Source organism: Phoenix dactylifera, chromosome 3 (assembly GCF_009389715.1).
Source record: "Phoenix dactylifera cultivar Barhee BC4 chromosome 3, palm_55x_up_171113_PBpolish2nd_filt_p, whole genome shotgun sequence".
NCBI classification, from domain to species: Eukaryota; Viridiplantae; Streptophyta; class Magnoliopsida; order Arecales; family Arecaceae; genus Phoenix; species Phoenix dactylifera.
Window position 1 is genome coordinate 19,295,683 of NC_052394.1, and position 51,670 is coordinate 19,347,352.

At 38.0% G+C, this 51,670-nt stretch overlaps 3 protein-coding genes across 4 annotated transcripts; 2 read left to right on the forward strand and 1 right to left on the reverse strand.

Moving 5' to 3' along the window:
• The first annotated feature begins 2,236 nt into the window (after positions 1-2,236).
• Positions 2,237-5,207, forward strand: LOC103706249 (WRKY DNA-binding transcription factor 70-like). Its single transcript, XM_008790303.4, has 3 exons — positions 2,237-2,677; positions 2,839-2,943; positions 4,489-5,207. Exons 1-3 carry the CDS (start codon positions 2,295-2,297, stop codon positions 5,003-5,005), a joined length of 1,005 nt encoding a protein of 334 aa, XP_008788525.2. The 5' UTR covers positions 2,237-2,294; the 3' UTR covers positions 5,006-5,207.
• A 17,829-nt stretch (positions 5,208-23,036) lies between these two features.
• Positions 23,037-29,980, forward strand: LOC103706250 (vacuolar-sorting receptor 1-like). Its single transcript, XM_008790304.4, has 12 exons — positions 23,037-23,826; positions 24,836-25,528; positions 25,645-25,733; positions 25,836-25,905; positions 25,990-26,073; positions 26,176-26,252; positions 26,334-26,415; positions 28,061-28,143; positions 28,240-28,297; positions 28,557-28,685; positions 29,101-29,207; positions 29,548-29,980. The coding sequence occupies exons 1-12, from the start codon at positions 23,523-23,525 to the stop codon at positions 29,644-29,646; spliced, it is 1,875 nt and encodes a 624-aa protein (XP_008788526.1). The 5' UTR covers positions 23,037-23,522; the 3' UTR covers positions 29,647-29,980.
• A 1,755-nt stretch (positions 29,981-31,735) lies between these two features.
• On the reverse strand, positions 31,736-38,814 carry LOC103706251 (protein FATTY ACID EXPORT 3, chloroplastic-like). Of its 2 annotated transcripts, XR_003385530.2 has the most exons (8): positions 38,464-38,813; positions 37,204-37,591; positions 36,890-37,057; positions 34,139-34,185; positions 33,981-34,018; positions 32,288-32,389; positions 32,125-32,163; positions 31,736-32,041 (listed from the first exon to the last, which is right to left on the reverse strand). XR_003385530.2 is itself a non-coding variant. In XM_026804355.2 (6 exons), the coding sequence occupies exons 1-6, from the start codon at positions 38,719-38,721 to the stop codon at positions 32,302-32,304; spliced, it is 987 nt and encodes a 328-aa protein (XP_026660156.1). In that variant the 5' UTR covers positions 38,722-38,814; the 3' UTR covers positions 32,287-32,301. The 2 variants fall into 2 exon arrangements, 1 of the variants encoding a protein (XP_026660156.1); XM_026804355.2 differs by lacking the exons at positions 31,736-32,041; positions 32,125-32,163 and having other exon boundaries at positions 32,287-32,389; positions 38,464-38,814.
• Between the last annotated feature and the right edge of the window lie 12,856 nt (positions 38,815-51,670).

A 51,670-nucleotide genomic window follows, 5' to 3' on the forward strand; every position in this document is an offset into this window, starting at 1 on the left:
TTCTGAGTAGTAATAGATCTACAAGTTACGAATTAACATAATTGGCTAAGTTCTTAGGCGTTGATATTGGGATTTAGATTCCAATCCTGTTGGTACTAGATTTTGGCTAGGCTAACCTAACTTATGCCTCAAAAAAGAAAAAGTAATAGTGAAAGGTACTTGCACATAATGCTATTGGCGCAATTTGAGACACATCACTTTATAGATTTCCTATTGATTTATTTCACACTTTTTTACAACTTTATATTATATCTCAAAAGATATATATATAATGTTTTTTCTTTTTATAATCTTCTACAATGACTGCTAAATTAGTTGTGCTATATATCAAGAAAAAATGATTTAACTTTGGATAAGATATACATCAGTGGACCGGCCAAGGCATGAGTCACCATCATTTTGATAAGACTATTAAAAAAAATACATGAAGAAAAATTGTGATAGCACCTTATTTGTCATTTGTGTAGGTTTTCACAAACTTACATCTACTCATGTAAAAAGGAAATGCTTGTTGAAATTAAATATGAGAAAATCTTAAGAAAAATACTTGCCGAAACTAAACATGGCCTCAACTATATCAACAAATTGATGTGATGCTGATCAATTATAAGCCTTATTGGCTATCTCTCAAAATTTTTTGGGGGTTTTGTTGGCATTTCTCGGCACTTCGATGAAAATAAATATCGGTGCTTATCACATTATTTTTTATAGCTTTTGATTAATAGGCTTTTAAAGGGGTTAAAAATATACATACAGATATAACTTTGATTAATAGGCTTTTCTTTTACCCCCTTGATTCACAAATCGAAGGTTCAAGGCTTGAGTCTTGAAGTGCTATTAACTCAAAAATTTCATCCCAAATAATTACATTACTAGGAGACTAGTCCAATGGTTACATATACGTGGCACTTCCAATGGGACCCCTTCCTATTTTTCCAGGAGGGTAAAAGAAAAGGCACTCATATAAGTTGTATAGATTTTACAGTCCCCAACAAAAGTCAAATTTATGAGAATCATCAACTTACTTATGCACCACAGACTTACAAACACATCATTAATTAGATACCATTCATGATGTCCAAAAAATCACTTTCATCGTACTAGTTAGAATCCAAAAACCATAAAATGCAATAGAATAGTAAGGTAAGAACTAAAGTTTCAACCTTTATTCTCCTATTCTCCTTTTTATCTCTGCTACTACAGCGAAAGATCCATTTGGACCTGTAGCACCAAACGACAAGTCGATGGGATGGCAACATGATACGAAAGTTTGACAGCTTTCCGCATAATACATCGAATCTGTGTGGTCTGAAAGCTGTGAGTTGTGACACATCACAGTAATGGGTGGTCGTTGCCCACCACGAATCATCACAGTACAGAATAATGACCCCATTTCCACCTGCAGTAAAACACTGAGTTGGTAGGTTATGTTTTCCGTTTCCATAACATTTTGTGTCTTTTTTAATATAGACGTTCTTGCAAGAGTACATCTCACAAAGTTATGTCCATAATATAATCATTTTGTGTACATTCTAATGGCTAAGCACCCCATACAGTGCAATTCTCCATCTGAATACTATCATCCGATAATGTTAATAGTATAAATTAGAAGTAGTTTTTTGAGAAGATATTGGTTCAAAGTAGTTAACTAATCACCATGTTGGCTTATTCAATTAGCATGTTAATCTAGAGGGAACGGTCCCAGGGCCTGGGTTATTGCGTCAAGACACGTGATGTCCAGTTTGACTTGGCACATTCACTAATTTTTAGCGAAGACCATGGAATTACCTAAATTGCCCTAGACCAACTAACGGGAGAGAGATGACACCCACCATCAGATCACTTCATCATCGATCAGGACAATTGATCGATCTGGCACCGAGATTCGAACTGCCAGCTGTAAGAACACTATCGGGCCTTAATTTTATTGGATTTGTGAGTAATTTGGAAGGGCCGTCGTGAAAGCCGCCAAACCTGCCCTCGCCGTTAACGGAAAAAACAAGACAAAAGTTCGCAAAAATAATCCCTCCCCCTGACGTTACAAATTACCGAGCGCCAGCTGGCAGAGAAGCTGCCGGAGGAGTCACTAGATGCGATGACGTCGCTCGCATGCGTCATGGAGATGACGGAATCGGCTTTGTCGTTTTTGGGGTTCGCTCTTTCCGTCCTGCTTCCTTATCCCTTTGGGTCCCTTTTTCTTCTACAGCACATATTTTCCCTACATAAAAGCAGAGCAGGCTTTCCCCTTCTCCCCCTCACAAGTCACAACCCATCGCCACCAGCTCTTTATTTCGATGAAAACAGAGAAGATTTTAGGAAGGGTGGGGAGGGGAAGGAGTGGGAGTATGGCATCCTTGGAGCAAGAGAATTCTCCCTTGATACATCGAAGGACGGCGACCCAAGTGCTGAACAAAGGGAAAGAAGCAGCGAACAAGATCAAGTGTCTGTTGCAAGAGTCCTTTCCATCGGAGGATCATGGAAAGAATTCGATGATCGGGTTCTTAAATGAAGAAATTTTGGACTCCTTCTCGGAAGCACTCATTATTTTGACGTCTGAAGGGGCACCAGAGACCCCTTTGGATCAGGCGAGTACTCCTTGCTCTGATGAGCAAGGAAGCGATCATTCAAGTAAGAAAAGGAAGGTCCAATCAGGTCGAAGAAATGGTTATCGGAGAAGGTAATCTTTTTTCTTCTTCATTTATCACTTTTTTTTTGGGGGGGGGGGGGCACTCGTATACCAAATTTAAGGAGGAGTACAGAGCATGCTTATATTTTTGGGATGAGTACAGAGCAGCCCTTTTTGGTATCTACTTAATTTATTGCTATTTTTGGTTGCAGGGCTCATCCGTATGCGAGCACAAGGGTCTTATCAAAGACGATGGATGATGGTCGTACATGGCGAAAATATGGACAGAAAGATATCTTTAGTTCTAAGCATCCAAGGTACCCCTTTTCCGTTGCTCCTTTATCTCTGTAATTTCATATTTAAGATAAAACTTTTGTTTTGGAAATTGTTGTGATAATCATGGCAATGGATTTCATCACAAACCGTTAGCCATACTAGTTTGCAAAGTTTTATCAGCTACAAATTTAGGTAAGGAGCACGTTGGGTGCAACCACTGATTCAATACAAAGTTTGATTTGTTGCATATGTACGTTATTTTGTTTTTTCTTTTTTGGATGAAAAGTAGATTTACTATACCAATTTATTGTAAAAATATTCATAGGAATCGAAAAATAAAATATTTAACAAATACATAGCCGTCCATAAAGTAGTCCTCATATGATTAGCTATATGTCGCCATCCAATCTATGGCACTTTAAGCTTTTCTATCAACATATGTCATCTCATAATCCAGTAAATTAGCCTCCATTCTCCAACAATAATGTCTTAGAGGATGTGAACTATGTTTTTTAGTATTAAAGACCCAGTCCGCCACCCTTTTTTTTCTTTGGTAATTCTGGTTATGAGACTATTCTTTTCTTTTTTGTTTAACATCCTTATGGCCAAGTACAGTTGTCGTCCACCTAAACAATTACCAATTATACCGTTTTTTACTATTTTGATTACCTAAACTACTTGCTTGCTGATGACTATATGGACAACTTGCTAGCTTGGAATGGGCACCTCTCAATTGTAGTCAATTGAGTTACTTTCCCTGCTGCCTCTTGCTTGTTTTCTTTCCCATCTGAGTTCCTTGGATGGTAGATATATCTTGATTGGTTTTGATCCAAGGCACTTTCCCTGTTGACATCTCTTCTCTTCCTTAGATGAAAACATGACTGAAAACATGACTAGGATTATAGATAGCTTTTATATCATGACAAGATGTGCAAGCGGTGACACTGTGGTGGCCCCTGAATACTTCTCGTGAATAGCCTGCTCAATATATTCTGCGTAAAGTGAAACTTGGATTAGTAATTGATGTGCAACAGTAGCCGTCCTTCACTATAAATAAATTTATCGTATCTTAAAAGCAATTAGCCCAGAGATATGTCGCCAATTGGTTGGGTGGATGCAAGTTAGCATCTCGAGGAGCTGGGCTCCTCCAAGCGAAAAAAAAAACTATTTAACTTGATTTTATGAGACTATAAGAGGTAAGGTGGGGGCCGTGGGAGCACCTAATTTGTGATGAATCACTGCCTGAATCCGTGACATAGATGATTTTTTTTCCCCCCTCAATGAGGGAATCTCGAGCTTGAGGACCAACATGGAAATTTCTTGTACATAAATCTCCATATCATATCATTTGTATGTACTCTGCTTTCTCTCATTTGAAATTTTATATGAGAAGTTTGTTATGTAAGACTGCGTTTGGATAATTTTATGTCAGCATCCAAACTTAGGCTAAATGTACTGGCAGCGGCTTCCAAATCCCCATCCCTCTCTATTGGATAAGTTTTCTACTAAAAAAATATATTGAAAATTGATGAATCCGACTAACCCAAATCAGAGGGACTGAATCCAAATTGATCGAATTCTTGCAGGAGCTACTTCAGATGCACTCACAAATATGACCAAGACTGTCAAGCCACAAGACAAGTCCAGAGATCGGAGGATGATCCCTCCATGTATGTGATTACTTACATTGGAGAGCACACATGCAGAGATCCAACCAAGTCCCCCCATCTCCTTCCACCATCCCATCAGAGACCACCCTTTATCATTAGCTTTGGATTGGAAACCGCTCAAGATGATCAACAAGAGCCCCAGTCGAACTCTCCCCACTCCTCAATACTAAAACAAGAGAGCGATGAGGAGGTGGTGAGCGATCCCAGTCCAGGCAGCTCAGCCTCAGAATTTCTCATGTTGCCCGACCTCGGCACCTTCGAACAGTCTGCACCAATGGCACCATACATGGAAACTGTTTTGGATCAATGTGATGTTATGTCCGACGTGCATTCTTCTAATAGTTGTTTAGATATGGAATTCGAGATCCCATTTGAGCTAAATGAGATCGATGATGTGTTTAGTCTTGATCATGACAAGCTTTTCCCAGATTAGAAGGTCTTCCATGTACTTCAAAAGGTCTTTCTGGCTATGAGAACCTTCTTTTACCTTTTTTTTTCTGAAGGGGTAGAATTTGCTAAGGAACTTTTCTTCACTGGTGAGGAATATGAACTAGCTCTGATGTAATTTTATTGTATATTACTTTTTTATGCTTTTTTCTTATTAATAAAATAAACATGATCCAGCTTCCACGTAACTTCATATTCTCTGCTTCACTTTCAAAACATCACTTTTGTTTTATCAACTAAAATCTCCTAGTTAATTTGATGGCATGGGGAGGAATTTGGTGCACCATTAGGGCACACCCATTATCTTCTTAGCAATGTGCGAGGCCATTTGGCGAAAAAAAGTCCATGATTAGAAGATTGGGCTTAAAAATAGATAATGGCATCATGTCATCATTGCGATCTATAGTACTAAATCGATTCCAAGGTGCTAAGGATGGTCCCCTCCACCAAGCTATGCCTGTAGGAAACTTTATTTTGAAAAGTCAAAAGAAAGACAGGGAGAAAAGAGAGAAAGAGATGGAAACGAGAGGAACGTTTTGTGTTAATCATTACCTAAACAAGCGGTTGGGTTGTATTTTTCGTGCAAAAAAGTGGTTAATCTTCTTTCGCTATGTTGACTTTTAAATCGTGCCTACATAGATCTCAAAATACTCCGAATTTCTTCATTTATCTATCTATACAGATTTTGAAATGACTATTGCACGATTCAATAGTATTTTCATGCAAAGAGAGGAGAACCGTTCTTTCACATGAATGATACAACCCTTGTCCTTCAAGTAATACTTCCATAGGACATCCATAGGATCCTACTCAAGCCTTTTTCTTTGGTGCTATGCTGCTGGAATTTGTTTTGGGAGACTTTTTGGTCTAACTGGCTTCTCCACCACATGTTCTCGCAGGGGGACCAAATGGGGTCTTCGCAATGGGTCTTCTGGGGTAGCTTTTTATTCTTCTGCCGACCCTGCGTCACATTGTACTACCAGATGCGAATTAGGCTAACAGTGGAAGAGCCTCTGACCCCACCATCACTACGGCTCTTACGTTATACATGGCATGGAATTAGCCCGCAGGTGGTGGCGTGTCATACTGCCATTAAACTAAGATTACTTTAGCTGGTAATTGCATAGATTGGCTGCACAAAAGTGGACGAAATGATTAAAAAAAAAAAACACTTTATATGATCGATGTTGATACATTTATCAAATAATCTATGTATTTTAAAACACGATCAGAATTAAATTTACTATATTTTGGTGATTACATCATACAAAAATATGTTATCAAAATCACACATTTTTATACCACATTTAATATTTAAATTAGTAATAAACATGAATTTTCATTTATATTTTTTGGTATTGCAGATCATGTTTAATAATTTATATTTTTAATTTAGTTTGTCTGTAATTTGTTTTAAATTTTAAATTTTATATATAAAATTATGCATGGTAAACTGGGAAAGCATCCTCTCCGCACACAAAAAAATAAAATAAAAAAAATAAAATCTGAATGGTTTAGAGTGGATCACTAGAAGGACAATAATAAAATTAAAGAAGAAACAAAGCAAAAGATAATCAAAGATTATATATATCAATTTTTCTGGTGATGCGTATGCACGATTCAAACACCATCCTTTGGTCTAAGATTTTGATAAGTTAAGATGGCATCACCCCATAAAGAAATCTCAATGTTCTAGATTGGGTCAATAGAAAGATTGGTAATGAAATTTGAAAAGAAACAAAACAAAAGATGGTCAAGGATTGTGTATATCATTTTTCCTCCGGATGCATGCGCATGCGTCGCGGACCGTGGGGCACAAGATGAGCAGGTGTCGACCTCAAAGGTATCACCTCAAGCTACAACAATATTGCAGCAACTTTCTAAGGCATGGTGAGAGAAATTAGGTAAGCTTGGACCCGGTCAGGATCAACAACATAGGAAGAGTTCTCCGTTTCACACCATAATAGATTCTTTTTGATAGGATGGGAGTAAAAATTCTATCTTGGAAAAAGCTTTGTTGTACCACTTCATTTCCCACTTGCTGCACCATTGGTTGTATAGCATATATGGGAAGCCTTGACTGAGATCCATGGACACTTTCTGCATCGAATCAATCATCGAGGGTCTTTTTTGAGCGAATTTGGATGATATCTATCCTCAAGCATCACCAAAATGAAGGGAAAAGGAAGCTGGGGAATCATGTTGTTTTCCCTTTTTTTCTTCAAAAGAAAAGGTCACCAATGACCAGATTTCCCCAAGCAAAGAGATTCTAATTGTGATACTTCTCTATGTAATGATGTTTTTTCGGAGTTTGCTTTGTCACGGCAAACTGATTGTATGGAACTTTCTTACATGCAGTCTTGTTGAGGCCATTTAAGGGAATCATGTTTTTTTTCTTTTTTATTTTCAAAAGAAAAGGTCACCAATGATCAGATTTCCCCAAGCAAAGAGATTCTAATTTTGATACTTCTCTAAGTGATGATGTTTTTTCGGAGTTGGCTTTGTCACCGCAAACTGATTGTATGAGACTTTCTTACATGCAGTCTTGTTAAGGGAATCATGTTGTTTTCCCTTTTTTTTTTCAAAAGAAAAGGTCACCAATGACCAGATTTCCCCAAGCAAAGAGATTTTAATTTTGATACTTCTCCAAGTGATGATGTTTTTTCGGAGTTGTCTTTGTTACTTTAAACTGATTGTATGAGACTTTCTTACATGCAGTCTTGTTAAAGCCATTTAAGGGTGTTCTTCTCTTTTACCGGATTAAAAAAAGAAAAAAAAAAAGAAAAAGCTAGATTTCCTTTCAAACACTAAGGTGACGATGGTGACATTGGAGGCTAACACATAAACGAAACGTCACGCTCTAACAAACACAACCTATATTTCTGGTCTAAGGATAATTAATGCATGGATACCCAAGGATTCTCCTTTCATGTGGTAATTAGAAAGAGAGAGCTGCTTAATTAAATTCCATGTACTAATTAATTACAGTTGAAACAGATAAATGGGTACCCAAAAAAGAAAAAAAGAAGGCTGTAGCAGATAATTCCTAGTAACGGCCAAGGGCTACTTTCAAGTTTCAACTTTATTTCTGTAGTTCTTTTCTCTCTTTTGATACCTTTTTCCACCTTTTGGCCATGATAGGTGTGGTTCGTTTTCCTCCTTTGCTTGCATTGATCGATGTGTGTTCCAACGTAATGGCGGTGGCTGGTGCAATGCTTCCTTGTTGCCATTTGCTACTTTTTAACTATGTTCATTAATATAATGAGCGGATGGCATGCGCAATGCACGTGACCGGTAACATTTTATTGACTCATGTATGATTTCAATAAATATTTATATCAAATTATAATATGTTTATTAATAAAATAGTTTAATTTCATGGAAAAATGTATAAATTGAAGAGTGCTAGAGTTACAGGTGCATCTCCGAAGAGAAATCCTTCATGTACTGTCTGCTTGACACAGTACAAAGACATGCTCAACCTTGATTTCAAGTTAAGTTTCATCGCCTGATGCATGTGGTATATGTATCAGGCAAAATTTGTGCAATAAAAATCAGCAATCCAACAGCTGAGGCCAAGCAGCACACTGAAAAGCACAGGGTTTTTAGACTATGAAATATTGCTTTGCAATATGCAAACCAGTTTCTCTGCAGCCAATTCAGTCTGGATTAACATGGATGTCGGCAATGTCGATGCTTGAATATTTTCTTGGAGGAGAGAACGCAATTCCTGCTGGTATCTAAGATTTGAGGCTCTGGCCTCTCAGGTTGTATTCCTCAGACATTGTGATTAATGGTACATGACATCAAGTTTATGTGAGTTATCGTATAAAATTTCGTGTCATATTTTACCATTAAAGTATCATCATGAAGAATGTTGTCTCTCACCTTTAATGGACAAGGTATCTTGATTCATCCTTAGAAGCTCATTAATTAGGCCGCTTAAGTCACTTTTCGTACCTCTTCAACCTATAAATTAGAAATCAAAAAGTAAGTGATTAATAAGATTAGCAAGATCGCTGCCACATTTTATCATTCAAACAAATAAGAACTTTTCACATGACACTTGAAGACATTACCATCACCATAAGTGCTCGTATATGCCCTACAATACATTTCTAGCCTTTCTTCTTAAAGAGAAAGAGATATTAATGCTGCTAGTTTAGATGAGAACAACTTGGCATAGAGAAATAAATTCTTTGTCTTCAAGCTCCAAATAATTAGTAAGCACAGATGACTGAAAAAAAAAGAGGACATGAAAGCAGTGAAGGATTAGAATTCAATCAAGGGATTTTTTTTTTTTTTTTTTTTTTGTGTGTGTGTGTGGTAAAAAGGATGTGGCAGCATGTCTATAGTTTTATTATGTTCTTTTGAGAAAGTACATCCATATGGATTAGCATTTGCAAGAGTAGATAGAGCAGATAAAAGATTTGCTACATCAAATAATGATGTGAAGCCCTGAACCCCTTCTCGCAGCCAACCAGTCAGCAGGTTTGTTGCATCTTGTAAAGATGTGGGTAGTAGAAAGAATCAATAATTGACCAAGGGTCCAATAGTAATGGATTACTAGAATCAGGACCCACTCTTGGTCCATTAATGCAGGAAATAAAATTGTTGCTGAATCAGCACTCTTGATGGGTTAGGTAGCTTGAGAGCCAGCTCTGTGTAAGTCCCTCACAAACAGCTCCGAATTCATCCTGCGTCACATTACCAATGGGAAGATGTCTGCAACCAGCAATGAGAGCTCTGCCTTCGTGGTTTCGTCGTAGAACCTGTAGTCCCACAAATCAAGGGACAATCAAAGATGACATGATCAGCGTCTTCCACCTGAGTTGGGAGGTCCCAAGAGATCATGTATCAAAACCCTGGTGGAGAACTGATATTATTTGACTACCAAATCCATCAGAAATTGGCATCTTGCATGGAACTTGATTCTGCTCGTCCGATGGTAAGGTATAGATATCCTATAAATGAACTGTAGTGGAAGTATTGTTGTTCCAACGCATAACATCATGTTGAAAATTCCTTGGAATAAATAGGCAGTGAGGAAATTAAATGGACCATATCTGAAGGATAGATTTGATGCAACTTCAAAACATATCCCAGTTCCGGTCTGTAGTCAGAAAGTCTGATGCTCTTAGATTTTGAATATCAATATCCATGTTGAGAGGCAGAGGCCACCGACTAGGAGTGGTGGTAGTGATCCCAAGGTTGATAGAAAGAAAACACTGATATCAGAACCTGAAGAAGTGATCCACTTAAATAAAAAAATGACTGGAAACAAGATCAGTATACATTGTTTAATTGTCCAATTTATGCATCTAATTCTCTTCAATTTTTTCTGCAACTCTGCAGCAAAACTATAGCTGTCTTTTTGAGTCAGTTACAACTTACAAGGTTGCAAGTAGTAATTTCTCAAGGCACTCTTCCAAGAGGATCTTCACCTATCAAGCCCCATTACAGTCCTAGCTGCGCGCCGCCAAAATATGGGGTGACTTGAAAAAACAATACCTAAACAAGTTTATTGTCTCAAGAACCTGGTAACTCAGGGGAAGGGAAATCCATCCACATAAATTGCCATTGTTGGATTACAGCATCCATGGGCTCCCCATCGTGGTACCAGACCCTTCTAAAACCATCCTTGGAATGAGGTTATGCATTGTCAGCCAACCACATTACCAAGTAGGATGAAAGCATGGGGCTTGGTGGACTTTTAAATGAACACAGAATAGGGGAAAGGAAAAGTAAAATAAAAAAATAAAAAAAATATTATATGATGATTTTTTCCACCAACTAAATGCATATCTGACATAAGGGCGTTACTTTTCATTTCCTCATAATTTTAAAATGAAAAATGTGTCAACAACAAATAATAAGGTCAGGATAAGCATAACACTAGCACCAACTGCATGCTTTAAATTATAAAAGCCCCATTAACGATAAATATTTTTTACAAATCACAGCTTTTAGTGTAGAAAAAAAAATGCATTACTTAGGTGAAGTGCATGCACACACTCTTTCCATAATGATTTTCATCTTCTAGATTTCTTTGCTTTTCATCTCTAGTCCTTTTTTTCATCTTTCCCTCTTTCCCTAGTTATTTTAAATTCTTAATTAGTGATAAAAATGAATGGAATATATAAGAAGGCACACCCTCTTTTGAGAAAATAGCCTGGATCTGATAAGTGGTCATAATCTATTTTCAAGTCATTTCTTCTTCGTCTGGTTCTTTTCAACATCTTTACAGGCATACACCTGCTCCTCCATCCTATTGTTAGGAGTGCTAAGGCATATACCTTCCCTTCCAAATTTATTTTTTCCTTAAAATATGAACTATATTCCAGTTGGTGGTATTATCCAAAAATAATTCTCCTAAAGTTAGTATGCATAACTGAGGATCATTACTGATAAAACTCGCATATCAAATTTCCTAAAATGAAATTCTTCACTTGGGTGGGAAGGGTAGCAGTTATTAAAACTGTTCTTCGTTTAGAGCACCTTCAGCACATCACATCCTTGAAAGTTGTATTGGAACTGAAGTTGGTCGAACTCAATTTCCGTACAAACATTACAATAGTTCTCTCATGCAAGCCTCCTTTGCAAGGTGACCAACTACCTGGTTACCTTCTTTAAAGACATGATTACAAGAGAAGCAACCCTCATACTCCTGATAAACCGGGTGTAATGGGGGATTTTTATCATTTAGCCAAGCAACTACTCAGCCTGGTGTCGAAAAGCCGAAAGAAATTGGAAGAAAGGTAGTGCTTCCCAAGGGTGGATACAAAGCCTGCCAACTTAATTGGTAGCTGCTTCAAATTCCATATATCTATGTTTTTATTAAAGCCATGATAGGGACCTCGTAGCACACAACCATGCCAAATACACTAGAGCACAGCAATGAAAGAGAACCAAGCTCGATAGGGAATGTTAAGATAGTGAGCTTCACCAAAAAAAAAAAAAAGAAATACTGTAAGTACAAGATCTTCTTTTAGATGAATCTCCTTCCATTTCAATCTTATGTGCCTGTATCCTGTGTATAGCAATTTTTAACCCATGCCAAGAAGACATTTATGCTGTCGCCCTGCTTTTATTTCCCTAGGCCGGCAATTGGCACGGCCAGATTTGATGGTTATATTTTTCAGTTGGGCCGGGGCAAATTTTGATACGTTCTGCTGCTAGGGTCAGTAATTTCAGTAGGTTGATCGAAACAAGGTTGAGATTTGTACGGTGTTTTTGTTTCAACACCTTTATGAAACAAACTACAGCACCTGACTTCATTTAATCTACAAACCATGCCTTCTTGAGTATATAGTAGGTTCGAACTTTAACGTATAAAGTGGCCTCATCTCGAGTGTTTGAGATGTATTGGCTATGTATCTAGACCAAATGGTGCCAATTACCAAAGGCCTTGTAACTAAAACAAAATAAATCATGTGAGGACTTATGAAAGAAGTATCTATAGCTCCAATGGTAATCCGCACACTACCTTAGCTTTTGTGGGTTGGCTTACCGAATGTCCTTTAGGCATTTCTGGTTGTTTTGCTTCAAGAAAAACCAACAGCAACAATGGACTCCATGAAGTGTGCACTCAGATGAGTATTGTAATATGTATACAATGGACTTTAGCTACCAAGGAGTAAAATCTCAGTAGTCAGTGGAAAGCATATTATATAACTGGTATTCTGAAGTTGCTGCCAAGAGTTTAAACTCAACACACAGAGTAACCACAAAACATTTCAAGGATAAACATATCTCATAAAAAGCAAGAAAAATGCTGATGAAAGAGAAGAGTCGCAAGAAAATAGGTCTGAGACATCTCTCATCCACTCACCCTAAGGGCTTCTTACCTACAGTGGAGAGCATGTGAGGAGAGAAGCCCTTGAGGGAGAGCAAGTACTAGATGCCTCCAAAGAACACAAACTCTCTTGGTTATATTTCTCCAGTACTAATTGCTTCTTAGGTTGCTTCACATTGAGGACAAGCCAGATTCTTCATATAGATCTCTGTATAAGGGACAAACATCAGTGATTAAGATCTCCCATTACAAACTGGATAGAGAATAAGATCCTCCTGTCGCCCACTTGGCGCGCACTTTTCCATTACCCCATTGAGATTTGTTATCAAGGGAAATCAGTCTTGGCATTGTGTTCAAATTTTCATACTTTTGTTGTGGTTGACTTCTCAATGCTGCTCCCTGTTGGTCTGACCCTTGGGATGCACCAAAAGATAGTGTATGCTATTATTAGAGAATAAAGGATAAAGAATTGAAATAATGTTCGCTGAATTCAGCTTGATGTCTTCGAGATGGGATGCAAGGAATGCATGGATGAAGATGCGATGATTCAACTTGCTTCATTGGATTCCAAAGATTATCTTTGATGGGCTTCCTTTGCAATTTTTAGTTGGACAGTTGACCATGATGCATGGAACTTAAGATCATTATTTCATCTCACCATTAAAATGTCCTTTTAAGTTGTTTTAAGCTGATTGTATTCTGTTCAGTTGTCTATAGAGCACCAGCTGGTCATAGGTAATATAATCTGAGGATGGTCTATTTTAACTGCAGAAAATGTTTGTTTTGATTTTTAAGTCCATGGTTATGATAAGTCGTTCCTCTTCCGAGGACCGCACCTAATCAACTTCTAATGCCAAGTAAGACGTAGTGATTAGCTTTTGAGAGACCATCTTAGACATGGACATATATAGTTCATTATCTGAGAAAGCTCTTACAGTCAGTACTTGAAAGATTCAGCCTTGTGAAGATTAGGACACCAGTTTTAAGGTGTTTATGTATAGAAATACATTGTGTAAGTAACTAATTATAATTACAAATAAAGGGCATATATTGCTCGTTTAGGTAACAACTTCATCAAGAAGGTCTGATATTTTTATACTGGAAGAATGGAATTGTAAAACTTGCAAATATAACTGCTGCGATCAATTTCAGTCTAGGAGCTTTTCCTTGATATATATAGCTCTTTTTTCGAGAATTTTGATATATATAGCTCGTGTTTGCTTGATCTTTTCACTGCATACTTTCCCTTTTTAAGCATACACTATTGATGCTTTGATAAAACATGAAGCTAGTTTATCTGGTATTAGCTGTCCATTCAGCCAGTAAACCATTAGACTATAAGAGGTAGATGTTAAATTTTACAAACTTAGAAGACCCTTTGTACATTTCATCATTTTCTTCTTATTTTGAAATGCCAGTCATTTCGATAACATAGTTGCTAATTTTTACTATAGGATCTGGGCATCTCATCAAACCTTTTTATGACCATAAGCGGTTACATCATGACCTAGACTCTTTGAAGTCATCATATTGTGTCAAACTTACTCATAGTGGATATCAAAGCTTTATCTTCATTGATCAACTAACCAAAGAAATTGAAGACATGAGTCTTGCAATTTTCTCACATCTTTCAGGTTTTTTTTCCTTGTTTTTATTTTTATCAATAATAGTGGGGAAAGACTTGATGATTATGGTTATAGTATTGATCAAAGATGATATACTATATAATAACAGGTAGAAAGGGAAAGGATTACAAAGGGAAACATAGAGGCCAAATAATTGAATAAGAAGACAAACTACAAAAAGCTTCTAAAATGACAAAGAGAGCCAACGAATTCATGAGTAAAAGATAAATCATCAGATATCACTAAATTCAATAAGACCTTTAAGTTCTTGATATTTGAAGTTGTTTCTTCATGCAAGTGTTTAATCATCGAAATCATCTCCAACAACTATTAGTAAGCTTTAATGAGTTTCTTGATTTTTCAAAATCGTAACAGCGAGCAAGTTATGGCTTGCTATCGATCATTATCCGCAATATGCTTAGCTGATGAAGAAACACTTGTTCTTCCACAAGGAGGGCTTCTTTCTCTCCTGCCACCTCATTAAATCATTATTTTTTAAACGCCACCTACTCATCCTTCACTTCACTCTTCTTAATAAAGAATGGCCATTCCAACTTCTAAGAGAAGTCTAAAAAATTATTAATGTTACTTAAAACCATTTCATGTGCCAAAGTGATGATGTATTACTCCATCCATTTTATATTTTTGGTAAATACATCCTGATTTATTTATTCTTTCTTTATAGCATTTAATTGTTTCTTAGAGAGAGCTTTGAACAGTGATGCCTAAATTTCTTTCAGTACGCATCTGATGAATATTGCATTGTTAAGTAGGAGAAGCCCATCTTTACATATACATGCAGGAACATGTTTTCATTATTCATTTCGTTCACATGCTTAATAAATAAAAATATATATACGATTTGAGCCTTTGATACATTCTAAATGCTTCCATGTCTATCAATAATTAATCAAAAACTTATGATTAGTTCTCTTGTTTTATTTTTCTAACAAGAGTTCATCATCTGTTATATTGCACAATATGAACTTTAAACTTCCATTTAACAGGAAAAAGCAAAAACTAGAAAGAAAAATTACAGCTCCTCGTAAACTCATTTTCATTGCACTTCTTAAAAGAGTATCAAAAGCTTGTTTGTACAAATTATATCTCCTTAAACATAAAGAAGGGTTAATCAATTTCAAGCAGTGATTGATGGAAATCTACTCTGTTGTCTCTACCTGGATGACTAACCTGGATATATTTCAACTTTAATAAATGGATTCAACAAGGGAGTAGCATCATCTACAGGGGAAAGTTTTGAGCCCAACCGGAAATTTAGGTACATATTTAGTGGCGATTCACCCGTTATCTTAGCTTTGTTGGTTTCAGTAAAGAATGTCCTTTAAGGAGCATGAATTCTATGGGCATGCAAATTGCCGGCTGTTTTGCCTCAAGAAAAGCCAATAGCAATAGACCACCAATGGAAGCTAGTAGCAGCCTAGCAGGATTTATTGATGACTGATGAAGAACCAGATTTTAGACCTTATGAAAGCATAGGAGACTGTTTTACCTAGATTTTGTCAATCTTTCGATTAAAGGAAATCATAACGGGATTCTTACGAAAACTACTTAGTTTTTGATTTTTATGATCTCAATGTTTTTCATTGAACTCAGCAACTGAATAGTTCAATCTAAAGAGAATAAGCATTATTTGAAAAAACAAACCATGCCAGTAGTACAATTATTTTCCTTCCCTCAAGAAAAAAACAAATTATGATTGTTTGCTCGAGTGTTGCACTTGATGCAGAGTAATTGCACAGCATTTACAAACATAAGCAACTCTAGAGGGAAGCCAAGGAAATGCTCAGAAGAAAAGGTGATAGCAAGTACCAAAGCCTGAGACATCTCTCCTTCACTCTACCCTAAGGGCTTCTGACCTACACTAACAAGCATGTGAGGGGAGAAGCCCTTGAGGGAGAGTGAGTGCTAGATGCCTCTGAAGAACACGTCGTCTCTTGAAGCGTACTTGTGTAGTGCTTGTTGCTTATTAGATTGCCTCATATGAGGACTCATAGGACGCTTTATATAGATCTCTGTATGAGGATAAACATCAGTATGTAAGATCTTCCATAATGCACTGGATGGAGAATAAGATCCTCTTATCCATCCACCTGGACCTTCTCCGTACTCCCATCGTGATTTCATTTCAAGGGAAATCGATCCTAGCATTGTGCTCTAAACTTTAGCTTGTGATTGACCTCTCAAAGCTACTCAACGTGATTGAGTTTTATGGTAGCTTTTATGTTGTCTTCTGGAGGACTTAAAAGAGGTTGCATTGTATGATTCGGATATGGGGACCCTTCTGAACTGGCCCTTGGGATATATGAGGAGTTAGCTTATTCTATTATTAGAGAATAAAGTTTGAAGAATTGGAATCATGTTAGCTGAATTCAGGTTGATATTCCCCCCATATCTCTAACAAAGGATAAGATGATTCCCGAACTCATTTCCTTGGCATGCAAAGGTTTTCCTTGATACATTCCCATCACCATTCAGATACAGGTATGTGGCAGTTACGCGCGACTTCAACGTCAGAGAGAGCAAACCTACTCGTAAAACATGCAATCCTTTATAGTTTCAGGCAATCTGTCCTTTGGTTCGGTTGTCTCGAGTCCAAGGCATCACCCCAGATATATATACTATGGTTCAACAACATGACCACTCCGTGATCACGATGTTGTTGAGGCATTGTACTTCAAAACTCTACATCTTAATTAATTCTAACCTATGAGTTCTATTACAGTAAATTGTTTCCAAGGACCGCTGCAAAAAATTGAAAGTAGTTAAGGTTGAGATCCAGGCAATGCTCATGAATCATGATCCGAGAATGCATCCACACGTAGCTTTCAACCTTGTGTGGACACCACCTTTTTTATACGTTAAGACACTAGATTTTAAGGTGTTCATGTACATTATCTATGTAGCTCAACACTGTTGCAAGTACAAAATAAGCATGTTGATACTACCTTATTGGTGATCTCCTTCGTCAAACATGTGTTGTATTACAGCTGAAACACGCCGGACTAATATCGCATGGCTTGGTTCCTTCGAAATTGTTATTGAGAGCACCATCTGACGGTGAAATTGCTCCCACAGCTTCTTATGCTTACAAGCACTGATGCATTTTGTTATAGCTTGATCTCCCCTTATATTCAAAAAATAACAAATAAAAAAAAGAAGAAAACTGTGTATATCAACTGAAATGAACATCTGATGCCGCTTGTGAAGTTATTATTCATTGTTTTGCATGAATATCCTTCTAAATATTAAATTTTTCATGAATGCCTTTCTAAAATTAATATTTGCATGTATACCTTCGTAAAATACTTATTTTACTAATCTACTTTTTTTTTATCCTTGTTTTTGCATATGTACTCACGCTATCTAATGCCTTTAAAAATTAACGATTTCAGATTAAAATTAAAATGACTAAAATATTCTTAATGGGTAGATGTGCAAAAAGAAATATTTATAAGGCGATCGTGATTGAAAACAAAAAATCAATTTCAAAATTTTATTTTATTTTTAATTAAAATAAATATTGCTTTTATTAAATATGTTAGAAGAACCGTTATATTAGGAGCATTTGTGCAAAAACAGTATTTTATGAGGGTACAGAAATAAATATAAATTTTAAGAGGGTATTTACATAAATTTAATTTTTAGAAGGGTATTCATGCAAAAAATCCTATATTTCTATTTATCAGCCAATGAAATTTTTAGATTTTCATATTAACTCTTGTGTTTTCTTATATTTATATTTTAATTTCTGAAATTTTGTTAGGTTAAATTAACTAGACGATAACAAAATATTCTGCTTATATTCTTCCAGCGGTATTGATTTTATATTTTTTATTTTCCTATTTTTATCTCTATCGCTTACACTTAGTCAACCCCTTAATCCATGCCACTCTACAGTTGGTCTGCTAGTATTCACATCTCCGGCAAGTAAAGGGTGAAGCGAGCATGATTCCCGAGCCTCATTTGTGGTTAAGCCAAGGATGTTTTTATTTTTCTGCATCCCTCCATGGTAGCGAACTGACCGATTTTTACACATAAAGAGCTTTACAGGATCTTTTTTTTATAAATATGGAAAAACAAGGATTAGTATTTCATATGAAAGATTTCAGGGATTAATATATAAAAAATCTAAAAAATATATTATTCATTTCTATCAAGTTTCCCTTTCCATGTTGAGATGGCTGAGGAAAACAAATTAAGAGGATTTTAGAATTTGTTTGGACATATTTACCAATAAGCTTATGATCTCGGAAGGCAAAGCCTCCTACTACATTGTTAGTATAACAGGTGGCTACAAGGTTTCTCAACCTCTCCACATCAGACTGCTGAGGTGGCTTTGTTAGAAATAGGATTCTCTCTACTCCTCCTAACCATCTTTATGGAGCATAATGCAACTATACTCACGGTGCAGTTATCTACCTGTTCGATTTAATTTCATTTTCCAGTTAGCTCATAACCTGTGATAGGTGGCATTCCCTAGTCTAAATCAAATTTACCTTCAAATCCTATGATGAGCTTACAATTGAACAAAAATGGGAGAAAAGTATATAAGTGCATGCATGAATTAGAATATAAGTATAATATAACTGATGAATGATAATAATAATAAGAAAAAGAAGATGATGATGTTGTTGGCAATAATATGGCGAAGAAGCTCATGATGATGTTGTTGCAGTTTAGTTCAGCATTTTTAGTTAAAACACGACATAAGATATCAACTCTCTAAATTCCAAAATGCTTGCCAGCGAAATGGGCCACATCCCTTGCTAATAATGTAAGATTGAGCCTCGTAAGAATGGCTAAGACAATTATCGGCCCAGTTTTATTGAGAACAGATCCAACCCGACCCAATCGAGCCTAGTTGACTCACCATGGACCGGTCCAAGCCTGGTGATGCTACATCTCTCCATGGATCGGTCCTGGGGCATTTGAAGGAGATGATTATTACCCAAAGCACGCCAAGAATCAAGATGTTAGCTTATTGTGCTCGCCCTGTTGGAAAACGCTTGCAGTATTTATTTGTGGCATAACCTGTGAAGACCCATGAAGACTACGTGCGGGCGTATGTTTAGTCTCATATCAATTATTCGTTAGATAGATTTTGGATACTTATACAAAATCAAAAAACTCAAATAATACATTCTAATTAGTCTTTTTGGATGAAATCCTGAGTTATTTCAAATAGTATCAAAGTGGACTTGGCCTATAATCTATGTGGACTAGGAGACATTGCAGCATGAATTTATTAGAATTGACTACGAGCCGATCGTGGTGCTTGTAATTAAATTTGAATAGATTTGAACTCTTAACCTCACGTGGATTTGAATGGATCAGTGTAGGTATATGTTTAGTCCCACATCAATTATTTGTTGATAGATTTTATATATTTATATAAAATTAAAAATTTTAAAAAATATTTTTTAAAGTCAAGGCCAAAGCCACGGTGCCCGCGCTAAGTACACGTTTTTTTTATATATATACAAAGAGAGAGGACGCCAATCAGGGCGCCCGAGAAACTTACGTGGCGAAAAGGCATTGGGAGGCACACGTGCGGCTTGAGGCCTCTTCGCCAGAAATGTTGCAACGCCCAACAATGATACCAAAATGGATCGCCGGCCTTCATGTGTCTGGGGAGGAAAGATGAGAGAATGAAGTTTAAATGACACTTATTAGAATTGGAACGAGTCGAATGAATGACACACATCCTCTAAATCATAGACCGGCAATTATTAATTGATACTTTTAAATTTTCACAGAGACATCAACAATCGAAGCGATATCATTAGTTGATATTATTTGCACAGTATTATCGAACTAATGCTATCTAGATAGCAGGTAATCCGTGCCTTCGATGAGGTTGATGAATGGTAATACATGGTGGGGTGAGGTTATGGGATGGATTGGCCACCGGTTTCCCTCTGAACGCTTGCAGCAGGGAAGGTTTGGTATCGCAATTGGGCCCCCAAGCACTCCTTCCATTTCGAGTTGTTTCAATTCACGTGGTTCACGCCTAGAAGTCCAATTTTGTCATATTATCACGTCGCTGTCGGCCGTGCGTCCTGGACCCAAACCCTGGTCCCCGCGTCATTATTTTTTACCGGTCGTCATTGCACCTTAGTTCAATCATGATCTTGTTTAATTTCATGTGTTTTCTATTTTACTAATTAAATGCCATTTACTTATTACCCTCTGCTTCTAATCACCCAACACTAATCACATGGAAAGGAAAATGTGAATGTGTGGCTCCACTGTTAAAATGGAGATCTCTATTATACTTTCATGGTCCATGATAAATGGCTTTTCAGGTGCAACACTATGCTCCACTTTTTATTTCTCCTCCGAGAAAGAGAACGAGAAAATACTAAGACTTAATCTTGGATGATGCATCTTCAAAAATCTAGACTTCAATAACTATAGTGTAAATGGGTCCCCTCCTCCCTTTCTTTTAATAGAAATTTTATAATGCAAGAATTTTCTAATCTCACATGTGTGGCCATCGATGTGATAGCAATATTTACACTCGATGTTTAGTAGCCATGCATGATGTAGATATGAGCAGTGCTTGATCTATAAGCATATGATATTAATGGCTCCCTCGTCACATGAATTTTGCTCATCAACTTGGATATTGTACATATCATGAATTCATGCTTGATGTATCGTGGTAATCCCAAACAAAAGAATTTCTTGGGCAGTATTTTTTATTTATATCATCAAGCTTTTGCACATGAGATCAGGGTAGGTTCCAAATGAATTTCACGTAGCTACGTGTAGTAAAACAATTGATTTAAGAATCTATGTTGGTTGTTTGCCACTCAAACACATCTCCATGCATTTGTCCACTTATCAATAAATTCTCCTTAATCCCATCTATGACCCATCAATTGTACATAAATTTCTAGCCTTTGTTTGCATTTGTTGGGAGAACAGGTGGGAGATCCATTTTCACTGATATTACCTAGATCTGGATTTCTAGGGATGTATTATCTAAGTGTCAAATAACATCTGATTGCTAATTAAACAAAGTAATGTGATCACTGAGACAAGCTCCTGTTCACTTTGGTCTTTGTTTTCATTATTTCATTCCTATAATAAGATTATGTTGATTGGCTTGCTAGCTTTCAACATATTAAAAAAAAAACCTTTGCTTATGCATGATAGATACTTATGATGCAATACATTATATTAAATATTAATATATTTATTAAACTCATTCATTGAGTCAATGTTTTGTTTGCATGGAAAAGTAGTTGATAATGATCATAGAATGATAATGATAAGTAGTCAAAGGCTAATCTTGAGTCTATACCATGCATCACTAGTCCATAATACATCGTGAATTAATCATCTACCTTGGTTTCCTTAAATTGAGACTATGTGCCATTTTTCTAGTATCTTTGTTAAAAGATTGCTATATTACCAAGTATGTAATATAACTTTGGATAAAAAAATTTATAGTTAGTGTACTATTAAAACATTATCATTGTTTACATCTATTGTTTGCTCCTAATTGCTGTTAAGCATGTCTTGAATAAAATTGTTTGATAAATTAATATTCATAGAGTTAGTTTTAATTAATTGAGTAAAGTTTCGATGGTGATGATTATAGTCATGACATAACCTGTATTTAATTAGTCTCAAAAACTGTATTCCGCTTGTGGGACAATTTTATTAAAATTATCCATCTGACAAATATCTTTAATCATCATTATACTAATTGCATTAAAAAAAATATAGAAATACCCGTCCAAGTTTGGGCTATTTACATTTAAACCTCAAAAGTTTAAGAGTACCAATTAATCATTAAAACTTCAAATTTGTTACAATATGGTCAGTCGTCCATCTAGATTTTGACACCATTGATAGAGTGAGAAAGAAGATAAAAATACCTTTGATTCAAAAGAACCGGTTTGTAGCTTTCTCGAGATCTCAAAATGCTCCATTCAAGATCATTCATCTATCTGTAGAGATCTTAATCTGCTACATCCTCTATCTATTTGCTTGCATAATTTTTAAATTTCTCTATTGCTATCATCCATCCACTTATATAGATATCAAAATACTCCATCTTTTGTCATCCATCTAATTGCACAAATATCAAAGTACTCTATCCTCTATCATGTATATGTTTACACAGTTGTCAAAGCGCTATGTTCGTGTGACTCTTTTCTATACACCTTTCAATTTGCATCAAAATAAAAGCTCTTGCTAAACTAGCGGAAGGATGGTTCTAGGATTTTTAAAAAAATTACTTATAAGGTGAAACCGATAACATTTTACAATGATGGCTATATAATATTGCAACAAATTTAAAGTTTTAGTAGTTATTTTATTATTTTTTAACTTTTGAAATCTAAACGTAAATAGTTCAATTTTTAAAAAGTATTTATAAATTTAATTATATATATATATATATATATATATATATATATATATATATATATATATCCATCTCTCAAACCGTCCATCATATTTGATCAGGAATATTAATAAATCTTCCTTTGGTTGGACCGTCGGTTGAGAAGATAGATCATAATGGTTAATGCCTTGCTATAAATATCCGTGCGAAGTCAGTTGTCAAGTTTGAAAATTCCAAGGAGAGGAAGCTGCAAAGGCAAACACGTCGCTGCGATCAGTCCTGCCGCTACGAAAAGAATACCACCGCTTCGCTCCCATCTCAAACCCTAGAACCAATAAAAGACTCCCCTTTTTTGGAGAGATCCGACTTTCCAATTCGAGTTTGCTTCATTTATTCCGTCCATCCTTAAATAGCGATCAATATCTCACCAATCGGTTATCTTCAAAATCTGATCTTTCGAGGGGAAAATTAGCTATCTAGACGCTGTTTTTCTTGGATTTTTGAGCTGCCCGCAGAAAAATTTGGTTTTCTGATCTGATTTTTCTTTCTAGATCTAGTTTCTGAGCTAAAGATTGGATTTTTATGATCGTGGTTTGTCTAATTGAAGTTTTAGACGTATCGATCTGGATTTTTCTCCCTAAGTGAGCTTTTAGGGTTGAGTTTAACTTATCGTTTTTCTGGGAGACTACGGTTGGGTTTTTGGATGTGGGGAACAATGAGAGGAAAGCTGTGGTTTTCGGTCTGGGTTCTGTTTCTCTGGGGCTCTTCTTTGGGGAGATTTGTGGTAGAGAAGAATAGCTTGAAGGTGACTTCACCTGAATCACTGAAAGGGATCTATGAGTGTGCTATTGGGAATTTTGGTGTTCCCCAGTATGGTGGGACGATGGTCGGGATCGTGGTCTATCCGAAGGCGAATAGAAAAGCTTGCAGCAAATTTGATGATTTTGACATCTCCTTCAAATCTAAGCCAGGAAGTTTCCCCACTTTTCTTCTTGTGGACAGAGGAGGTGAGATTTGATGTTATTTATACTAAATTTAATTTAGTTTGTGTTTCATTTTGATCCATATGATTTTCCATCAATACGGATTTTCTTGAACTTTTTGGTGCGATCTTTTTCTGCTTAATCTTGAATTGACGAGGAAAAAAAAAATTTGTTCAACTATAACTGTGCAGATATTTTTTTCTTTTTTTCATTCGGCTGGGTTTAAATTGTTGCAGTGATATTTTTCCCTCTTGTTGCTGTTTTTTTTACCATAAAGTGGTCTTAACTTTTTGATTTTTAGTTTCATGTAGTGCATGCCTTATGTATTTGCTCTGGTAAAACAACTATTAGGAAATTTAAAAAATTGGGCTGCTTTATGTTATGTTGGGCATCTTTTTAGCTGGAGTCCACATATGTTAGCTCTTGCTCCTTGGGTTGGTTTATGTTGTTTGAGTACATGTTTGGCCATTGATTGTGATAGTGGAGTCTGAGAACTGATTCATGAAGTTGCTAGCTATTAGATGTTTCCATGTTCAGCATCTTTAACATGGTTTTGGTGACATATATTTGCTCATGAGAATGTGGATCTTCTCCTAATTATAGAAGGCAGTCTGAAGAACTGATTGAATTTGGGAGCTAGGTATGTCAAAAGCTAGATGTCTACATCATGCTGAAAATGCAAAAGCTTTCTATTTCTTTGAAGAGTGCTTCATATGATCATCTGTAATTGATTGAAGCAGCCCACCAATGGAATCATACTCACTCCCAAGTATAGTTTGATATTCAAGCACATTATGAATGTTGGCACTTCCCTTAGCAATTCTATTTGATTTCAAGTTTTTAATTTTTTAAATAGAAAACCTTATTTTGCTAATTGCATTTTCTTCTGAACATTGCAATGCAGACTCATCTGCAGTTTGCAGTTCATATCTAATGATGACAGGCTGTTGATGTTGAGTCTCTTAATATATTGGTTATTTTAGGTGCCTCCATGTGAACTAACTAATATTCAATTTGTTCTCATGATGAGCAGATTGCTACTTTACGGCAAAGGCATGGAATGCACAGAATGCAGGAGCTGCTGCAATCCTTGTTGCTGATGATAAGGTAGAACCTTTAATAACAATGGACATGCCTGAAGAAGAAAGTGGCGGGGCAGATTATCTTCAAAACATCACAATTCCTTCAGCACTTATTAGCAAGAGCTTTGGTGATAATCTAAAAAAAGCACTAGATAATGGTGACATGATTAATGTCAATTTAGATTGGAGGGAATCTCTACCTCATCCTGATGAGCGTGTGGAGTATGAGTTTTGGACCAACAGCAATGATGAATGTGGCCCAAAATGTGACAGTCAAATTGAATTTGTAAAGAGCTTCAAGGGACCAGCACAAATACTGGAGAAAAAGGGCTATACCCAGTTCACACCACATTACATTACTTGGTACTGTCCTGAAGCTTTTATCCTGAGCAAACAGTGTAAATCGCAGTGCATCAACCATGGCAGATATTGTGCCCCTGATCCAGAACAGGACTTCAGCAGAGGCTATGATGGGAAAGATGTGGTGATCCAAAACTTGCGCCAGGTCTGCGTATTTAAGGTTGCTAATGAAAGTGGGAAGCCTTGGCTGTGGTGGGATTATGTGACTGACTTCTCAATCAGGTGCTCGATGAAGGAAAAGAAGTACACAAAGGAATGTGCTGAAGAAGTAATCCAATCACTGGGTAAGTTTGACAGTTCTTCCTACTATCTATGCTGTTTGATAGGTTGCTTTACTGATGAGGGAAAGCAGATCTGTGCTAGTGAAGCAGGATCAGATGATTTTTGATGGTTTTTACAGGTGTTGATCTCAAGAAGATAAATAAATGTGTTGGAGATCCTGATGCTGATGAAGAAAACCCTGTGCTTAAAGCTGAACAAGATGCTCAGGTGAGCCTGACATTCTTGTACTGGTTATAATATCTTAATCATGTCTATGGCATTATCTATCCACCTGATTTATTACTTATATCTTGTAATTTCGAAATTTAGATTGGGAAAGATTCACGTGGTGATGTTACCATACTACCAACCCTTGTCATTAACAATAGACAATACAGAGGTGTGTTTTACAAGCAATTATGATGTGCACAGTGGTTCTATAGGACTTTGGTGAGCATTTCTTTAAATCACTTGTTATTGTTAGGTAAGCTGGACAAGGGTGCCGTGCTTAAAGCAATCTGTGCAGGTTTCCAGGAGACCACTGAGCCAGCTGTTTGTTTGAGTGAAGGTAGCTGAGATTTATTTGTAACTTGTGTTGCATTGCTAATCTCATGATATATGTGTAGGAGATTTGTTTGTATTTATTTCTTATTTGATGTTGATTTTGCAGAGATAGAGACAAACGAGTGCTTGGAAAACAATGGTGGATGCTGGCAAGATAAAGCTGGAAATATCACTGCTTGCAGGGTATTTGTTTTATCATGCATCATGTTTCGTCCCTTAATGTATTAAATCTGTGTTTTTGTGCCATAATTTTGCATATCACAGGATACTTTTCGTGGAAGAGTATGTGAGTGCCCTGTCGTGCAAGGTGTAAAGTTTGTTGGTGATGGATACACCCACTGTAGAGGTATGCTATTGATCAAATCATTAAAAGGAGCTCCAATTATGTATTTATCTATTGTTCCTAATGTTAAGTTGTACTAGGTAGCATTTGGATCAATCAGGTATCTGCTCTGTGATGTACTTGTGCTTCGTCAGTATTTATTATAAACAAATGGACATGTATCATGCATTTGAAGCATGGCTGCTCCATATATCTCCAATATGATGTAGCAGCAAGATGCTGCTAATCCCATAGCACCTAAACTTCTCCATCTAAACTTGATTGTCTCAAACAGTCATTAGGCTATCCTGTTTCTTGATAGTTAATGTGTTGCGGTGAGTTCCAATACTGATATGAGCAGCATGTTGACTCTTAATAATAGTCGTGGTCATCATTGTCGTTAATCTAAATTTTAGGTATTACTTTTTCCACCCAAGGTGACTGATAATGTTGTCATATAATAACTGTATAACGTCCATTTCAACTCCTAACCTAAGCCTGAGGTTGAGACTGTCGGCTTTCTAGTTTTTATGATCTTTTATGCTTAGACACTCATAAGATATGCATATTCAGATTTTGATACAAGCTCAAAAATTAGACTAGACATAAGACAAATATATCACTTATGTTTAAATATTCCAAGTCTCTTCAGTGTCTAATTAGAGAAAGGTAAGTATATGTATTGAGTCAAATGCAATTTATGGATTTTTTTTTTTTTTTTTTGGTCTGAAGTCTAAATATTTGTCAACCACCATAATCGTGTTTTGAACATGCCATCTCATCCTAAGAGCTTAAATGGAGAGAACTATGAAAGCACATGACATGCTTCTTTCTAAAACAATTTCATTATTTGTAAACAGTGTATACCTGATATTTTTTGTTTGTTTTGTTCTGTATGTTTTTCAGTTCAAGTGAGTTGTTGTTGTTGTTCTACATAAATAATCAATGCTTTCTGGATCAGTAAGATAGCAGAAGATTAAGATTTATCAGTTATCATTGGATCAACAATTTAAATTTTATATGCATTTGTAATGGAGACCATGAAAGATGCTCATCTTAAAAGGAAAGCCATGCTACTGGCTTCGACAGGGTCAAATTTGATGACTTATTACGAGATAAACCTTGGCTTTGAGAACCAGAGGATTATCTGGAAATCCCATAAGTGATCTGAGGGATATACAAGTTGCAGCAGATAAAAATATTTTTGTGAGATTGATTTTCAACCCTGATTTTTGCTGTGAATCAATAGGATGGTTTTTGATGAACATTTAGAAGTTTTTAGAACCTTGATTGTATCAAACCAAACCAGCAATACTTATCCCTTCAGGAGTGGTTGGCAGTGTAGATGAACATGCGATCCATCAAAAGTTCGAGAACATTATACAACTAGCTCCCCATCTTAGAGCGATTTGAATGCACTGTAAATGCCTCCTTTGTGCAAAGCTGATGATTTGTTCGCCATGAAGGTGCTCTCACAGGCATATCCAAATGTCCAAATTTATCTCAGTTCTTGAACGAGGCAACTTTCATAAATGTCAAATTTTGCTGCCTTTTCATGTCTTTTCATTTATAGGCTCGTCTTTTTGCTGTCAATATAATTTGCATCCTTTAGAAGCAAAATCACCATGTACAACCATCAATTTGTGGAAATGAACTTTTTGTACTTCAGCTTCTGGATCTGGACGGTGTGAAATTAACAATGGAGGCTGTTGGAAGAAAACCAAAGATGGCAAGACATTCTCTGCCTGTGTCGTAAGTGTTTCAGAGGAAGGGCTATTTTGTTTTAAAGAAAACATATTTATTTAAGCGTGTCCTTCAATTATAAGAATTTTATTATGGATAATGCAGGATGATGGATGCAAATGCCCACCCGGCTTCAAGGGTGATGGGGTCAACACTTGTGAAGGTATTTTCTTACATGAGCTCCCTTGTATTTTTGAACAACTTAACTAAAGATTTATCTGTTTAGCTAGCTTTCGAACTTTCTGGGTCGCTTCTTTTTGGACATAAGGTTATGCATGCATGTGTATAAATCCAATCGTGTTCATTTTGGCGTTCTGGTTCAGTTTGCACCGCTGAAAGGTTCTCAGGGTTGCTGCAGACATGGCATTCATATGCTTGAGTTCTCTATTTTATTATGCATTTCTAATCGTAATTCTTTTCAGATATTGATGAATGCAAAGAAAGGATTGCTTGTCAATGTTCAGCATGCAAATGCAAGAACACGTGGGGAAGTTTCGAGTGCAGCTGTAGTGGTGATCTGTTGTACATTAAGGAGCATGACACATGCATAAGTGCGTATTTGTTGTATCTCATATTTTAAATGTTTGACGCCTTTTTCTGTAGTACAAAACCAGAGTAATGAGAAATGTATATAAATATTTTCTCGACAAGAAACTACTTATAAACATCAAGGTGCAGCAAAGTATCAAACTTTTACATATTATATTACTAGAAGTGCATGAACATTAAGCTGGGGTCAAAAAAGGATTAGTTGGCATATATGGTCTTGGACTTTTAACATTGTCATCTTAGTCATGTATCACTACACCAGTTTCTAAATATGATGGATCAGTGAAAGGATTTTCAACTGCAAAATTTTATTTTGGAGTTTTCCTTCCCTAATAGGTTGTAACAGTTAATAGTATTGCTATGCCAGTTTGTCTTATTCAGTTGGGGTTGTGTGTTGCATGTGGAAATGTTGTCCAGGTAAAAAGGCAGCTGCAGAGATTGGCTGGAGCTTTTTGTGGGTTATTTTCTTTGGTCTGGCAGTAGCAGGAGTGGGAGCCTATATGGTGTACAAGTACAGAATCCGGGTAAAGCCTTGCTTGCTAACCTTATCAACTTTGCTAAATTTTATCATCTTTCTGTACATTTATTCATGCTTGATGCTTTAAAGTTTTGAATATGCTTGCATTAATAAAAATGTGTTCTTTTCTGCAGTACTTTTAAATTGAAAATAGTCAAATATGTGAAATCTTTTTTTTTAAATCTTTGCGTAATCTGTATTCTGTACATTAATCTATTATGCAATACAAAGCTGCTTGATTTATGCATGCATAAGTTAGACTCTGTACAGGTTCAGATTTTTGCTTTCGTTTAATGAATAAATATTCTAGACCAGCAATCTGATTTTGGTTCCATATTTTTGGTCAGAGCTACATGGATTCAGAGATACGTGCCATCATGGCTCAGTACATGCCATTGGACAATCAAGGGGAAGCCCCCAATCATATCCCTCATGGGGACATCTGAGTTGCAACAGCCTCTTGTGGGAAGGAGAGCGGTTTTACAAAAACAAAAAATGCTCGTCTGCCACCCAGTTGCCTGTTTAATTGGGTTGTATTTGTACTAGTGGGGCTAGGTTTCGCTCAGGTTGGTATTGTTGCTACTCCCTTGATTATGGGGAATCTAGGCAGCTTTAGTGTAAATTTGAAGTTCGTTCATGCCACCATTTTAATCTCTGAAGTGGTGGTGCAGGTCTGTAATGCTCTCCTGCTGTTATAACTTTTGCACCACATATCTACCTGATGAATAATGTGAATTTCTCCCTCATTAAATTGTCAGATAAAGCAAAATTGAATCTTATGATGTTGCTTGAGGGTGTTATGGTTTGTCAGGTGAATTTCTTACTGATTATTGGGGTGGAAACAATTTCCTGATCTGGGTACGAGTAACCGGAGTGGGTTACTTGCACGACTTAATCACAGGCTGAGCAATGTTCAACTCTTTGTGACAAGGTTGTGCTTCACTGTTGCCTTCTAGTGTGGGGTGCCCAGAATGCTTAAGGGAAATTGCTTGCTGAGGACTTTGTTTTATAGTGTTCTTTTGGTTAATTAATGTGGTTGCATTAGAGATTGAGCATTTTTATGCCAACCAGCTCTATCATTTTTTTTTTCTTATTAGATTTTTCTGCTAGCTTGAGGTTGCTCTAGTGCTCATTCCTCTGATATCGGTGCAAGTCTTGCAACCAACCGTGGCTCCACCATCAGCCTTAACCTCTTCTCCCAGGTCAGAGCCAGTGGAGAATCATGAATAGAGATTGGAATTATGATTTGCCTGATTTCTATGTGAAATGTAACAAATATTTTCTGCTTTTTGGGGGGAGTAAATTTGGATTTATAAAACCAATCTAGTAAAAATGCATCGGTGTGAATCACAAAATAAAATTTGCAAAAAATAAGAAGGGATATCAATCAGTGCTTTCATTTTTCTGTAAATATGCATCGTTTTAAAAGAATATATCACTTCTCTATAAATATGTATGTCTTAAAAGAATATAGGATAGAAGCCATTCTCCTACAGTCCTGAATCAATGGATGGGAATTGATTTCAGAAATTGATGGATTCAATAGCCACCTAATCACGATCAACAAGTCCTATTCAAGAATAATATGATTTGCCCTCAGATATTTTATTGCATACAACAGTCCTTTCCATGCCCTATGCAACTCAGCAATTGGAACCATTATCTTAAAACTAGCTGCAATCATTGCACCGCAAACTAGCTCTACCAAAGTCACCCGTGCACTGCTTCGGCTTCTAATATAGAATATTTTCTGCTTTCACTTGTCTTTTTGGAAATTGAAGTAGGGCCTCTCAGGATGGCCGAACAGCTTGTGCGATGAGCATTCCCTATGTGGCTAGTAGTTGGACGATGATGGAGGCAGGGAGCAAGAAAGTTTTCTAATTAAAAAAGTTCCTTGGAAGAGGAGGAAGATATAAATCATCATTCAGATTGAATGGGAAATCCTGTTTTTTATTTTCTGTTTCAGGATTATGTGCTTGGGTGAGTTTTGGATCTCAGTGTTTCTTCCTCTAGACTGCTTATTTCCTCATATCCTGCAAAAGAACACGCACTGCGAATGGCTTGTGCTTGTTCCTGTAAATTACTCTTAACGGATCTCAGCTCGACCAGTACTTTAAAAGAACCAACGTCAGCTTGCTGCCCCTAGTCCTTACTGACATGGACGAGAGACACTTGGTTCTCTGCGAGAGACCGTGGAAAAGGCTTTCATCAAGCTGAGCCAAAGATCAAATGCGTATTTCTTGAGACTGCCTGCGTTTGGGGATCAGCACCGGCAACATGCATAAGTGATGACCTTTACAAAAGGTGGCGGCGGAAAACACTAATTAGTCTGCAGAATTGGGGTGTTTTCTGAGCCCATGCAAATTTGCATCCTGAAACACTGCAAAGCAACACAGCAAACTTCCTACAAGGCGAGCTTAATGGTGAAATTGGTACGATGTTGCAAATATCATTTATGGGTCACCCAACATTAGCAGCCGCCAGTAACAGTGATCTGATAGCTATGGTTGAGATCTGAATACTTGTTATGAGAGCTACGAGAATAGCATACAAGGAACTGACCTGATTAAATTTGCCAAAGATATGTTCCTCGAAATGGTGCCTGGCGCATCGAGTTACACACGATTGGCCCTATAACAGCACCTGACAATTGGACAAATGGAAGGTGCTATGTGGGCTATTTTCCATGAAGATCAAAATTCTAGGGAAATCTGTGGAATTACTGGAGTTACATTACATGCCTAAGAAGAAAAGGAGAGAAGTTCTTCTTGATTCAAGGATGGGAGATCCTCTCACACAGAAAGCAAATTCTACAGACCATCAGAATCCAGCTTTTTATGCCTGATGACAGAAAAAAGAAATCAAGAAATTAGAAGAAATCCTAGTGAAAGAGAAGGCAAGACAAAAAGATGGTGAGCGCTCACTCTTCCTGCTGCTGAACACTGAAATTGACCTATTTATTCCTGATGCAACATTTTTAAAACATCCAAGAGTTAGATATCAGATAAGACTTAAGAGGTCAAATAGGACGGGATGAGATGACTCCAATATTTCAGAAAAGCCAACATATTTGATGTAATAACTAACCTCTACCCAGACCATTAATTCTCTGATCTTTCTTCTGTGGCTGTACCTTTATAGCGACTGTCCATTAAGATCCAGTAAACATAGGAAGCTACCATTGCTCCACTGCACTCCATAAGTTTAACAGTCAGAGCACAAATTAAGATACCCAAGCCAAAATCGAGACACAAGGTGGCCACAAAAAAAAGTAGACGTTACTAACCGAGGAATGAATCTCTTGGGGCCTCGGGTTGCAAGCAATTTGTGAATTTAATAAATTGAAAGTATTGCTAACATCTTCATGGAAGTATATAAAAACTGCACAAGAACTTTTTATGATATTTTTTGACGAACCATATATGCACCTTTTCTATCAGTAGGGGAAAAAACATGGACCTCACAGAGTTGGTCCCCATTCACAGGGACAAAAATAAAGAAAAAGGAAAAATTACATATTTTCAAGCATGAAAGATGTTAAATCTGCTGAGATAAATGACCATGATATTCAATGGCAATGATTAAACTATAATCAAAATTTGTCTGTTAACTAGATAAAGACGAGTGGCTTGCACATGCTTGGCAAAACACCTATCACACATTATACTAGGAGGGTTTGTTTATCTACTAAAGCAAAGTTAAGAGTGAAAATGACAATAAAAACTGTGATGTTCAGAAACAGCTTAGGCAGTTGATTTAAGTGCGTAGAAGATTTTATTACCAAATGATCACTCTTTATAAAGACAAGCAACCAAGCAAAATTCAGTTCACCAAACAAAGAAACATCCAGGAAAATAAAACCAGAACAAAAGAACAAACTACACTATTGGAAATGATCGCCAATTTGCTAAAGATTGAAACACTTTCATATTAGAATCAAAGTTGAGGAAAAAGAACAGTTTTTTCATTACGAAACATCACCAGTGTCTCACACATGCGATGCACATGATTAAAATGAATGAATGGTTGTGATATTTGATTAAAAATTATTTATAGAAGCTAAATAGCTGCAATTTATTTTGTTGATGATATGCAAGAATGCTTATTTGATTTGCCAGTTTCGAGGAACAAAGATTTATTGAGAGTCATTTATTTCTTCTTTCATTCTCATCATTGTATTATGGATCATCAGTTATACAGGATCAAAGAATTCAAATAATACTTTTCAGCTAGTCTTTTTGGGTAAGATTCTGGGTTGTGACAAATGGTATCAGAGCAGACCCGACCCATAACTTATGTGGACTGGAGGACACTGCAGCACAAATGTATTTGAGCTAACCATGAGCTAATTGTAGTGTTTGTGTTTGGATTTGAATGTATTTGGATCTTTAGCCAGACAAGGACGCTAAGGCTTAAACGGGGAGAGTATGTAACAACCTGTGTGGACGTATTTAGTCCCACATTGGTTATTCGCTGGAGAAATTTTGGATACTTATACAGGATCAAATAACTCAAATAATACCTTTCAGCAAACCTTTTTAGGTGAGGTCCTAGGTTATGACACATATTCAAAGCATCTTGTTTATAAATAATAATAGGAGATGCAGTGAAAATATAAATGGATTCCCAGACATCTGAGAGTGTTAGTTTGTGTCATTAAGTCAAACATCAAAGTTTCCTAATTCTGTCATAAAAGTTTAAAGATGATCCTTTCTTTAGTTAGAATAAAACAGTGAAAAACAGCAGCAAAGGTAACCAACTCAAGTTTTTTAACACTAACCTGATGATGATCATTAAACGAGATGGCAATGATCTCCTCTGCAAGGTAAGAAATAAGTCATTACAATCAGGCTTATTTTCTATCTTGTTTCAGACAAACCTACATACTCCAAATATATTTTAAGCCATTCTAAGGTTTAAAACTAGAAAAACTTTCACCTGACAGAACAACAACCACTCATTTATGCTGATAATCGACACAATTGCTGCACCACCAGAGTTGTAGGTCAATTAATGTGATTCTAAAAGTCAATATGCCAGAGAATAAAGAAGGAATTGACAATGAATAAAATAGTTATTCTTTCACACTGAATTTAAACTCGAGATGATGATTGAAGAAATATCATCTAAAATCAGAATCAATGAATGATGATGTAACACATTAATAATTAAAGCCCCCAAAAGTTAAAACAGCATGATAACATAGATCGATCATTTCTCTCTGCAGTTCTATCTTATCTTTTTACATGTAGCTTGAAAATATGTCCTGCTGACTGATGCTGTTTCATCATACAGGTGTACAGCAAGTCTATCAACCAGATTCTGCTTGCATAATGTATGGAGCAATTATAGCATGTTGTAAGTCATATATTTTGGATGATAAAAAATGATCTTGCATTGAAATATACTGAAGTGAAGGGTAACGAGATCCTTAATTTTGAAAAGTAATCACCTATTTCAAGCCACTCTTTTGGGCAACAAGTATTAATACCACTTCACACCTGTCAAGCTATGAGGACAGATTTAATTTCTTGCTCATACGTTGATTAGTACGACAACAAATAGAGATACTGGTGCAGTGCAGATGTGCAGCACATCCATATGCATGATTTCTCTGCATATACAAGCGTGCATCTTTTATGAGAGGTTTCTCAAACTTAACATATATTTCACCACTTTCTCCTACTTTGTAAATATCACAACATGCATTCAGTCTTTGCCCTATCTGTTCTCTTTAAAAAACAGCATTATCAGCCATGGCTACAAAGATTTGGGAACTTTGTGAAGCTAATTACTTGCAATTTAAACCCATGAGAAATATTAGGAGCATTCTCATGATCTGCATGGTACACGTGAATCCTTTCCCCCTGTCAGTATCAGCAACTTTTAAGGCAAAATTGACTGCTTAGAGGTTTCAAATGTTTTTTTTAGGATGTGAAAGACATTTTACCATCATAACAATACATTTTAATTAGTTAATGTTATTGATAATTTTGCAGTCTTAAACACCTTGTTACAAAAACCAAAACTGTCTCCTCACAATGCCCTTTATCAGATCAGGGAGAGAGATCCTCGCATTCAAAGAAAGCCCAAAAATTGGCACACAAAATCCCCACTAAACCTCCTCCTCGATAAGGGGACCATCATGTTCCTTGTCATTGAAGGAATCACCATGCTATTCGGATCCATTCCTACTTCTTAAGTCATTATTTTCTTTCCAGATTTTATGTATCTCATGTGCTACAAGATGAAAAGCATTAACTAGAGCATTCTTCCTTTTCTTTACCCAACAACCTTTTTTGGAAGAATCCATACAAACGCACAAACTAGTCTTCATTGGAACACACATGGGAGAACCAATCTGTCAGAGCCATTATCAAAACTTAAAAGATTCATAACATTATGTTGCACATTTCCTTTTTCTTTTAAGGTTTTGGATGTCACACCTCAAGCTACGTGGGCCTACTTAACTGTGCATACCACTTGAAATTGTGCATTTGCAACCGATCCACAACCAAAACCATGCTAGAGCCATGATTGCCCACTCTTCACCATTAGAAGCAATACAAGTCATCATCTCCCGTAAACACAGTGAGAGTCATTTCAACTGATGGGCTCAGCCAATATGGTGCATCCCATTCAAGTATGTCAGGCTGGCATATGCATTGTCTACTTCCTTTCGCTATAAAACACATTCTCTTTTTTAATGTCACCCTCTCCTGCCCCACAATTTCTGTTTTTATTTTTGAGAAGAATTTGTATTACCAATAGAAACACTGCCTCAACAAGTGGTCACACCATAAAAATTTTACATAGATATCTTACTTTACAGCTGTATGTCTAGCAGAAACTGAGAAACTACTTGTGTTTGCCATCCATTAACAGTCTTGCTAAAATTTTCAAGTTAAACTTAAATCACCTATAAAACACATACTTAATCCTAAGTCACATACTTTTATCTCATTTTCTCAACAAGTTCCACGATTCATCATCAATTATTTCCTAGAAGTTATCATCATTCATGGCTAAATCAACAAACCTAATTTGTCCCTACCTCAATAAGTCACCTCCCTTTTAAAATCATTTATAAATCAGAGATGTTTATTGCTTCCAATTCACTATGGTCAAAGGATTAAAGATATGCAATTTTGCGCTTAATGATGAATTACTAGCAAATATGATTTGCGGTAGAAAGACCGACTTTTCTCAGCCTGCCCTTAAAATATATTAATTAATAGTGAATTTTAAATATGACATAATGTGTACATATGGTGCTCATCACATCTCAGTTGAAATAGTATAAATATAAAATATCACATAAGCAACAAAATATACAGATAGCCTAATTCTACTAACAAACAACAGTAGCACCAAATGTGTCTTTTTCTATAAAACCTAGTTACTTGCATGGCTCTATGGGATTATTAACAAGAAATTGGATTATAATATAATGTTATTGGATGATTTTCACTTTATTACAGGTGAATTGCTTTTGGAGGTGTTTGTGATGCAATACATTCAGTAAGGGGTCTTCTAGAGCTATTTGGTTGAGGCCTTGTGCTTGTAAATTGTAAGACTGTGCCCCAGGAAGCCCATCAGGCTTCTGCATCCCAGCATCTTACCTTTAAGGCTCAATTACCATTTAATAGTATCAGCAGCAGCAGTAGCGATGGTAATAATTGAACTTACCAGCTTGCCCTTTCAAATTTAGTGCAGATGGTTGTCCACTCTTCCATGATCTCAGACTTGATATACCGAGAGCCAAAAGTGCAGTACCAAGAATGATACCAAACCGAATAGCAGGAATGCTTCCAGTCACCATGAAATGGAGAAAGCCTCCAATGGCAAGAAAGGTTCCTGCATAAATTAAACAATTTTTTGTGTGTAAAACTAACCATAACTAATGACAGTGACACAACCATATAAGCAGCTAAGATAGAGAAGAAAAATGCAATCCTAAAAAGGATAGTTTCATTAAAAAAATATATATGACATTCACATACCATAAGGAATGCCAATGTGGTAATCTCGGATCTCAGATATGTTCTTCAATTCACTTAATGATATGAAAGTTTCCAGAATATCCTTAACTGAATCAGGATAATTTTTTGCTGTTGTATTAAGATATTCTTTTCCTTCCTTACTGAGTTCTTTTGCTATTATACTCAAATCATGCTGTGCTTTTTCTGCCTGAATCTTCAGCTTCTCAGATGCTTCAAGCAATGTCTCCATTGCTTTCTTGGAGTACACTTCATATGCTTCTTTGGAGGTGGCTTTCATTTTCATGGCTTCTGCTTTAGCATATTCTAATAACTGCTTCCATGTTTCCTGTGAAATCTCCATCTTTATTTCAGTTTTACCTTCCCCCTCCGCTTGAATATCTGATTGGTCCTGAAGATAAAGATATCATACAACCATCAAAAATTGGTAGGAGTATGAAATCTAGTAAGGACGTCAAGAAACATAGGTCAATTCAACTGATAGTCAACATAACATTCTTTTAATGATGACACAGCACTCCCTTTATATGAAATTTTGTTGCGAGGACAATGCTAAAACTAAAAATATTCGATATAAACTTCTAGCACATGACACTCATTCATTTCCAATGACATATTAACAAGGAATTATCATTTACCATGCGATTTATGTGAAAAAGTTTTAGTTCTGGTCAACATTCCTTTGATTGTACCCCCTAAAAAAAGGCTGCCAAATATCGCAATCTCACTTTCAAAATTCTCACTCTCATAGAATGGTTGTGCCTGATCCACTCAGTCTATCTAACTCATATGATCTACTGCAGGTGCATTCTCTCATAGATTAAACCATGTGAAGATTGGCACCAATCGTGCAACATCTCGAACTTGGTCCAAGCCCAAATCCCACCAATCATTCTACAAGATTGACTCCATACATCGATCAAATTCAGCACCACATTTCCTGGTTCAACATCCTCTAAAATGAAATTAACTTTTTAAAATTTAATCTTTTTAATACTCATTATCACCACATGAGCAACAGTTCATAATTATAAGTTGCGATCGAAACCCTATCAAAAAAAAAGGCCAATTTTCCTAGTTCCAAAAATCACAGAACAGTAGAAGGAAGAACAGTATCAAATTAGAACAGCATAGAGCGCCCACTCTCAAAAGAACCGAAACCAATCCCACCAATCGGTAAAAAAATAGCGTCGAAATCAGGATCCAACAGGACAAAGCAAGCTCCAGAAACAGCGGAGATAAAATCACTCAAGAACGGCTCACCGATTCCTCATGCGAAGCAGCGAAGGGGACGGGCCTCGTGGCCCGTCGTTCCACCGCGACGAGACGAAACCCGGGGCCGGGGCTTCTTTTCAAGAGGGAGGATGGAGCCAGACCCAACCCGCGGGGAGGAACGACTTCGAGGTGGAAGAAGGGCGAGCAAGAAAGGCGGCAGAAAGCCTGCGGCACCCTGATGCCATAGAGGCTAGGGTTAGTGCCAGGGTGTCCGAGGGTGGCGAAGCTCTGGAGAGACGCAGCCATGGCGAACTGCGGCCAGAGAGAGCAGAGCTTTGGAGAGCGAGGAGATGGCGGACAGCTCGAAGAATTGGGTTCGTCGGGAGGTTTACTGAGGCTTCATATGGACGTATGCAAGCATTCAATTATGCACCTGAGAAGGTGGCCTCCGAGTTGGAGTGTCAACTTGCAGCACCAAACCTATCATCGAGAAACAGCCACGTGTCCAACAATTCTCGGATACTCGTGGGAACGCTACGAAATTTGCCGTTACGGGACGCGTGGAGGCCCGAGCGACGGGCCGGACGTGGAGAGGCTCCTGAGGCGACCCGCAACTCGCGTGCGGCACGACAAGCACGCAACTAGAGAAGTGGGACCCGCGGCAGCCTCCACGTGACCGTGGGTCCAGCAGAAAAGCCCCTCAAGATTTCATGCGTTCCAAAAGCTATACGCGAGACCTCGGCCGTTGAAGTCCTTGCAATGAGCAGCAAGGCGCCATAACTCTCCTCATCTGGTTAAAGTTAAACAGGGTTTGATACTGCTGCTATTTATGACGGCAACCTCGTCGATCAATATGTTCTTTCCCGTTCTAGTTTTTAACAATAGCAGTGCATCCGCATATAACTCTCAGCGGCAGCAGCAGCATTTGCTTAACAGCACAACAGTATCGCCGACTGCACTGTTTTTACGCTTTTCGAACATCGAGACACCTTAAAGGCAAAGGTGGGAAGTCATCGAGGACAAGAAAAGAACCGATGCTTCCTCATGGCCGCGACTCTGGCTGGAGTGAAGAAAAGCACCTGTGCTTCTCTGTGCAGCAAGTAAGCAAGAAATGAACACTCCATGCATGCAGCAAAGCTTCAAAATCACTGGGAAAAATGACAGGCACCCCAAGTGAAGTGCACTTCGAATGCTGCTTGCAACATGTAGGGAATGCTCCCCACCAGATTAGCTGCTGGCTCCCAGCAGCATGGATGTTCTTGCTGTCATTTTCTTTTCAACATCAAATGGAATGTCCATGACAAATGCAACAAAGTGGTTCTTCGCACGGTGATGATGACTAACAACGGCCTTTTGCTGGAATCAATATTTATAATTATGCAAATATCTTACAGTTTTTTTTTTTTTTATGTGTTTTTTTTTGATGCAAAAGGGGAGGTAGAAAGGAACCACCCGATTTTTATTGAAGATTTACAACAGGGATAAGGGGCAGTGATGAGTTATATTGTGAAGAGAGGAGAAAAACAAATGCGAGAAAAAGAAGCTAAATAGTTACAAACCAAGTGTCTATAATCAGTGGAGGAAAGAACCTCATCCAGACTAATAAGCAGAAGCATTTATTGCCTAAATGTTTTAAGCAATTTTACAAAGATTTAAAAAAAAAGCACCAGAATATAGAATGGCTACAAGCTCCAAATTTCAAAAAAACTTGAGAAAATTACTTATTGAAACAAGTAACAATCGATTTTCTACCACCAATTTTCATACCACGTCTGATACTTCCTTTGTAGCATAATATAATACAATCTGCTAGAAGGATATCTGCTCAAATATCTTACAGTTGATCGAAAGACTTGCATTTTGAGATGCATGCTTTAAAGGAATCACATCTTTTGTCAGAAATTAAGAAATGTGACCTACAAAATTGGCCAGCTATGAAGGCACTAAAGGAATAGCACCTTCCTGCATTGTTCATCAAGCAAGAGAGAATTTATGGGTACAGCATTATGTAAAATGGCAATGACGGTAAGGATTGATGATCTGCTCGCTTGATGCTGCATTGGCAATGGATGATGTGCATGGGCCAGCAGATGTCATGAATGGCAGTCCCTTGTATATATTTTGCTACATCTGTCATTGGTATGTAGATGCTGAATCCACCATTATAACAAAAAACAAAAATCTAGGTGCACACATGCAATCCTCATACCGAGTCACATGTGGCCAACGAGTTTTAGCATTCATGCTCGATCCTTTCTGATGCTGAAAAGAACAATAACATAAAGAAAATAGCTGAAATGGATATTCCTGAAAGAAGGTTGGACAAAAACATCAGCATGCCATCAGAAAAAAGACAGGAAATGTATCACAGAACGGTCTCGGTATTTGAGCCCAAGCCCCACAAAAGACGAGCAAAATACCAGCACAAGGGATAGAATGGAAACTGTACATGTTGGAGTTAACTTGGAATTACCAATAAATCCAAGAAATCAACCAGTTCTTTAAGTAGCTAGTAGTCTGGCATATGGGTAAAAAGTTCAAATCCATGCCAATTCATACACAAAAACATGCATCATCACCCAAGTTGTGATGATTTTTCTTTTAAAAAATGGGAAGATTTTGTCTCACAAGTAAATATAGATAGCACTGAAGGAAAATGATTTGTGATTTCAGTCTCAAGAGTTTATTATCAAACGTGGCTTTCCAAGCCTAGCAGTTCATCTGGGTTATAAAACTTTGCAAGACAACCAACTACCTGGCGCAAGTTGCCTTCTCCCAGGTCTATCTCCTCAACCAATAAACTATAGAATGGACTAAAAGCTATGAAGTTCTTCTAAAAATTTAAGGTAGATGCCTTGAAAGAAACAGAACTACCTGTCAGCAGATGGATGCTTCCATGCCTTGCAAATAACACCGACATGTATATTAAGAATAGTAATGCTGCATTCTGCTTCCTTCTCTGCAGACTCTTTTTCTAAAGCTTTTTTTTTTCTCATTGGTTTTATTACTTTTTGTTGATGACTCAGTAGCTTTACCATTCTTGAAATTTTCAATTAACCAACTAATGATGTCGCCAACCGAACAGAAACAATTGTAAAAATGAAAAGAAGGTTATGACAAAGGCAGATAAGCAAAACAATGTAGAAATAGCAAAAGATATCGCATTATGTGATCTTTGGAGATGACTTTGCATTTCTGTTTTATAAGCTTTTATATGCTTAACACCGGTAGCAATAGCACAACATTATCAACAAGGAAAGATATGGAGGCATTACACGGTAACAAAATTGTGTCATGAGCACACCTGAACCAAATGGCCCATGAGCACATAGTAGCTGATGGACAGCACTCCATTAAGGTAAATAAGCTAAACAAAAGGCATATCGGCATTATTTAGGGCACAGATTACCTCAGCAGCACCTTTCTTTAGATCAATATTTCCTCCAGGCTTGTCTGCATTCTTAGGACCCTGAGTAACTTCTTTTCAAGTCAGATCAGCATCAGTCCTATCTGCTTTCTTTGAGCACTGCTAAGTGAACCAAATAAAAAAGTCATAATCATTCTCCGCTGTTCAAAATGCATGGGCAGCATGTTAGATGTATGCCCTAGAAGCCAATTTGGCTGACATATTGTTGATTCTAGGGACATAATTTTGTACTTGACTATTTATTATTGAATAAATAAAAGGCATCCTTTCATTCATATTGTTTATGTGTCTATGAATCGTCCAAGAAATTAATAAGATGATGATACATATTCTCAAGAGTTGAGAATTTGAGCCATGTATCATTGGTGATTAATTTCTAAATGCTCCTGATCAATGGATCATCACGAGGACGGTGATCGATCCGATCAGTGCACAGATCACTCTCCTTCTGGATGGACGAGACTTGAGTCCACAGTGTAGGGACACTGAAGTGATAGTGCAGGTGCTTGTTAGAGAACAAGGGTACTGAGCGTGACCAAGACAAGAAGTCACTTGGATGTCTATCCACTCGTCAGTGACTTGCTTGATGTTGCAGTAGTGTGACTGGTCCTTTGACCTGCGGTGCTTCGGCTACTCACAGTGAGGTTATTGTAGTTTGACTACACACATACATGGTCTCTAGCCATATGGGTCCATGCAGTGTAGATTGGCTGCAGTAGGTTCACTGTAGGAGTAGGGTATGCACCTATAAGGAATCTATCGACCTTGATAGAAGAGGAGTGATCCTATGTGATTTGTTAGACTGAGTTCTAAGACCTTGGCCAGGGCAGTAATATAAAGTGAAAAAAGAGTTTTCCATTAGCGAACTCAAGTCGAATAAATCTTGACATATGACAGACGATGGGGTTTGACGAGTTGTCCATGACCTCCGTCCTGTAGGGATCCACGATAGTAGGATTGTATCACATGTTAACTGCACCTAGAGGTTCATCATTCCATTCTGCTGGGTGGCCACTACATGCTGCTAGGTGTCACTGGTGGATGGTGGGACTCATAAGGATTATCTTGATGATCGATAAACCCTAATGAGTTGAGTTGGAATCGTTCCAACCCATTGAAAGGAGTTTTCAATGATATTGAGATAAAGATCACAATATATCTCACTACCAGTCAGAATAGAACCTATGGGGTCATACACACTAGAAGTATTGACCGATCCGATGGTTGAAATCGTGATTAGGAATCACAAGAAATCAATTTGATTGATAAGAAGTTGAAGAAGAAAAGGGAATTAATTAATTAGACTTGAAACAAGAATCCTACTTCGGGTAGGATACCTAGAGTTCTAATTGGATTAGGACTGGGAATCCTAGTTGGAGTAGGACTGGGATTCCTACTTGGAATAGGATTCCTCAATCCTAATGAGATTAGGAGTTTTTGAATCAAAATTGGATTCCTACTTGGAGTAGGATTCCTAGAAATCCTAATTGGATTAGGACTACGGATTCAAATAGAGTCCTAATTGGATTAGGACTAAAATTAAACAAATCCTAATTGGATTAGGATTCCTTAAGTCTAAATTAATTAATAATCTAATGAATCAACATGACTCCTAATTGGATTAGGATTGAAGAGTTCAATTGAGTCATGGTTCATTCAAGTCCTAATTGGATTAGGACTAGCGTAGATTGAACCCAATATGGTCAATCCTAATTAGATTAGGACTTAACCATAAGAGAGGCACCCAATCCTCTTTGGAAGAGGATTAGGGCATCACAAGAAGGAGGGATCACGCCCCTCCTCCTCTCCTTGTGTGCGGCATGAAGAGAGGGGCCGGCGCCCCCCTTCCCTCTTAGGCAATATGTCTAGGGCTCCTAGATTGTAGGAGCCCTAGATGGCTTTATAAGGAGGCATGAGGCCGGCGCCCTAGGAAGGTGAGCTCTCTTCCTCCTCTTGCTGCCGCCACCAGCCCCTCTCCTCTCTTGGTTCAGCCGCAAGCAAAGGGAGAGCAAAGTCCAAGCGTTGGCGTCATCCTCTTCCTCCAATCCTTCTTCCAACGCAAGGAAAAGAAAGAAGGCTGCAGAAGCTGTGTTCTTCTTCCTTGAGTTCCTTCTTCCTCTTCCTCCTCTCAAGCACAATCAAGGGTTGATTGAAAGAGAGGAGATCAGCCATCAAAAGTAGTCTTTGCAAGGGAGCTAGCACCCCGGGAAGACAAGAAAGCTTTGATCGGTCCTCTGCTTCGTGTGGATACCCGTAGAGGCCGGACGTTTGAACGGCTTCAAGCGAACCCTCTTCCAAAACCACGAATTCAGATTTGCGGTAATCATCTACCCGCGCAAGATGAAGATTTGATCTTCCTAATAGTTTTAAAAGTTTTAATTCTTACCTAATTACGAAAGGTCTCGAAACAACGTTCATGCGATGAACGTCGAACCCGTGCATGCCGATTCCGCTGCCATCTGAAACTTTTTGAAATATCAGCGGCATGGGCGGGTTCCCAACAGTGGTATCAGAGCCTAGGCTTCGTAGATTAAGGTAAGAATTAAATATCTAAAGGCATAATAGATCTGAAAATTGAATGATCATGCATGCTGAAAAATTCTGCATGCAGATTTTTCAGGGGTGCTGATTTTTTGCATGCTGATTTTTATGTGATAAAAAGATGATTCTAAATGCATTGTTAATGGGATTACAAAGTTTAGAATCATGATTAGCATGATCAGCGACCTATGTCATGATACAATCAGTTAGTTTTCAGATCTGAAAATTATAATTGTTGCATACGGTGATGATCATAGGATTCAAACCCTTTTGGTATCAAATGTAATGACCTGCGATGTGATCTGCGATGTCATGTAATTTTTCAGATGCTTGCATGCATCTTGTTTGATGTTTTGAGAGGCCTGCGTGCCTCCTAAAAGGAGATGTAAATTATTTTTATTTTTATTTTACATCTGGTTGTATTTCTGTGATGTGATGTACATCAACGATCAAGTTGAAGCAAAGGCATGAGATGAAAGGTGATCTAAGCGGTTGATGGCGATGGGATCAAGAGTTGATCAAGGATCGAATCAAGGAGGCTTGGAACCAATTCAAGAGTTGAAGACCACTTGATCGATTGATGTGCATGTGCTTGTAATACGACCTAATTAGAATCCATGATCATCACCTAGTTAAAGTTTAGCTTTAATTTGATGCTGCGATTATAACTGCCTGTGATGTGCCGTTTGCATGTTATGTAAATGCGAGTCGGGTAGATAGGTTTACATGTGATGTAGCAAACCCAATTGAGACCTAAATCAAAACCTCCTCAATCAAGTCGAGAGTGAACCGACATGAGCAAGTCATATTAGATTAATTGATCTAATTGGTGTCTAGGAAAGCATGAAAGGTGGTTACTTAATTAGGACCTTACTCTCTGAGTAAGGGGAGCCTCCCACCTGCTTACCTGGCCAATTGTTCGATTACCTCTTATGAAGGGCTTAAGTTGCAAACACTAAGACCTGATTAACCAATATTAAGTCAATAGGTCTTCCACTGTAGTAGAGCTGCTAAGGCCTTTCTGATGTTGATTTGTCTCGGCTGGACACAGTGGTCAAGTTGCATCGGGGGGCTGGACCTCTCTATAGACATGAGATGTTGTAGGGTAAAGGTGGGGTTGGGCACCAATAACTGTTAGGTGAGGACCCAATGACGACTTTATTCCTACGGTTATACGGTGGGTCTGACTTAACTAAGAAATGAGACCAATAACTGTTAGGTGAGGTCTTCATGGCTTAGAGACCAAGTTGCACTGCAACATGCTTGAGAAGCATTGTACAAGAGTTGTACACTCATCCATCTATGTGTCACCAATAACTGTTAGGTGAGGTGGCATGTAAATCGGTGGGACCGCAGTACCCACTAGAAACCCTAGTCGTGTGGGATTTCCGTTTCCCTACCAGGGGAGTGTGAGGGATTCGAGAAAATAGTGGGAGTTACATTTATTCTAAAAGACCTTAGAACAGATTAGGATCAAGTACAAAAGTCTAACTAGAATCTTTACTCTCTGCAGATACAATGTCAGCTTCAAACCCTTTGACCCGTATTCTTGAGACCAACCGACTGACCGGAACCAATTACAAAGACTGGCTTAGAAATCTCAAAATAGTTTTGGACTGTGAGAAAATAGGCTACATACTCGATTCAGATATCCCCACACTACCAACACGTCCTACTGATGTTCAGCGTGAGATGCATAAAAAGTGGTTGGATGATGACATTAGAGTAAAATGCTATATGATGGCATCCATGTCTAATGAACTCAAATGCCAGCATGAAAATATAAAGACTGCTAGGGACATACTGGCACACCTGCAAGAGTTGTATGGTGAGCAGAGTCGCACAGCTCGTTTTGAAGTATCCAAGAGGCTTTTTAAAACGAAGATGCGCGAGGGGCAGTCTGTCCATGATCACGGTCTGACCATGATCAAGGACCTAGAGGAGCTTGAGAAGCTCGGCATGGACATGCACAAGGAATTACAAGTGGATTTGATCCTACAGTCACTTCCTGATTCATTTGGTCAGTTTATAGTAAACTACCACATGAATAAGATTGAATGCACTAAGACTGAACTAATCAACATGTTGGTAACTGCTGAGGAAGCCTTGAAAGGTTCAAGGGGCAATGTCCTTGCTGCTGAGTTGACTTCTGGTTCCAAGAGAAAGTCTACTTGGAAGAAAAAGAAGCCTGCTAAGAAGCAGAAGAAAGACAAGAAGCCAAAGAAGGAAGTTCAAAAGAAAAAGGCTAACGACAAAGGAAAATGTTTCCACTGCAATGTCGACGGCCACTGGAAAAGGAACTGTCCTTCATACCTCGAGAGCCTGAAGAACAAGAAAGGTGACACACCTTCAGAAGGTATAGACTTGCTCATAATTGAAACTAATCTAACGGTTTCTTCTACTTCTAGTTGGGTTATAGATTCTGGTTCTAGTGCTCATTTGTGCACTACCATGCAGGGTTTAAAGGAAAGTAGAAGGCTGGCGGAAGGTGCGGTAACCCTTCGGGTTGGCAACGGGGCAAAAGTTGCTGCTGTGGCTGTGGGCACCTACCATCTGCGACTACCGTCTGGATTTAGTTTATTACTTAGAGACTGCTATTATGTACCTGCTGCTAGCAGAAATTTGATTTCTGTTTCATGTCTAGCACAGGAAGGTCATGTTTTTACATTTGACAAAGACTGCTGTTCTATTTATTTAAGAAATAAAATAGTCGCACGTGGTTTCATGATTGACAGTCTCTATCATTTACATATGGATGTATCTGTGAATGTTACCGAGCAAGAAGTGAGTGCCAAAGGATCCAAAAGATCCAGAGATGAGATAAACCAAAGATATTTGTGGCACCTCAGGCTTGGCCATATTGGAGAGGATAGGATGAACAAAATGGATAAAGATGGGCTTCTCGGCTCATTGACTTCCGAGTCATATCCAGTTTGCGAGTCCTGTCTTCAAGAAAAAATGGCTAGACTGCCCTTTGTAGGACATGGGGAGAGGACCACTGAAATACTTACCCTAGTACATACAGATGTATGTGGCCCATTCGATGTGCTAGCCAGGGGACGTTATTCGTACTTCATTACCTTTACCGATGATTATTCACGGTATGGGTATGTGTATCTTATGAGACACAAGTCTGAATCCTTTGAAAAGTTCAAAGAGTTCAAGAATGAAGTAGAAAAATAAACTGGAAAACCTCTTAAGGCTCTTCGATCAGATCGAGGAGGAGAATACCTTAGTGGGGAATTCCGGGACTATCTCAAAGAAAACGGCATAGTCTCACAATGGACACCTCCGGGTACACCTCAACTCAACGGGGTGTCAGAGAGGAGGAATCGGACCCTGTTGGACATGGTCAGGTCCATGATGAGCTTCACTGATTTACCTATGTTCCTTTGGGGAGATGCCTTACTCACAGCGATTTATTTATTGAATAGAGTTCCCTCTAAATCCGTTCCTACCACACCGTATGAGATATGGCATAGTAAGAAACCAAGTCTGGATCATCTCAAGATTTGGGGATGTCCGGCCCACGTCAAGCGACTACAGGCAGACAAGTTAGAGGCTAGGACCATAAGTGCTCGTTTTATAGGATATCCTAAAGAGTCATTAGGATACAATTTTTACGTCTCAGAGGATCACAATGTGTTTGTGAGCCGTCATGCCATCTTCTTGGAAAATCAGTTTATCCTTGATAGAGGCAGTGGGAGGAAAATTGAGCTTGAAGAGAAAGTCTCTGAAAAGCAACGAGTCATGGATCCTATTGAACCCATTCATAAAGAGCCAGTACACGATGTCCCTCGACCACCTCGTAGATCTAGTAGGGTCTCCCATCCTCCCGATAGATACTTAGGTATACTAGAAGAGGATACCGAGGAAATGTTCCTAGTGGGAGATAGGGATCACATACATGATCCCAAAACCTACAACGAGGCGATATCTGATATCGATTCCGAGAAATGGCTGGAAGCTATGAAGTCAGAGTTAGACTCCATGCATTCCAACCAAGTCTGGACCTTAGTAGACCCACCAGAAGATATTGTACCTATTGGATGCAAATGGATCTACAAAAGGAAGATAGGTTCGGATGGAGAGGTAGAGACCTATAAGGCAAGGCTTGTGGCGAAAGGGTATAGTCAGCGCGAAGGCATTGACTATCAGGAGACCTTTTCACCTGTTGCCATGCTAAAATCCATCCGAACATTGCTTGTCATTGCAGCATTTCATGATTATGAAATTTGGCAGATGGATGTGAAAACTGCTTTCCTGAATGGATATCTTGATGAAGATATCTATATGGAACAGCCTTTGGGTTTCACTTCCAGTGATGGAGATCACAAGGTCTGCAAGCTGCAAAGGTCCATCTATGGACTAAAGCAAGCATCTCGGAGTTGGAACACTCGTTTCGATAACGCAATCAAAACGTTTGATTTCATCAAAAACAAAGAGGAACCGTGTGTTTACAAAAAGGTTAGTGGGAGTGCTGTCGTTTTTCTCGTACTGTACGTAGATGACATTCTCCTAATAGGGAATGATATTCCCATGCTAACCTCGGTTAAGGTCTGGTTGTCAAAAGAATTCTCCATGAAAGACCTTGGAGAAGCATCCTATATTTTGGGAATAAAGGTCTATAGAGATAGATCTAAAAGGATGCTTGGCCTGTCACAGAAAATGTACATAGAGGAGGTGCTGAAGAGGTTCAGCATGGAAAACTCCAAGAGGGGTCTCTTACCCCTAAGACATGAAATTCATCTCTCCAAGAAGATGTGCCCCAACACATCTGAAGAGATTCAACACATGAGCAAGATTCTCTATGCATCGGCAATAGGAAGCCTCATGTATGCCATGCTGTGTGCACAACCTGATATAGCTCTTGCTGTGAGTGTCACAAGCAGATATCAGTCGGATCCAGGCAAGAAGCACTGGATAGCTGTGAAGAACAGTCTTAAGTACTTGAGAAGAACTAAGGACATGTTCTTGGTCTTTGGGAGAAGATCAGAGTTGAAGGTAGAAGGATGCACACATATTGATGATAGAAAGTCTACATCAGAATATGTGCAATTGTGATTCAGTAAATTGGAAGAGTTCCAAACAACCGATCATTATAGATTCTACCTTAGAAGCTGAATGTTAAGCCGTATCTAAGGGTGCAGTGGAAACCTTCTGATTAAAAGTTAATTGCAGAGTTAGGTGTAATGTCATTAGATGCCATAACACTTTACTGCAATAACATTGGCACCATAGCACTAGCTATGGAGCCATGGTCTCATCAGAAGTCCAAGCACATAGAGCGGCGCTTCCATTTCATACGCGACTATGATGTAGAGGTGCAGAGAGTAGACTCCGCGGATAACGTGGCAGACCCGTTCACTAAGCAGCTGAGTCAGCAAAAGACTGAAGCCCACCTTGAGAAGATGGGCCTAAGATATATGACCAATTGGCTTTAGTGCAAGTGGGAGATTGTTAGATGTATGCCCTAGAAGCCAATTTGGCTGACACATTGTTGATTCTAGGGACATAATTTTGTACTTGACTATTTATTATTGAATAAATAAAAGGCATCCTTTCATTCATATTGTTTATGTGTCTATGAATCGTCCAAGAAATTAATAAGATGATGATACATATTCTCAAGAGTTGAGAATTTGAGCCATGTATCATTGGTGATTAATTTCTAAATGCTCCTGATCAATGGATCATCACGAGGACGGTGATCGATCCGATCAGTGCACAGATCACTCTCCTTCTGGATGGACGAGACTTGAGTCCACAGTGTAGGGACACTGAAGTGATAGTGCAGGTGCTTGTTAGAGAACAAGGGTACTGAGCGTGACCAAGACAAGAAGTCACTTGGATGTCTATCCACTCGTCAGTGACTTGCTTGATGTTGCAGTAGTGTGACTGGTCCTTTGACCTGCGGTGCTTCGGCTACTCACAGTGAGGTTATTGTAGTTTGACTACACACATACATGGTCTCTAGCCATATGGGTCCATGCAGTGTAGATTGGCTGCAGTAGGTTCACTGTAGGAGTAGGGTATGCACCTATAAGGAATCTATCGACCTTGATAGAAGAGGAGTGATCCTATGTGATTTGTTAGACTGAGTTCTAAGACCTTGGCCAGGGCAGTAATATAAAGTGGAAAAAGAGTTTTCCATTAGCGAACTCAAGTCGAATAAATCTTGACATATGACAGACGATGGGGTTTGACGAGTTGTCCATGACCTCCGTCCTGTAGGGATCCACGATAGTAGGATTGTATCACATGTTAACTGCACCTAGAGGTTCATCATTCCATTCTGCTGGGTGGCCACTACATGCTGCTAGGTGTCACTGGTGGATGGTGGGACTCATAAGGATTATCTTGATGATCGATAAACCCTAATGAGTTGAGTTGGAATCGTTCCAACCCATTGAAAGGAGTTTTCAATGATATTGAGATAAAGATCACAATATATCTCACTACCAGTCAGAATAGAACCTATGGGGTCACACACACTAGAAGTATTGACCGATCCGATGGTTGAAATCGTGATTAGGAATCACAAGAAATCAATTTGATTGATAAGAAGTTGAAGAAGAAAAGGGAATTAATTAATTAGACTTGAAACAAGAATCCTACTTCGGGTAGGATACCTAGAGTTCTAATTGGATTAGGACTGGGAATCCTAGTTGGAGTAGGACTGGGATTCCTACTTGGAATAGGATTCCTCAATCCTAATGAGATTAGGAGTTTTTGAATCAAAATTGGATTCCTACTTGGAGTAGGATTCCTAGAAATCCTAATTGGATTAGGACTACGGATTCAAATAGAGTCCTAATTGGATTAGGACTAAAATTAAACAAATCCTAATTGGATTAGGATTCCTTAAGTCTAAATTAATTAATAATCTAATGAATCAACATGACTCCTAATTGGATTAGGATTGAAGAGTTCAATTGAGTCATGGTTCATTCAAGTCCTAATTGGATTAGGACTAGCGTAGATTGAACCCAATATGGTCAATCCTAATTAGATTAGGACTTAACCATAAGAGAGGCACCCAATCCTCTTTGGAAGAGGATTAGGGCATCACAAGAAGGAGGGATCACGCCCCTCCTCCTCTCCTTGTGTGCGGCATGAAGAGAGGGGCCGGCGCCCCCCTTCCCTCTTAGGCAATATGTCTAGGGCTCCTAGATTGTAGGAGCCCTAGATGGCTTTATAAGGAGGCATGAGGCCGGCGCCCTAGGAAGGTGAGCTCTCTTCCTCCTCTTGCTGCCGCCACCAGCCCCTCTCCTCTCTTGGTTCAGC

Bases quoted from the DNA above. Each gene is read 5' to 3' on its own strand.
- LOC103706250 (XM_008790304.4), top strand. From the start codon at position 23,523: ATGTGGGGAACAATGAGAGGAAAGCTGTGGTTTTCGGTCTGGGTTCTG. The intron at 25,529-25,644 runs GTAAGTTTGACA...TGGTTTTTACAG, and splicing joins AGAAGTAATCCAATCACTGG to GTGTTGATCTCAAGAAGATA. The intron at 26,253-26,333 runs GTATTTGTTTTA...TGCATATCACAG, and splicing joins GAAATATCACTGCTTGCAGG to GATACTTTTCGTGGAAGAGT.
- LOC103706249 (XM_008790303.4), top strand. From the start codon at position 2,295: ATGAAAACAGAGAAGATTTTAGGAAGGGTGGGGAGGGGAAGGAGTGGG. The intron at 2,678-2,838 runs GTAATCTTTTTT...TTTTGGTTGCAG, and splicing joins AGAAATGGTTATCGGAGAAG to GGCTCATCCGTATGCGAGCA. The intron at 2,944-4,488 runs GTACCCCTTTTC...GAATTCTTGCAG, and splicing joins TTTAGTTCTAAGCATCCAAG to GAGCTACTTCAGATGCACTC.
- LOC103706251 (XM_026804355.2), bottom strand. From the start codon at position 38,721: ATGGCTGCGTCTCTCCAGAGCTTCGCCACCCTCGGACACCCTGGCACT. The intron at 34,019-34,138 runs GTGAAAGTTTTT...CTTACCTTGCAG, and splicing joins AGTGGTTGTTGTTCTGTCAG to AGGAGATCATTGCCATCTCG. The intron at 32,390-33,980 runs GTTAGTGTTAAA...TATGGAGTGCAG, and splicing joins CGTTTAATGATCATCATCAG to TGGAGCAATGGTAGCTTCCT.